The sequence below is a fragment of the Malania oleifera genome, chromosome 10 (assembly GCF_029873635.1).
Source record: "Malania oleifera isolate guangnan ecotype guangnan chromosome 10, ASM2987363v1, whole genome shotgun sequence".
Lineage (NCBI taxonomy): Eukaryota > Viridiplantae > Streptophyta > Magnoliopsida > Santalales > Ximeniaceae > Malania > Malania oleifera.
In genome coordinates, this window is record NC_080426.1 from 9540378 (window position 1) to 9612466 (window position 72089).

Sequence of the window (72089 nt, forward strand, 5' to 3'; positions counted from 1 at the left end):
TCCGCCCGTTTAAAACGGGTTCGGATTTAAAGAAGTTGACCCATTTAATATTTGGGTGGGTCACGGGTTAACCCGTTTATAAACGGGTTCTTCGGGTTTGGGCGGGTCACCCGGCGGGTGACCCGTTATTTTGGATCTTTGCCTTAATGCATAATTCCCTTTTTAGCCTCCACTAACCACTCTTCACTCTAGGCGCTATGCCAGCTTCACAGAACCACAGTCATGACTCACTCACGCTGCACGCACACGGCACACGGGCCACACGGCACATGCCTTTAGGCCTCAGGGTCTGGCTTCAATAATTTTCAGAATTCAGTCTCAACTCAAGAGTCTTAGTCAACAGACTCAACACCAAAAAGTTAAAAAACCCTAAGGGTACTAAGTCTCTAAGACTCTAACCCGCACCACCGCCGCCGCCGCGGCTCTCGAGTCTCAAGCTCTCAGCCTCTCCTCTCCTCTCCTCTAGATTTGGTGTGCTGCAAGCCTGCTGCTTGCCGAGTTGTCCTGTCCTCTCCTCTGGTGCGCTGCTGCTTGCCGAGTTGCTGGACCTGCCGGTGCTGTGAGCCTGCAATCGATCCACTCCACACCTTGAGTCGTCGTCTCCAGGTCTCCTCCAGGCTCCACAAACCACAACTCTATATGTAAATATTATGGGACTCATTTAAATTTAGATTTATATATAATTTTTTTATGGATGTATTATGCATATTTAATTTTTTAGAGGTGTGTGTGTTTTTTTTTTTAATTTTACATTTTTTAAAAATTGTATTCATTAAAGGGATGTATTTTTTTTTTTTTACATTTTATGTTCTTTTTATTTAAAAATTAATAAATAAAATGCAAATTTTTTTTTAAAAAAAAAGTTATTTTATATGAAATTTTTAAAAATTTTAAAATAAAAAAATCATATTTTTTAAACGGGTGACCCGTTACCCACCCGTTTATTAAATGGGCGGGTTAGGGTTGGCATGTGTGTGATCCGTTTAACATCGACTCGTTTACGACCCGGTCCATTTATGACCAGGCCCATTAGTGACCCGCCCAAACCCGGCCTGCCCGCCCGTTTTGCGAGGCCTACCTGGGGGGGCTTTGTTGCGCAGGGAAGGAGGCATCCTAAAGCTTAATAAAAATAAAAATAAATTTTAATTATTATATTCTTTATTTTTTATTATTTTTAATTTAATTAATTTTTTATTTTTATTTCTTATTTTTATTTTTAAATCACTCCACCAATCTTGTATAGCCCTTTTTGGGGTTATTACAGAACTTTATAGTTCAAAATCACCTAGTCGACCGAACCACGCAGAAGTAAAAAATCGTCTTTGAGACCCTTAGTCTGGTCGACCGAACTCTAAGTTCAAATTTCTCCCGATCGACCGAAGTTTGTCACTTGGTCAAATGAACCTCAAGTTCGGTCGACCAGTGCTCTCGAGTTGAAAATTTTTTTTTATTGCAGTTAAATTTTTTAAACAGGGTTAATTGTGCTAAAATGTTTTAAAATAATCCTAACAATACCGAACATGTCCTGAACGGTTATAATTTTGAGGAACTCTATATATACCCCCTCATTTGCGAAAATTAGAGAGAGATTATCAAATCAATTAGCAAATTTTCTTTGATTTTCAAAAGCTCTATTTCTCACATTCAAACTTCATTTCTTCATTCTTACTCATCTCCATTGCAAACCTTGTTAAGTAAAAGTGCTATTGTGAGTTTTTGGTTAAGCTTACACTCTCGTTAGTTATAGTTGATTGAGATACATTTTTATCCGAGAGTAAGCTTGAGTTTTTCTAGAAGACTTCATTAATAAGTCTTCCATCGAAAAACTTCGTAGAGCTTGTGAGTTTTGCATCATCATTACAACACTCAAGAGTTCGTATTACTTTTTGTTTGTGAAATAATTTTTTACGAACCATTTTCAAATATCCAGTGTGCTTATTTTTGAGAAAAATATTTTTGGGATATTTTCTTGTGAAGATCTTTGTTATTGTACCTTTTGATTGATAATATCATCTTGACACAAAGATCAAATAATTTTTACAAACCGATTTCAAATATCTTGTGTGATTTATTTGGAGAAAAATATTTGTTGAAAATATTTGAAGCATGCTTGAGATCTTTGTTTGTGCATTGCGATTAAAATCATCATTTTGACACAGATCATATTGCACTCTCACGCACTGATTGCAATATTTGCATAAATATTTGAGAGTAGACACTTAGACTACAGTATTGATTATACTGTGTGTATTGTAGTATATATCTGCTTGTGAAGAAGCGTATTTCCGTGTACAAAAATTTCATATCATTTGTTGTATTCCAAGCTTGGGCCTAAAGAGGAAGACTAGCCCTGTGAAATAGTCTCGAATTGGCCTGGTTAGAAAAGTTAGGTGTGCCACCCTGGTAAGGCGTGTTGTATTAGGTGTGCTCCAACCATTTAAGTGAACCGTAGTGAAATCCTTGTGCTTATGTAGCCAAGGCGGGGACGTAGTGTAAGAACCCGAACCGTGATAAATGGGTTTAAATATTTAAAGAGAGGGGCATTTTTGTAACGCCCCAACCTGGGTCTGCCAAGGAGCACTGCGTCTCTCTTCCTCCACCTGGACCAGACAACAGAGGGGGAAGGTCTTATCACACTAATGACTGGCCCCACAAATCAACACGTGTCCTTTTCAGTGTGTTTTGTCCTCACTCACACACTTCCTAAGAAAACTTCCCAGGTGGTCACTCATCCCAAGATTGCTCCAAGCCAAGCACGCTTAACTATAGAGTTCTTATGGGAAAATTCCTGAAAAGAAAGGTACACCTTGTTGATATGGGTAGTAACATCTAATCTTTTAAGTCTTTTCATATGGGGTATCACAATTTTGATAATAGAGCAAGCCTCGTTGACGAAGTCTTTGTCCTTCTCGTCAACAAAATTCAGAGACTCGCCGACAAGGAGAAGCCGAGTTTTGGAAACCTGGAATATCAGGATTCGTTGATGAATTCCTTGTCTCATCGACGAGAAGACTATAGGGCCTCGTCAACGAGGGCACCATTTGGTCAATGAGTTTGCCCGGGTCAAAGGGCTATAAATATCATTTTCCTTTACTTCTTCATTAAGAAACTCAAATCCTATCTCTCTTTCTCTCTCTCTCTCTCTCTCTCTAGATTTCTTTGCCGATCGTCGTTAGAATCGTGAATCTGAAGTTATCATGAGAATCGTGGAAGAATTCTCTACAAGTTCTACGGATCGAAATCTCGTTTCGGAGATTTTCGGGTTTCAGCGAAAAATCGAGGTAAGGCTCGATTTTCATTTATGATCTGGTAGTTTTGTAGGAAACTGTCTTGTGAGTATGTTCTGTACTGGGATTTGTAAGTTTTGGAACTCAGCTCCCTGGTTAGGGCCCTTGGAGTTCAGGATTTGCTATTCGGGGAAAAGGTAAGGGTAACTATGTTTATGTTGGTTATTTTTGAAATCAGACTCGGTGGAACAGTGGTTCATGGTCCTGTGTGTGTTTTGGCTACTCATTTTGGGGGATCTAACGGGGAAAACTATGAGTTTTTCATTATTACAGTTTTAGGAAAAGGGGGCGACGGGTTACATCCCTAGTTTTGTTGAAAACCGAGGGTATATGTTGATTTATATTGTGTTATTGGGATGGTCGTGCCTTAACTTGTTTAAAATGTATTTGTTTGGAAAACCATGATTTAGATTACCAAATGGGTGTGATTTTTTTGGTTATATGAGCATGCATGTGTGTGTAATATGTTGAAATGCTAGTAGGAATGCGGTTCCGAAATTGTTCCAAGTACTGAGAGTGTCCAGCTCTATATCCGAGGGCGTGTTTTTATCCCCTACCACGTAGGCAAGAGTGTCCGGCTCTATATCTGAGGGCGTGAGCCTATTCTGGCAGATCAGGCCGAAGGGTGTGGATCCACTAGTTAGCGCCGGTACAATGTCATGGGAGTCGAGGACTAGCTATGTGCCGGTGGTGCCGTGTTCGCGGGTTGGCTACGGGCCAACGTCGTATGTCGCGGGCCGGCTTCAGGTTGAAGGGTGTGACGACATCGAGATTTCTGATCATGTGTATATGTATGTGTATTTGTGCATGTATGCACTGCGTAAACTAGTACTGGATTGCATTTAATTGCGTGTATGTTGCATCATGATGACACTCAAATGCCACACACCAATATAACATGTGTTCTTCCTTACTGAGAGGTGTCTCACCCCTGTTATACGTACATTTTTATAGGTCCTTCGAGTAACCAGAAATAGCGTCCTGGTGTAGAGAGCGTAGTGGCCAGTGTACTGCGGTTAGCGCTTGGGTAAGTGCTAGGATTGTATTTTTGGTGGGTTGCCATTTTGAGATGTATTTGGGCACCTGTTTGTATGTTTTCGATAGAGCCATGTTCTGCTCTTATATAGACACTGGTATGGTACTGCATATGTATATACAAAATGACCTTTTTCCACTGCGTATATGATTGTGTTTGGATGTGTTTAGGGTGCCTGGGAACCCCACGGGGTTGAACCCTCATCCTTTGTACTGTATCTTTGGATGTTTTATTGAATACAGGGACAGGTTAGATTACATTTTCACCCCCGAGTCCTATTTCCGGGTTCGGGGCGTGACACGTAGGCACTTTGGCCGAACCTCGATAACATATCGTGTGTATCATTTACTTTTTTCGCACTTTACTTTACTGCTCGTGTATGTTTATTTATTGATTGCATAGAATGACCCTAGGTTGTGTAATACCTGTTGTCAAACAGATTGACTTGGGCGATAATTTTTAAATACTCAATTCCCCCCCCCCCCCCTCTTGAGATTGTACCAAAACTAACACAAACTGAGATCATTAATTTCTTAGACTTACATTTAACTAAAAGATTGATCAATCATTAATAATCAGGTAATCTAACGATGCATAGAAAAACAATTTAGCGACAAGTATATTGAATCATTACTAGCACCATTCTCCCCATTGAGACTATCGATCTGCACTTGCCATGTAAGAAAATAAAAATCAATGCATATATACCATGCTTTTAGGGTTTGTTTCAATTTATATAAAGTTTTTTTAACCATGTATGTATTTTATTCACCTTACATTTTTTTTTTTCACATAATATGTTGTTGGTATATTTCCTCTTCAAGAACAACATTTAAAGATGCAGCACTCGAACATTGGAAAATTTTAAGATGTTAAGTTTGTGCATGCTTTGAGATAACCAAGAAGAGAATGGGTGATAAAAAACAAAAATGCTTTATTAAAAATTCTATGTTGAAAAGGTCTGGACTAATTAGCCTTTATATTTGGGGTGAGACCTCACCACTTTTCACTCTAGTCCGATTCCACCTTATTAACGATGATACTCATTGTATTGTTTGTCAAGAGTTTGCTATTTTTAATCGTTATTATTGATGTGTACGTCTAATTTAAAATTATGTAAATTTATCATAACCTACTATTTTAATATAATTAAAATTAAGGTCATGTGATTTTTCACTTCATGCCAAAGGGTTTTCCTATTTTCACTGTCCTTGTGTGTGGGTATAGTTTGTTTGCATTGTTGATCGTCAATCACTTGTGATTTGTGGTAATTGATTATTCCATTAAGTGTCAATTCAAATGAACGAAAGGATTATCTTCGAGCAATTATGTGACTACTACCTCCACACCACCCTTCCTCGACAATCTCAATTAATCAAGGACCAATTATTGAGCTAAAATGGAAACAGAGCCTTGATGAGCCTTTGATGAGTTATAAAGATAGACAACCTTGATGAGTTATGGAGAGCTAGCTTTGATGTGTTAGAGTGTCAATGCTAATCCCAACTTGCCTCATTGAAATCACCCCCATTAAACTTTATTACCATCTTCCAATTATGTCCATCCCCATCCATCTATATAAATGGAGACGTGTGTGCGTGAAAATATATGTGAATGTGAGTGTAATTGAGTTGAAGGAGAGAGAGAGAGAGAGAGAGAGAGAGAGAGAGAGAGAGAGAGAGAGAGAGAGAGAGAGAGAGAGAGGTGTGAGAAAGAGTAAGTTGAGTTGAGTGGAATGCATTTGCCTCCTCCTTTTGTATTTTCTCTCAGTTTTAGTAAAATTTAGCATGCTCCGTGGACGTAAGTGAGTATGGACCGAACCACATTAAATCTTGATATTTATTTTGCTTGTTTATTTTTACTTGTGTGTGATTGTTGCTTCTAAATCCCCAACACCAATAACATCTCTGAAAATACTACTCTCTAGAGATAAAAGTAAAGAAGAAGAGAGATGAGAGTATAAAGCATTAGGTGAGAGGGCGGCTTTAAGTTTTGGATACAAAGTACTAAAATTGTCAACCACAAGGCTAAAAACAAAATTTTTATCGGTTTATCTTGAACATCATAAGCTCTTCTTTTTACATAAATTTATTTTGCAGCCCTCAAATTAATTATTATTTTAAAAAGAGGCCCAAGCTTTTTATTTCTAGAAGTCCATTAGGGTTGACTATTGTTAGAAAACTAATAATATAAAATGATACAAATATAGATACAAATAAAGAATACTAATGTTAAACAAGATTCATAAACAAACTGAGGCACGAATATCTCTTTCTCTTTAAGGAGATTCAAGCACTTTGCAGTTATTTGGTTTAGCCCACGAACCAGTGCAACAGAACTTCTCAAGACTTGTCTCCCCTAGGATGATACAACAGCCCGGTTTGAATCGTATGACTCACTCTAATTCTGCACAAACTGAGGAATCCAAAGCTCCACTAAAAACACCTTTCTTTACTTGACAAACTCTCTAAACTCAAGATAAGAATTATATGATGAGAATGAAGAAAAAAAAATTGGTGTATTGTGCTAACACTTTAATGATCTATTTATAGACACAAAATGACCCTTCATTTTTCATGTACTTAATAAATATGATATGTATATATTAAGTAAATACATACTTAGATCCAAGGTAAATTCATATAATTAATTATGCATTTATCAAATACATAAATAAATGACCATAATTAAATGTGGATGCATCACCCGTACGTGATTCTTTTTTAAGATAACAATAAAATAATATAATAATATTAAAATACACCAACAACTATTTATAAGCTACGGCTGGAGAGAGGCAGAGTGAAGGCTGCAGCTATTTTTGAAACAGAAAGGAGCTGCAGAATTCTAGATTTTCAATCAGCGCAGTTTTGATCAAGTGATCGATCAAAAGGTCATTTGTGGTCTGATCTTACTGAAACTTTGACAACACATTTAGAACTCATCATTCTTCGATCTGAACGTTGGAAATCAGTTTTGGAGCTTGAGATCCAGATTTTGTAGCTGGAACAGTAGCCGCATCTTGGATGCTCTCTTTCAACTCCTTACTATTTATTTTTGATTCTTATATATATATATATATATATTTGGAATCTATTTTTGCTTTAAGTTTGTGAGTGTTTTATAGTGTTTGATCTGCTGTAAACTTACGCCTTAAATCATAGTAGAGTTCTTTGATTGGGTCTCATAGTCGCATGGTTTTTACTTCTCACATTGAAGGAGTTTCACGTTAAATTGTGTCTCCATTGGGTGTGATTTTTCGTGTGCTTCTGGCAAATTCTCAATGGAATTTTTTGTTGAGATTATTGATTGTTGTTGTTGGATATTTTGCTCTTCATTGATTTATTGGTAGGGAAAAATTTATGTGTCATGTGTTGTTCTTTCTAATGCGGTCACTTAAAAGAAGGCCTAAAAAGAGAAGAAAATGATGATTCTATTAGACAAAATGCATTAGTACTTTTTTTTTATTACATAGGAACTCCAGTCACCAATAAGTCTTTCGGACCCCTTAGTGTGACGCCAAACCTACAGATCAGCGTCCTCCTCCTAGGTCTCGCTGATCAGGTAAAGTCTGGAAGGCGGACAGAACTTCCGTGCATTAGTTAGACATTCGGCATAGATATAAACATAAATACACACGCATAGTTATATATACACAAATACATTCACGAGTCCAATACTCTCTACATGCTAGCATATATTATCTCCCATTCAAAATTCTTTTTCATCTCTTTCAAAGTATAGACTTAAAATTCTCCCTATCATTTCTTCGAAAATGGTATTTTCCTTCTTACCTATTAATTTCTTCCTTAATTATTATTAAAACTGGTAGAGAGCACACATAGAATCTCTATAACTTTTTATTTTTGATTTAAAGAAATAACATTAAATAGAATAGGCAGGAATTCGGAGAGCAATTCCTGAAATTTGTAAGAAGGGCATTTTGGGCAATCAAAAAGTAATATCAAGTAACTGTGAGAGAATCTCCTATCGTTTTCTTTTCTTTTTCTTTTTTTTTTTCCTTTTTTATAGATTGGAGACCAACATTAAGCTTAAGCTACCCAACAGAAGGTAACTAATCTCCCATCCTATGCCTCTTCGCACTCTCTCCGAATTTGAACTTGAAACTTCTAATATAAAAAATTTGTAACTTTAAGGAAAATAATTTTGGAGGACTTAATTCTGTATCTTTTACTATTGTGTTTTTAAGTTTTTAAAACGATCCAAAAATAAATAAATAAAAAGTCTCCCAAGGCCAAACTTTTGGTGCATCCTTTCCAATTGTAATTTCCAGATGATTCCATTTCCAGTCTTTATTCAAAGTCAAAGTAAATTGATTGTTTTCAAACTTTCCCAATTAATATGCATCAAATTAGAGCAATTAATTAGTTGAAAATTAGAATTTCACCTACCAATTCAATCAGTACTAGTTAAGAGCACACATTCTGTGTGTATTTCATAATCCTAAACTTTAAAGCTGTTAAGGAGAGAGCTGCAAAAAATATAGAGTTATGAGTAATTTCTTAAATAAAAAAAAATTATCAATTAATTACTAGTGGATAATTTTATTTTTAATTTTAAAAAGAAGAATATTTTAAACTTGCAAAGAAAGATTATTTTGGGAACAATGAGAAAAATAGATATTAACTGAAAACTACATTCTCATTCTATGTTGCTCCAAACCACCCTACAGAGTTTCCAGTACAATTCACTGTTGCAGGACAAAAATGGTGATGACCTACGACGTTACTCTCTAACTTTTGATAACCTAAAAATGATGAAAACAAAACAGGTTTGGAGGACCTGAAGTATACTCCGGGGGATATAGAAATGCCGCGACAAGCAACTCTGTAGAAACAACTATGGTTCCACATTATCTAAGGTGCATATATTATTTTTATTTAAAATTTACGTGCATTCAAAATTTAATTTTTAAATTATAAGTTTCCAAATATAAAGTAAGAATTTTCATATTTTAAATTATACTTTTCTTTTTCCAATTCTCTTGTAAGTTATTCATGATAAATTAGTAAATCTTATAAATTTGAGTTTCTATTTTGAAATAGATAGGCATGTTCACCTCCCTTGATGGATCATCATCTTTATTCACCAATATATTTTGCAGATTTATTTTATTTATTTTGTTTTATTCTCAAAATTACTCCACTAATTGAACTCAAATTGTACATAATAATATCAACTATACATTTTATATACTTTTTCTTTATGACTTAAAAAAAAAAATTGTATAAAGGAAATCATGTAGTTGTAACTATCTTGATTTCCTTGACCAGATTAATTGTATTTTATCTCTTGTAAATCTGCTATCCGATAACCTAAAATATTCTTGTTACATTATTTGAATATTTTGTATATTGTTGTGTGTTGGAATTTGTAACCGCAATACTCTATATGGTCCTTATATATAAGACATCTTCGTATCAAGAAAAGTCACTTCCGCAATTTTTACATGGTATTTAGAGCACGTTCCTCTAACGAGTTTTTTTTTTTTTTTTTTTTTGTTCCTCATGGTCTTATTCCTGAACCTATGATTGTCAATAATTCCAAGCTTACTATCAGTGGTGACACTTATCTTGTTTGTAACGTCCCTCAATTTCTTAACATAAAATGTAATATATGAAATAAAATGGTCAACCCGAACCCGTGGGTAACGGGGACACCTGTCAATCACAGCAGAAATCTAAGCAGCAGTAAAATAAAATCTCAAACATTCAACCATGAAACATAATACCAGAGTTATTTACATTCCCAAAATATTGTATTTATTTACAATCTTTCAAAAGTCAAAAATGACACTAGGACCTTACAACAAAAATCTCCTAATCCTAGTTCAACGTTTACCCTTCTAGTAGGAAAACTCCACTCACTCAATGGCGGCCTTGACCCGTCGGTTTCTCTGGATTTCCTAAAAAATATGTTAATGTTGGGGGTGAGACACTTCTCAGTAAGGGAAAATAAACTAAATACAGCTGTGTGACAACATTAACATTTAAAGTGCTTATATATATACAATACATTTCATAATTCTGGAAATAATCATAATATCATACTGGATAATCATGTACTTTCATAATTGCTAGTAAATCATAACATACATAAGCATCTGTTATAACTGTAATACTAAAAATATACCCAAGATGAATAGCTAACTGGTGTTATGTATTACCCCCCATGACGGGTTGTGCAGCCCGAAGGCGAGACCCAACAATGGCTGGCCGACCACAATCGAATCAAATATGTTTGTAAATACGATGGGCCTGCGACAACCTGATCCGGACTACCAGGTGGACGTCCACACTCTACTGAAAGCCACATGATTATCCATCTCCCATCCCCTCGTAGGATGGTTAGCACTAATCTGACGTAGATGTCTGATCTACAAAATAGGTACGGTACCGAGCCCTGAACTGAACTAAACTAACATCCTGATTGTAATAATATATAATACATGAACATACATAACATCATCATGGCCTCATGCCGAAAACATAGATACGGCCTCGCGCCGAAATCATAAATACATGGTCTCGCGCCAAAATCGTAAATATGGCCTCATACCTATAATATAAAATACATGGCCTCGTGCCAACATCGTAAATACAGCCTCATGCCGATAATATAAAAATACATGGCCTCGTGCCAACATCGTAATTACGGCCTCGTGCCGATAATATAAAATACATTTTAGGTATTTACATTATGAAAAATAACTCTTTTTTTTTTTTTTCATATATTCGTCAAACTCAGTATAACATAACTCGTCTTTTCAAAATACCTGGAAGTATGATTGCTCGTAAAATCACTCATATCTTGATTCACTTCACATAAAAAAATAATGTTCATGCCACACATATGCCGTTTAAAGTCATGCTTCATATTAAAAAAAAAATCATCATTTCTGGCATCTCGTACATACATATATATTTTAATCATAATAGCAGTATTTTCCAAACATACATTTCATCTATAATATACACGTATGACATTTGCTTTTCTAGAAATAAATTTACTCATAATCAATAATAAATTGCATGGAAAACAGCTGCTTTAGTTTATTCCTTTACCTGGCTACTGAGATAGCCCTCAAAATATCCTAGGCTAACCCCCGTATGACTTCCTGATCAATACCCTGAAACTCAAAACTCCCAATATTAAACATCAGTATTTTCATGCTTACATCAATTTCTATAACTACCATAAAGTCTAATTTGGTTTAAAAAGTCTTACCTCAACTCTAGGATAATTTCCAACTTCGTTTTCTCAACGATCTGCTCTGGCAAACTTGTAGGGAACTTCGCCAGGAGCGTCGTGGTAGCCTCAGATCTTCGATCCAGTGTAAAACTAGCCCAAAATCGAAGAGAGAGAGAGAGAGAGAAAGGGCCGAAGAGGAGAGAGAGAGAGTGGAGAGGAAGCTTCAAATGACATTTAAAATCGGATTTTTCATATATATAGACAGCAGAATTCGTAGACGAGCCCGATCTTCGTCGACGAGTTCTTTGCAAATTTCATTGACAAAACACTGTGTTCGTCGACGAATTCAGGCAATCTCTTAAAAATTATTTTATTACCCAAATGCAATTTCGTCGACGAAGGCTACGGCCTCCTTCTGTTTCTGTCTCTATTCCCCTCTCTCTTTATTATTCAAATTTCCATTTTAAATTCGGGTCGTTACATTGTTGCCATCAATGTTGGCTCCCAACTTCCTCTCAAGCTAACCCCTTCCAACTTTAACTTCATTGCGCGTCCAACTGATGTCCTTGCTCATTGGCTATGATCTCCAAGGCTATCTTGACGGTATCACTGTCTGTCCGTCACCAACGCTCCCCACCAAGACCTCCTTTACTGAATCATCTTCTGCAAATGTCCCAAATTCAGCCTTTTGGCGTTGGTTCAGGCAAGATAAGTTAATCTTTCACACCATTTTTGCATCTATCTCTAAACCGATGATGTCACTCATTACCGCTTCATTCATTACTTGTGATGCATGGTCCAAGTTGCAACGATTGTATGCCAATAAGATGGAGGAAGACTCGCCTGACTCAATAGTGTTAGGCCTATGTTGACGATGTGACGATGCCGACGTTCACTTGTACCATTTTAGTTGAGGTGTATGAGGAGCAATGGTTAGCCAACTAATAAAATTAGAAGAAAGATACTGTTGATTGACATACAATCGTTGCAACTTGGATCATGCATCACAAGCAGTAGACGAAGCACCAATGAGTGGCATCACTGGTTTGTAGATAAATGCAAAGTTGGCGTGAAGGATCAGCTTAATTATTTTGCCTAAACCAAAGCAAGAAGGCCAGATTGGGGGCATTTGCAAAAGATGATCCAATAGAGGAGGTGCTGGTGGGGAGCATCGGTGACAGATAGACAATGGTAGCCCTGGAGGTCATAGCCAATGAGCAAGGCCATCAGTTGGGCACGCCATGAAGGAAAGTTGGACGGGGTCAGCTTCAGAGGAAGCTGGGAGCTGGCATTGATGGCAACAAGATGAGTGTCACCACTATCAGTAAGCTCAAAATTATTGACAATCATAGACTCAGGGGATGCGGCCATGAGGAACAAAAATAGAAAAAAGAAAAAGAAAAAACTTATTAGAAGAATGTGCTCTAGATACCATATAGAAATTGCGGAAGTAACTTTCATTGATACAAAAATGTCCTATATACAGAGTCTGTATAGAGTATTGCGGTTACAAATTCAAGCACCCAACAATGTCAAAACTATTCAAATAACGTAACATGAAGATTCTAAACTATTGGATAGCCGATTTACAATAGATAAAATGTAATTAATCTAGTCAAGGAAATCAAGATGATTACAATTAGATGATTTCCTTTATAAACTTAATAAAATCTTGAATACAAATGTCTCATAGTTAAACTATTTCAATCGCTCACTCTAGTAAAAATTTTAATTTAATTTTAAATATTATCGTAGCGAGAAGAGTTCAAAATCTCATTAAATTTATAACATGATATAGACCACTTTTTATGGCATGGTAACTATAATTTAGCCTCCGAATAAATAATTTCATCTTTATTACTTCAACATCTATTTATCTAATGATATAAAGTTTATAAATTTATCCTATTTCTTTATTTTTAATGGGAATAAATGTCTGTGGTATGCAATTAATTACTTAACATACAAATATATGAATATATGTTGATGGAATCTATACGTATATTAATTAGTTTTAGCAAACTAGAATGATAATGAAATTAAATATATATAGCATATATAAACTAGTATATGATAAAAGAGTGGTGACTTGGGAATCTAATTCCCTATTTAGCTAGCTAGACCTATAATATATATTATATAGAAATTATATAAAATCAAATCCTTAACACAGAACGCACGCATGCACATAGGGGGCGATAGGGGTGAGCATAATTCAGTTTAACCGAATTAACCGGATTAACCGGCTGAAATTGGTCGGTTCGGTTCGGGTATAAAATCTGGTTCGGTTAAAATTATACAAACTTTCGGTTAATCGGTTTCGATTCGGTTAACGGTTAAAAAAATACCGGTTAACCGATTAACCGAATTACTAATATTTTATATTTTAAATATAATTTATAATAGGGTGGTCTGTGGTCGGGTAGGGCAGTGAACTGAGTGAAGTGTGACTGTGTGAACACTGAATAGCTACAATAGCTGTCGGGCGACTCGGGGCCTCGGGCTTGGCCGCTGCCTGCTTGGGGGCATGGGGCTTGGGGCTGGGGGGAAAAAAAGGCTTCGTTCACAACTTCACACTTCACACTTCACACTCACAAACTCACAGTGGGGAATCTAGGGATTGCCGGATTGGGGATTAGAGTTAGGGTTTCTCAGTTTCTCAGTTTCTCTGCGCTCTGTGCCTCTACCAAGTGCCGATCTGCCCCGCACGGCGCACGCCTGCAGGCCGCAACTCTCCTGCCTCTCCATCGGACCAGTGGACCACCTCTCAGAGTCGGCACCAACTCACCGTGCAAACCCGGACCCCAGTAACTCCTCCTCCTCCTCCTCCTCACTTTCTCAGTTTCTCTGCGCTCTGCACCTCTGCCGAGTGCCGATCTACCCCGCACGGCGCACGCCCGCAAGCCGCAACTCTCCTACCTCTCCATCGGACCAGTGGACCACCTCTCAGAGTCGGCACTAGCTCACCGTGCAAACCCGAACCCCAGTAACTCCTCCTCCTCCTCCTCGTCTTTCGTCTTCTTCTTCTTCTTCTTCTTCTTCCACTTTTGTTATTATATTTATGTGCGTGCATTTTAAATAATTTCGGTTAAAGTCGGTTAAAATCGGTTAACCGAATTACCCGTTCGAATAATTCGGTCGGGTCCGGTTCGGTTTCCTCCTCCAATTCGGTCGGTTCGGTTAATGATTTTATTTAACCGAATTTTTCGGTTAATTCGGTTAATTACCCGAATTTGACCGAACCGACCGTTTGCTCACCCCTAGGGGGTGATAGAGGAAGTGGGGGTGGGGAAGAGAATTCTCTTCCTGCTCTTTTCCTTTATAATTGTTACTCCCAAAAAAAATCGATTTGACCTTCGGTGAGCTTTTCGATCTCGATTACCTAAAAATGATGAAAACAATGGTGGCTTGAAGAACCAAGAGTGTACTCCGGGGGATCAATCTGATGCCTAAGTCAGGAATTGGCTTGGAGAGATATGATGCAATAATAAAATATGGTTTAGAATGAGATATCTTAGTCTTTCCGTAGTACCCCTTTTATATTGGCCAGATTTGACCCTAGTAGATCTGTCAAGTCAATATATGGCCGACATTAATGACTCTGATCGAACGATTGACTTGGTAGATGATTTCACCCATTAATACTAGGCACATGCCTTCTCTTTAGGATAGATGATATATTTAGGGTATATCAATAATTAATTAATTACTTTATTCGGATTGTAAACGAGTTAGGTTTAGTTGAATGGAATTTTCCAATAATTAAATTTATTATTTTATTAAAATTTTAATTGAACTTCCGAACTTAAGTTGAACTTTAATAAATTTATTTATTCTTATTTATTATACAAATGACCAAGCTTAGAAGTACTTATCAAGGCAGACTAGAGAAATGCTCATGAACAAGTTGATCATTTTAAAACTTTTACTCGAGAGATGAGATGAGAGACTTTTAGAATTTTGTTAAGCAAAAAAAATGTATATATAAATAAATGGACTCTCATTGCTGCTGTCTTAAACACTTTTTGTTCCCACCAAACTAGCTTATTAGTCCTAAGACTCTACTTTTAGACCCACTACAATCTATCAATTCTAATCTTAGCTCATTAAATTACTTATAATTAAATATAACCTAAACCCATTAAACGAGTTCAAATTGAACCTATAATCGAATAGCTCGGAAGCTGACACGAGTATAACTCAGCCATTCATATTCAAATTTGATTCATTTGTTAAACGAACTGCAAAATTATAATTAAATTTCATTCATTTATGTAATGAACAAGTCTAAATGAATTATCATCAAGCCCTTTTCTGGAGAATGCCGATGTAATGAAGCAACTTATCTTGTGAGAATGCCTGGGAAGGGTGGACTTGTGAACAGCTTCACAAGCCCGGCCCATGGTTTCCCCATTTTCGCCTTTTCAAAAGTAAAGCCCATAGACCATAGGCCCATAATGCCCAACTCTGTTTTAATATGAAAATATAACGCTTTTTTTATTATTATTTTTGGCAAAACAATTCAGTCACATGGGGTGCTTTCTTATGGATTTAAAAATCTTATCTGGGAAAAATAAAAGCATAATCCATTTAACTGTAGAAAATATTTTCACGCTTTAATTTTAATTTTTTTTAAAATCAAATTATCTTCAATATATATATATGTACTGATATATCTCTCGGATTCACCATCACCACCATCACTACTACTACTACATCATCTTTTACTAGGTATGGTATCTCTTGTGATTACTAGGGTAATATTCAAATTAATGTGATGTGAAGATATATTATAAATTTATGGCCGAAGACTCTTCTAATCTACAACCATAATTCGGATTTAAATTTATTAAGGTAATATCCAAGTTAATGTGATGATATATATAATATTAAAATTTTAAAAAATTAATAAATTAATTAAATTAAATTTTTATATATAGTAAAAGAATAAAATATCATTAAATTTTTTTTTTTTTTTATTTAGGACTTGAAATGGAGTTGATAAATTAAATTACACATTGCATGCTCTTCAATATTGCTATATTATGAAGGAGGTTTTCTAATTGATTTGTTACTTTTGGATCACCTATAAATAAGAGGAAAAAAAAATTTAAATATTCTCAATGTTCTCTAAGGGTATTTTCTTATGCTTAAGTAAAAGTAGAAAAAGTACGAAGAAAATGAAAATAGTGAATAAAATGCGTCATTTTGAGATGTCCTATCTCACTTTAGGGTATTATAAATATATATATATATATATATATATAGAGAGAGAGAGAGAGAGAGAGAGAGAGAGAGACCCTCTCGACATCAATACTCAATTCCCTTAGATCTAATAAGACTACAGGAGTTATTCTCTTTTTATTTTCCATTATTCAATAGTTATAGGTTCCTTAATCTCCTCTTTAATTAACTGTACACTTAAAAAAATTCCTTAATTTTCTTAGATATTTTATATACCATCAATAATAATTATTAATTTAAAAATAATATTTTAAAATTAAAAAAATAATATAATATTCATGCTTGGATTTTAAATAATATTTTATATTAATATTTGAAGTGCAATATATAAATTTCTTTCATACCTTAATTTTGATAAAATTATTGAATTTTATTAAAATTTACAAAAATGTAAATACAAAATACACATGACTACAAATACAACAAAAGAAAAATGTTTTAAAATATTTTTCTCATAATTGTGAATAACTTTCTTATTCAAAAAATAAATATAATTCTCAATAAGAATTACGTATACTAATAATAAAAATTACTAAATATAGACTGTATAAGTTAAGTATAATATTATTTTTGTAAAATCATTTTTAATAGGAATCGGTTGAAAAAAAATAAAAATAAAATATAATAATAATTATTATTATTATAATAATAAAGGGCACAAAAGCAAATGTGCACTTTTCGTTGCGTGTAGAAGGAAGCCACGTGAAACGTATGCCACTTAACTTCACAGATTTATTGGTCCAGAATTCATATACTTATGCGGGAAAGAAATCTTGACAAAACATCTGCACCGTCCATGCACTTTCCATCGACGAGTTTCAAATCATCGCTTTGCAGAACATTCCAGAAACCCTAACTAGCGCAAAAAGTCTATATATTGACTTGAGTCTTACTCTTCGTCTCTCTCCTATAATCCATTCAGGATTTGTGTTAAGCCTTCCGTTCTTGGTTTTTTTTAATTCTTCCTATTTGATTGTGTGTATTTTGCATTCGTCATTCGCATTTTGGTTTTTCAATCAAACGAGAATGGCCGGAAAAGGAGAGGGGCCGGCGATTGGTATCGATCTCGGAACGACGTACTCGTGCGTCGGAGTATGGCAACACGACCGTGTGGAGATCATCGCCAACGATCAGGGCAACCGAACGACGCCGTCTTACGTCGCCTTCACCGATACAGAGCGTTTGATCGGCGATGCGGCCAAGAACCAGGTCGCCATGAACCCCACCAACACGGTGTTCGGTATGAAATTGGATCCATTCTGCATTCATTAGTGTTGCATTTCAAGTTCTGCCTTTTTTTTTAGTCTGTTTAATATATTGATTGCGTAAGCTCTGTTTTGCTCAATGGTATGTTTTGATTATTTTTTTTATGAGGTTTTACTCTATTTCTTTGGAGGTTTAAAAAAAGGTAGCAAAATATAATTCTGTTAAAACTCAATTGTTGCCACATGTTCCGAAGAATTTGTTATCTGAATTTTTCTATTTGTGAAAATTAGGGTCTTTAGATTGAGAATTTCTTTCCAACGAGCTTGTGATATATCCATACAAGGGAGATATAGAAAGGGGATTCTTGACTTTAAAAAATGTAAATAAATTTTATATATTTTAAAAATAAATAAAAATTAAGAAAATCACAAATATAATGTAAGAAAGAAAAATTAATTATACTTTGCAAGCTCCTTATCTGCCATTCAAAAATTGCTAACATGAATACATGACATGAATCATGACAAGAAATAGCTGTACTATTACAAAGTTCAAACTATTTTCAATCTAAGATGCAATTCTTGTTATTTTGAAAAGATTGAAGTTCAAGAGTCTTAGAAATCACCTCATATTATGAGATTCCTTTTATACAAACATGTAGTTAAAATTTTTTAACCAATTTTTACTTGAGTTTCACACACCCAAAATGCGTAAGCCTCAACTAAAAATGCACAAAAGGCGTGACTTCTGTAAAAATTTGTTAGCCTTTTTGGAATTTGGTATTTTAGATTGAGCCGGCGTCTTAGGCACATGTTATTAAGGCAGGCCTCATTGAGCCTTCTAAAACACTAAACAAAATAAATTGGATTTGTACAGTATGAAGGGGTTTATCTTTTCATTCAATTGTTTAATCAGTATGGGTTATTAGTATGAAGGGGTTCTCATTTTCTTTGGTGCCTTGTTGCTAGTTTGTTGCTACTTACTTTCAAAATTTTGAGTTGTTATATTTGGTATGGTTTCAACGGAATGAAACATTGTGTACAGATGCCAAGCGTTTGATTGGTAGAAGATTCAATGATGCTTCGGTTCAGAGTGATATCAAGCTATGGCCATTCAAGGTTATTCCTAGTGCCGGTGACAAGCCCATGATTACAGTGGTCTATAAGGGTGAAGAGAAACAGTTTTCTGCAGAAGAAATCTCTTCCATGGTTCTGATGAAGATGCGTGAGATTGCGGAGGCCTACCTTGGTTTTACAGTGAAGAATGCAGTTGTCACTGTCCCTGCATATTTCAATGACTCTCAGCGCCAGGCCACCAAGGATGCTGGAGTCATTGCTGGCCTTAATGTTATGAGAATTATCAATGAGCCAACTGCTGCTGCCATTGCTTATGGTCTTGACAAAAAGGCAACCAGTGTTGGTGAGAAGAATGTTCTCATTTTTGACCTTGGGGGTGGCACTTTTGATGTGTCGTTGCTTACCATTGAAGAGGGAATCTTTGAAGTGAAGGCCACTGCTGGAGACACCCATCTTGGAGGAGAGGACTTCGACAACCGGATGGTGAATCACTTTGTTCAGGAATTCAAGAGGAAGCACAAGAAGGATATCAGTGGAAACCCCCGGGCTCTGAGGAGGCTGAGGACTGCTTGTGAGAGGGCGAAGAGGACTCTCTCATCAACTGCTCAGACAACCATTGAGATTGATTCTTTGTATGAGGGTGTTGACTTTTACACGACTATCACTCGTGCTAGATTTGAGGAGCTCAACATGGATCTATTTAGGAAGTGTATGGAACCCGTTGAGAAGTGTCTGAGGGATGCCAAGATGGACAAGAGCAGTGTCCATGATGTTGTTCTTGTTGGTGGGTCTACTAGAATTCCCAAGGTGCAGCAGCTGTTGCAGGACTTTTTCAATGGGAAGGAACTCTGCAAGAGCATTAACCCGGATGAGGCTGTTGCCTATGGTGCAGCTGTTCAAGCTGCAATCTTGAGTGGTGAGGGGAATGAGAAGGTCCAAGACCTGTTGCTTTTGGATGTGACCCCCCTTTCCCTTGGGCTGGAGACTGCAGGAGGTGTCATGACCGTGTTGATTCCAAGAAACAGCACCATTCCCACCAAAAAGGAACAAGTGTTTTCTACCTACTCCGACAACCAGCCTGGTGTGTTGATCCAGGTTTATGAGGGTGAGAGAACAAGGACACGAGATAACAACTTGTTGGGTAAATTTGAGCTCTCTGGTATTCCTCCAGCTCCCAGGGGTGTACCTCAAATCACGGTTTGCTTTGATATAGATGCCAATGGTATCTTGAATGTTTCGGCTGAGGACAAGACCACTGGACAGAAGAACAAGATCACCATCACCAACGACAAAGGCAGATTGTCCAAGGATGAGATTGAGAATATGGTTCAAGAGGCTGAGAAGTACAAGTCCGAGGACGAGGAGCACAAGAAGAAGGTTGAGGCCAAGAATGCGTTGGAGAATTATGCTTACAACATGAGGAATACTGTAAAGGATGAGAAGATTGGAGCAAAACTTGTAGGGGCAGACAAAAAGAAGATTGAGGATGCCATTGATCAAGCCATCCAGTGGCTTGATGGCAATCAGCTTGCAGAGGCAGATGAGTTTGAGGACAAGATGAAGGAGCTGGAAAGCATCTGCAACCCCATCATTGCAAAAATGTATCAGGGTGCTGGGGCTGATATGGGTGGTGCCATGGATGAAGATGTTCCTTCCTCTGGTGGCAGTGGTGCTGGTGCAGGACCAAAGATTGAGGAGGTCGACTAAATTTTATTTTATTTAGAAATTTACTTTTTGGGATTGTTGGTCAAGTGGATGATTCTGGAGCTGGTGATTGGATTTTTTTTTCCCCATTCTCTATTCCCCTTTCGGAGATGTGGTTAGTCAGTTAGGTCACACACTGTTGAAGTTTTATTGCATTATCCTCAATATTACAAATCAGTATGTTAGTTTTGTTTCTCAATTTACAATTCCGGGTATTACTTTTGTTTCTCAAACATCTCTCTCTTTCCCAATCTTCTGTCCAGGCAATAGACACAATCAAGCTTATGATGCCAACTCAAATTGACTTTAGTGTACAAAGCAATTTTGATTAATCCCAACCAGCAATTGCTGCTATTCCTAATCTTGCAAATCAAATAGCCTAACCCTAAGAAATAGCTTTCAAAACGATTCAACAGATTTGGAAACCATTGACGCTTCCAAACAGGGCAAGTATCTGAATTATTTCCCGTTTATTTTATGCTCTCGGGTCATTTCAATGTCGCCATAAATTGCCAGCCCCACTCTTGAGGCAGGTATCCAACTAATGAAGGCAAGCTTGTAAAGAAAACTTTGTGAATACAACATTAAATATGCCTTTTCATTAAGTTCAACAACATGGGCAGAGAGATAACCCAAAGGAGACGAAGGCAAATTTTGTATTTATGTTTCTTTCATGCAAAACTGAAAATTATATATTGAGGTAGAGCAGTAAATGGAACAAAACATAAAATAGTACCAGACTTTACACTCAAGTTAGAAGTCAGAAAATGCCTAATCACAACTTCCCTCTCTAGCCCCACAATTGAGCTCAGAAAGGGCAAGAAATCTAATGACCTCAACTATCTTCACTGACAATTAGGGTTGCATTGCATGCTTATGGAATTGTTCATCTCTCCCATCACACCCAAATATGAAATAAAACAGGCTATGTTGCAACTTCATTTTGACAACTGATTATATGTTCTCATGCTAGGCCGCTGTAACTCTTTACTTCCTCCAGAGCCTCCTCTTCCATCTCAACAAGTTGCCTACAGAATGTCTCAACATCACAAGCCTCTTCCTTGAAGTTGAGCCTGAACTCCTTCCATTGGTACTCGCAAGAGCCATCCTTCAACATCGGGCCACGAACCTTTCCCAATACATCAAATCCTTTCCGATCCATGGAAAGCATAAATGCATCCTACACACAAAAACCAACAATTACTGTGGTATCAATCCAAGGCACGAGGTGGCATTCTGGCAATCTATACATTTTTTTTCTTTTTCTTCCCCCCCCCCCCCCCCCCCTTCTTTTTTTTTTAGGCATGACTGCATATTCTTACACAGCATTTTAGAAAAATAAAAAATAAAAAATTCAAGTGTATACCTCATAGACAGCGGTTAATTGCTTGAGTATATGGTTCCACAACATTTTGAAAATAATTGGGAGATTGGCATGAAGGTTATGTTAGTACCAAGTACCAACCGGTGGAAAAAATAAATTGCAAGACATTTCAGAAGCATCACTAGTGCAGTTCAAAGTCAGAAGTACTACTATTGGAATGAGAAAAGAAGCAGGACATCCCATATCCTGATTCCAGAACAGGTGCCAAAAGGATCCCAACCAACCCATCAATTATGCTTGATCGAAACATCCTCACTGCATGTCAACCTCAAAGAATCCATAGACCTCAGCCCACAATCTAATCAGCTTTGCCTTGGAATTTTTTTTATCCATGTTATGTGCCAACTATTTTTGGGATGTATCTACCACTATTACCCTTACTTGTAGACCCATAAAAAAAACAAGTAGCCTTCCTTGACTTATCTCTTGTAATATTAGACTTAATTTATGGTTGCTCAAGACTGTTACGACTGTAGAAGGGCCATAGGGCTCAAATAGCCCAATTGCAGGTTCCCCTTATACTATTAGAGAAGTTGGGCAGCAAGGATTCTACTGCAACACTTAATTACAGATTATGGTATGAAAAAATTTAAACCAGAAAATATTTCAACAACAACAACGATCAAGCCTTAGGTCCCACTAGCTGGGGTCATATGCATGAATCATTTTCTGTCATTCTGCACAAATCCTCTGAAAAACGTATTCTCATTATCTCAGTTAAGTTATTCGAGGTATGTCTATCCTCCTCCTACTGCGACTAACATTAATTAGCTCACTTCAACTCACTACTGCATAATTTAGAATATTGCAGTGCTCAAATCATCTTTATTTTCCCCTCCCTTATCTTATCTACTACATGTATTATGCCTTACTTACTATGAATATGTTCATCCCTATTTATCTTTTTAGAGTTAAGACCTCTCATCCACCTTAGGGGAAACTGTAGCATTTTTTCTTCTTTTTTTTTTTTGTATATTTTGTTTCTTAAATGAGGTTCTCTTCTATTTTTCAAAAAGAATGAGTTTTAGCTCCATCCCTAGAACCCATAATATTATCATAATATAAATAATAAAAAAAGAATTCCCATAACTTATCGAACTATCTTCTCATGGATGTGTTGTTTCTTCAACCAAATTGCAATGTCATTTCTCATTCCTAAATGGGTCACTTAAATTCTTTTAGGTTTATGCTCTAATCCGGGTAAATACAACAAAACAAAACAACAAAACCAAGCCTTAGTCCCACTAAGTGAGGTCGGCTATATGAATCATTTTCCTCCAATTTATGCGATCATGGACCATTTCTTTTGATAGATTTAAAGATATTAAATCCTTACTTATTATCTCCTCCCAAGTTATTTTAGGTCTACCCCTACCCCTTCTACTGCCCCCCACAGTAACTAAGTCACTCTTCCTTACAGGTGCACTATAAGGCCTACGTTGCAAGTGTCCATACCATCTGAGTCGTCCTTCCCTTATCTTATCTTCTATAGGAGCTACACCTAACTTACCACGAATATGTTCATTCCTTAATTTATCTTTCAATGTTATACCACTCATCCATCTAAGCATCCTCATCTCGGCAACTTTTACTTTTTGGATATTATGTTTCTTCGTCGCCCAACATTCTGATCCATATAGCATAGCTGGTCTTATAGCTGTCCTATAAAACTTCCCTTTTAATTTTAAGGGTATTCTACGATCACATAGAACACTTGAAGAACTTCTCCATTTTACCCAACCTGCTTTAACTCTATGCATTACATCATCTTCAATTTCTCCTTCAGCTTGCATAATTGATCCAAGGTATCGAAATCTACAAGTGCTATTTATTTCTTCATCATCAAGTTTAACTTTGTCTCCAATATTCCTCCTATCATTACTAAAATTACATTTCATATATTCAGTTTTATTTCTACTTATCTTAAAGCCTCTAGATTCCAAAGTTTCTCTCCATAATTCTAACTCAGCCTCTACTCCATCCCTAGTTTCGTCAATTAATACAATATCATCTGCAAACAACATATACCATGGAACCTCCTTTTAAATACTCCTAGTCAATTGGTCCATCACTAAAGCAAAAAGATAAGGACTCAAAGCAGATCCTTGATGTACACCTATGGTAATTGGAAATTCTCTAGTTTCTCCATCTATAGTCTTTACACTAGTCATTACTCCATCGTACATATCCTTAATGACATCGGTATACCTACAACATACACCCTTTTTTTCTAAAACCCACCATAGAACTTCCCTAGGTATCCTATCATATGCTTTCTCAAGGTCAACAAATATCATATGCAAGTCCCTCTTCTTTTCCCTAAACTTTTCCATTAATCTTCTTAAAAGATAAATAGCTTCTGTGGTAGATCTCCCAGGCATAAAACCAAATTGATTTTCTGAGATCTTCGTTTCCAACCTTAATCTTTGTTCAACTATTCTTTCCCATAGTTTCATCGTATGACTCATAAGTTTAATTCCACGATAGTTATTACAATTTTGAATATCTCCTTTATTTTTGTATATAGGTATTAAAGTGTTTTTCCTCCATTCATCTGGCATTTTCTTAGTTTTTACAATTGTATTAAATAAATTAGTTAACCATATAATTCCGTTATCACCCAAGCATTTCCAAACTTCAATTGGGATGTTATCTGGTCTCATAGCTTTCCCATTTTTCATCTTTTTTAGTGCAAACTTAACTTCGTTAACTCTAATTTTTCGAATAAATCTTATATTTTTAGTCTTTTCCTCATTTGACAATTCTAAATTTAAGTCTTCTATTTGGTTTTCGTTAAACAACTTACTAAAGTAACTTCGCCATCTTTCTTTAATATCTTCGTCCTTAACCAAGACAATATCATCCTCACTTTTTATACATTTTACATTTCCTAAGTCCTTGTTCTTCCTTTCTCTAACTTTAGCAAGTTTAAATATATCTCTTTCCCCTTCTTTTGTACCTAATCTATCATACGAACTATTAAATGATCTATATTTAGCTTCATTAACGGCCCTTTTTGCATCTTTTCTTGCCTCCTTATATTTTTCAAAGTTATCGCTGTTTCTACATTTTTGCCACGTTTTATACCAAATTCTTTTTGTCTTTATGATTTTTTGTACATCTTTATCCCACCACCAACTTTCTTTGCTATTTGAGAATCTTCCCCTTGATTCGCCTAAAATCTCTTTTGCTATCTTTTTAATAGAGCTAGCTAATCTATTCCAAAGAGTATTTGAATCTATCCCATCCTCTAAGGTCCAATCCCCATCTTTGATCATTTTATCTTTAAATTTTATTATATTTTCTCCTTTTAGGTTCCACCATCTAGCTCTAATCCGGGTAAATAGTTGGTCTTATAGCCATCAACTTTCATTTTCAATTTTAAGGGTATTTACAATCAAACAACATGCTCAAAGCATAGCTGGTCATACTCATATAGCTGTGTTGCATATGACTTTCCTTCTACTTTGAAGGCACACTTGAAGCACTCTTCATTTTACCCAACCTTGCTTGACTATATCTCCTTCAACTTACATAATAGATTCAAGGTATCAAAATCTACTAGCGCTATTAATTTCTTGACCTCAAGTTTAATCTTTTCTTCAATATTCCTCCTAACATGACTAAATTACATTTCATATATTCAATATTATTTCTATCTATCTTTAAAACTCTAGATTCTAAATTTCTCACCATAGTCCCAACTTAGATTCTGCTCCAACTCTAGTTTCATTAATCAAGACAATATCAAATGCAAATACACAACACAGAACTTAATTTTGGATACTCATGGTAGCTCATCCAGTGCAACAGAAGAAGAAGAGGAAGAAGAAGAGGAAGAGGAAGAAGATAAGGATAAGGACTCAAGGGACTCAAGGTAGACCCTTGACGTACACCAATTATGATTGAAAATTTTTAGACTGTTAACAAGCAGTTTTAACACTAGTCATTGCTCTAACATACATATCCCTAATCACAACTATATACCTACTGCTTACTCCCTTTTTGAAAATTAAGCAATATTAATGTTTAGTTGTTATCAATGTTTTAAAAGGTGAGGGCACAAAAAGAGGCATAGGCAAGGTGTTGAGGCGTAAGTAAGAATTTTATTTATAGATAAAAATATGTAAATAAATTGCATAATTTTTAAAACAAAAAAAATTTTAAAAAGTTACGAATAACATGTAAAAATTCATATATGTAAACTATTTGTTGGCCATTCAAAAATACTAACCTGAATTCATTACATAAATATGCCAAATGATAGCTATTACATGACAAAGTTCAAATTATCTTCATGATCTATGATATGCAACTTCCAATATTTTGGAAGTGTTGGAGTTCAAGAATTTTAAAAATCAACTCATATTACAACTGTTCTTTCATATACATGTAGTTAATTTTCTAGCCAAGTCTAACTTAAGATTCACACACCCCAAAAGTGTAAGCCTCAATTAAAAAGGTACAAATAGCAAGCCTTTTGCACAAACATGTAAATCACAAGGTCTTGGTAAGACTCAGTTGAGCCTTTTAGTAGTATACATGCTTCCTTATATCAATTTATCAGTGTGACACTAACATAGAAGCCAGAGCTTTACCATGTGACATGCTTTATGAGAATACTAATTTGTGTTAATGGTATACAGTTGAAGGGTGTTACAATGATGTAGCATCTGCTTTATGATGATGTTAATTTGTGTTATAGCATACAGTTGAAGGATGTTCTCCATAAAATTCCCTCATTTTTCAACTTGCTGAGAAAGCATATTATTTATGAAACCCCTTATCCCAACTTCAAAAAATAAAACCATCACTTGTGGATGTTTTAACGGCATTTATGTCAGCAGAGACAGCAAAAGAAAGGACTGTTCATCCAATTTGAAAATAGGCACTGTAGGAAATTCACATATAAACAAATGAAATGCAACAACAACAAAAAAAACACACACCCACACACACACCTTTAAATTAGGCTATCTGGGCCATAAAACCAACAAATCAAAGAGTATTGAAGGACTATTTAACAGGAGTCCTCAAATGATTTCATCTATATGATTGTGTTGAACTTATTGGAGTTGTGTGTGTGAGGGTGCTTCCAATGGAAGTCTTGTCCCACATTAGTTGTGAGAAAAAGTTCTCCGTATAAATATGATACCAAGCTAGAATATAATTGGTATCTTCTAGAGGTGAGTTAGAGGGTGGGCCTTTGGGCCAATCTATAGCTCACGTGTGCACCTTACTGACTGCCTCACCTTGCATGCATGGGTCTTGAGTCTTGATTTTTCTAGATTTTATTTTTTCTCTAACAAACAACTAAAAGGTTTTTATACGAATTCTGGTCTGCAGCAGTGTTCATTTCCAATTTTTAAAGCTATCAGTTTTTGAAAGTTATTATATAGTTTCGAATTCTAGGTTTGAAGCTACCCTCCGGGAAATCATTCTCTGGTTTTTAATTACTACAATGACTTTTAAACTTGAGTTGTTGACAGTTCAAACCAGAGTACTTTGCAGGTTTAATTTTCAGTATTTCCTAAATTAATCTCTAAGTTTACGGCCGCTAATACCCTCCTGCAGCACCTACATAACTCTCTATTGCAGCTACATATTCTTCCTATACTCCTGTTTTCTGTCATTGTTCCAACTTAAATCGAGATTGGTTCTGCTCATATACTCATGGTCTGGCGTGCAGAAAAGCTATCAAATCTTGAGAACCAAACATCAAGCACCTGCTGCACCCAGGCAACAAATTTGATTTTAGAGCAAAGCATACTGTGCTTCAGCCTGCAACTCTGAATTATGGTTTCTTTTTCATGTATTTACCATTCCATTGTAATTTTTTGTAAAAAGCCCCAGCTGTATGATTGTGCTTAATTCCCAGTAAAATAAAACTTTTTTCCAACATATCTAATATTAAGAAAATTTTCCATGAGCAAGCTTTGTGCCATGATCACACATTAGACGTGTATCAATGATCTTCAATATATAATGATGGTTTAGGCTTCAACTATGTGAGGTGTCTTATATATGACAAAAGCATGAGACCAATAGGCCAAAGTGTACAATACCTCATCAAAGTTGGGTTGAGACTATAACATTTGGTATCAGAGCCATCCTAGGGGGTTATGGTCAGGTGAGTAGATCCTATATGTGGACCACTTTGACTAGGGTGTTAGAATTTAGACAAGAGAGCCCATTTGGATGCTAGGGATATCTTGGGCATACAAAAATTGTTCATGCTCTACTTATGTGAGGCGCCTTTAATATGACAAAAAGTCCAGTGGGTCACAACAAACAATACCTCATCAAAGTTGAACTGAAACCATTATATAGAGCCACCCCGGGGATACTGTTATGTGGGTTGATCCTACACAAACGCAGGCACTCTAACGAGCGCATTAGAGATCAAACAAGACAGCCATTCCTTAAACAGGTACTAGGGAGTGGGGAGATTTTGGGCATATAAGAATGGTTTAGGCTTCAATTATGTGAAATGCATTTTATCAAACAATCGTGAAGCCAATGAGCCAGAGCAGACAATACGCCATTGGAGTTGGATCGAGACCATTGCACTATGCTTTTCAATCCTGCATGTATGACTCAACTATCCATTATTGAATCATATTTTAAGTCCATTATTGAGTCATACTCTATGTCCCCTGCCCTTGCTAGCCGTTAGAAAAAAGGTTCTTACAGCACTTATCACTTGAAATAAGTGTATGTGCACAGCAAATGTTGTTTGCATGTCAAAAAAAGTGCTTATAGTAAACATATTTTTAAAAATATCTTACTTTGAGCGTGTTTGATGAATGACACTTTTCAGGTCTTGTACACATATTTTTAAAAAATTCTTATTTTGAGTGTGTTTGATGAATGACACTTTTCAGGTTGCAAACTCATAATTTTGGAAAATAATGTTTAATTGTATAAAATTCACAATTTGATAAAAAATTATAGTTAAATTTTTTAATAATCTATAGCTTATATTTTAATAAATTATATAATTAAATTCTATAAATAAATATTTTATTCAATTGAAATAATAATAAATTATAGCAATAATTTTAAATAATTTAGTTATTTTGATTCAAGATATATAAATTATTTTATTTCTAAAATTTAATATATTAAATATAATATTACATAAATGTATAATTACCCTACCAAATATAAATATATAATTTTATATATTATAAATTTAAAATTATTATATTAATAACTAAAACAATAATTTAATAATATTTTCAATATATTGTTATAACTAAATTTTATTCAACTAAATTATATAAATAAAAATTTTATAGATGAATATTTTTATATTTATAAATAATATTTTAAAAATTTTAATATAGGTCATATTTTTAATCAAATTAATAATGAATTAAAATAATTTGCACTTATCATAATAATGTAATCTCTTATAATTTTTATGTTTTCCCACATTTATGAGACTATCACAATTTATTAAAAGATGAAATATGTGTAAATTTATTTAAAAATTTACTAATTATAAATATGAGTAATTAACTACTCATTTTACAAATATTTGTAATCAATACTTATTTTCTTATACAACCAAACAATACTAATGACTTTACAAATTTATCCAACTTGACATTTATTACTAGCACGTTCTGATCCAGCATTACAATTTCCCATCCACCAATACATTTGATAAATACTACAGTAAACTCTTCGCCTATCTAAGCACTAAATCTAACTTGCTTGGTTGGACCCCATGAGATCCTAAGTTTAATCACATCCAGTGTGCCACTACAAGTGACAATGAGCCAAATCGAGAGAGAACTCATCAAGTTGAACAAAATTAAGTCTCTACATTGACTAGAGAATCTGAAAATTTTTAAAAATTTTTGTTAACTAATTGGAAAGATGTTTTATACCAAGGGGGAAGTCAGCAGTTGTAGAAAACAACTTATGAACAAAATTATTTTTCTATAAAGTTGCAGGCACAGTTAATATATTCTTTAAGCAAAAGAAAGGCATCAAGGTACATGCTCATCTCTATGCCCCAGGCGTCTACAAGGGAAAGAAACACGAGCAACTGAAAAGAATAAAATGAAAACATAATTGTAACGACTAATATTGCTGCTTATATCAATGGCAATCACATCTACCGGTATTTGCCCCATTTTATTAGAAGCGTGATATGGATTACTATCTTACCCTTGCATTTGCTTTCAAGTATATAAAACAAAAAAGGATCAGTGCCCGACGCCTTGCTTCACTTTGATTAATCCCATCAATGAGCCTCGCAGAAAAAGGAGCTAGACATGAGAAAAACACAACAATAAGTAAATAAACACAGATGCAAGATTACTTCCATAAGCGCATGCATAATAAATAGTAAGCATCCTTTAAACCTAGGGTTATGAGGGTCTTACATAACAGATCTGCCTTTGACGCTTCAACATCTTCCAATTGCACTTCATGGGTGCCTCCATTGCCATCTATAAAAATGCATGATCTGGATAGTAGATATTTAGTCAGTGGGCATATGAGGAGTTTCTTATTCTTTTCCTATGCCTCTTCATTCTGTCATTCAAAAAAAAAGTCCAAGGCGCTTGGTCTAACTATAGTCAATAAAAATATACCCATGCAGGTACCTTTTTTTGGGATATCACACAAAATTTTCACTTGATCTACAGCAAACTGATGAACTTATTTGTCAACTTTCAACATCTTATTCAACTTCCTAGCTAGCTGCATGCAGTGTTTTGCATGCACAAGTTACACGCGATTCCTCATATGAAAAGTTTATGAGGCATGCACGCACTGCAATAAGTAGAGCCATACTCAGAATGCACATCTAGTGCTAGGAAAAGTACTGTCTGAATCTAATTTTATGGCAAATGATATTTTGTAGAACATTTCAGACATTCAGTAAATCCTTCAAGGTGCATTTAGTTTAGTGGTTAGGCTAGGCTAAGGACCCTTAGCCTGTGTTTGGTGTGACACACTTGTGGCATAGGACTGGCCAAGAAAGGGGTCCCTAGCGCTTTTATGTGGCATAGTGCTGGCCACCAAAACATGGACTAGCCCATGTCCATAAGCCAAAAAGAGTCAGGACATTTACCCACACTAGTTCCTTTCCCAATCTGACACTGCCTGCTCACCTCCATCACCACTTCCTGTCTTCCCACGACAATCACCTTCCCCACTCCCCATGACAGTCGTCTTTTCTGCCATCCCCATGACAAGAAACTGGGCCACTTGCATCACTAGAGCCAATCGACCAGCGCCCAGAAACTGTGTTGCTTGCACCCTTGCCTGAGAAGCTGCAGCAACATAATCGAAGCCTTGCCGGTGACCATTGCAGGGCCCAGTTACTTTCTCACAACTTGTACAATTTGCCCCAAAAGAGTCCCCAAAGCCAATTTTTTTTCCTGCAGAAGAATGTGAAACATTGAAACCCTAGATAATTGGGTTGATGAATAAATTTGTGCATCAGAGTGGATCTGTGAAGAAGAGCAGGATGAGATTAGGGTTTTGGAACAGATTTTCTTGATTGAAGAGAAGATACCGAAGGCTGAGTATAAGAGGTTCTGTGGAGAAGTCATGGGGGAAGCAGGGGAAATTTTCGTTTTTGAATAACTAGCCTATCCAATGAGTATAGCAATCCGAACCTGGGAAGGATAATATTCCTAGCCAGTCCTGTCCAGTTCAATTATGTCATGTAAACCTTAGCCACCAAACCAAATGCATCCTCAAGAGCATAAGCAACAGGCTCTGCATATTATTCTATCAGGTGGACAAAACCAACAAATACAGTTGCATGGCCAGGAAGTTAAAAATCATCAAGAGAGCACAAGGCAGAGCAGTCTCAATTAGAACTTGCCTAACTTATTCCAACAAATAAAAAAATTAAAATGAATCTCATACCTTGGATGAAACTTATAAACTACGTATTTTTGGCTCCCATCTACTAGGTCCTGCAGGTTTTCACTTCGAGATGCACAGCTAAGATTAGAAGAACTTAATATACCAGAAACTGAATAGCTGGATTTGCTAAGTGCATTTTGTTCAGACAATATGATTTCTCTGAGGCTTTCTGCTACAAACTGAACCTGTAACAAGAACAGAAGAATATGATCAAGGAAGAAATTCTGTGCAAACTGTATTGTTTTATCAAAAAAAATCAATCTGTACTTGGCACTATCACTTCACACACTATTTACAGTAGCAATTAGAGAATTTATATTTAACTTCAGCGATGTAGAAGAGTAGCATTATATGAAACGTAATTTCAAGAATGTGAGGAGTAACGGTAGAGAGAAGATTAAACTTGATAATCAAGAGATTAATAGCACTAATAGATTTAGATATATTGGATCTATTATGTAAGCGGAAGGGGAAATTGAAGAAGACGTAGTACATAGAATTAAAGCAATTAGAGTAAAATGGAATAGTGTGTCAAGTATGTTGTGATCACAGAATACTCTTAAAATTAAAAAGAAAGTTTTATAAGACGGTTATAAGGCCGGCTATTCTTTGTGGTTCAGAATGTTGGGCAACTAAGAAACATGTACAAAAAGTAAAAATTGCTGAAATGCAAATGTTAAGGTGGATGAGTGGCATTAAAAGATAAAGTAAGAAATGAGCACATATGCAAGAATTTAGGCAAAGCACCGATTGAAGATAAAATAAGGGAGGGGCAGCTTAGTAGGTTTGGGCATTTAAAACGCAGGCACCTATGAAGAGGAGTGAGTTAGTTATTTTTTCTAGTATGAAAAGGGATATGGGGTAGGGGTAAGCCTAAAATAACCTGAAATGAGATAGTGAGGAAAAATTTAATAGCCCTTAATCCAATAAAGGAAAACACTCTCGATCAGGTGAATTGGTGGAAGAAGAAGACACAAGGATGGTGGGAAACTCTTATTAACTTCCTGATTTAGGACAGAAACAGAAAATCGGAAATAGAGAGAGACAGTGAGAAGTAATGGAGAAATAGAAATTGAAGAAAGATAAGTAAAGGAGGAGAAGAAAAGAGAAGAAGAGAGAAGAGAAGAAGCTGCTGGAAAGAGGAAAAAAAAAAGTTAAGGACAACAAAGAACAGAGAGAGAGAGAGAGAGAATTAGAAAAAGAACAAAGAAGAAGAGAAGGAAGAAGAAGAAAGGAGGACGAAGAACACAAGAGGAGGAGAAGGGAGGGACAGTTTGCACAAGAGAAAGGGAAACTGCACCAGGAATTCTGATTTGAAAATCAATTACTGTTTCATACATTACAGAGAAAGTGCTTATACCTTTAATGCTATAACTAAAACAAATATTTACAATATAACCCCAATCAAAACAAGAAATTACAAATAACCCCTAAAGTATTTAACACACAAAACAAACCCTAAATTAACTAAACTTCTACAATAGCCAGAATCTTTCCAAAACTAAAATAAAAATCCTGGCTACAACATAATTATCTAAATTTCTCCATTGGTGGTTCTCCATCAAACTCCCCAAGTCAAAAAACTCGTCCTTAAGTTCTAAAATGCCGTAGTAGCTTTAACTCCATAAGGAGGAACAAAGATGAACATATAGGCAAAAGAAGAGGTGGTACAAATAGCATCGCACCATCAAACACCATTGGAGAATATCTAAATCCTCCTACTGCAAGTAGCATAGAAAGCTGAAGCCTGCACTGTCTTCTAACAAACCGCCAAACACAAAATCAATTTAATATTCAAATCTATTGGCAGTTCAAACAAATGCACTCAGTCCATATTCAAGAATGATGAACAATGTTTCACTAGATTTAGTTAAAGAAGATGTGGAGGGAGAAGATAAGAGGGATGGAGGCACAAGTTTAATAGACAGAGGAGAAATAATCTCAAGTGGATACTCAACGAAAGGATCCATGATTAAAGCATTGTCAACAAACTCTAGAGCAATAAACTTCCTAATTCTTTTGGTTAGAAATGGAAAATTGAGGTTGAAAACCAAGTGACGTAGGTCAGGAAGCAAGACCTTGGGTAGATCCTTGCTGGAGAATAATTAAGAAGAGTAAGTAGGAATTGTTGGGTTAAGTTAGTAGTTTATTATGCGTGTTAGTATTAATTAAAATAGAATTATGTGTATTTAGGGGTTGTTTGTAATATTTGTGTAAAGTAGGGGTATGTTTGTAATGTAATGTAGTTTTAGGGGTTTATGTGTAATTTCATGTAAAGAGGCTTTCTTATTAATAGAGTGTGAAAGCCATGTTGTACACAGTTACTGATGAATGTGAATTGGAATTGAACGTGAGTTCCCCCTGGTATCTCCTCTCTCCTCCCTTCCTTTTCCTTCCTCTCTTCTATTTCTTCTAAAGCTGTAGAAACTTGATGCTGCCCCTGCATCATTTGGTATCAGAGCCCAACCACAATCTCTTTCTTCCATTTCAATTCCCCCATCTTTTCCTTTCAAATATGGTTTGAAATCGCGGTCGCGGGTAACGTCGCGTAACGGTCGCGGGTGTCGTGGGACACAGGAGACACAGGTGTTATGTAACGGGAAGCGAGCGTAACAGTTGTGAATTTTTTTCACACATGCACAACCATGCCAAAATCGAAAAATAAGCATGAAATCCATTAATACATGATTTTTAATGAATTTAATGAATTTTAAAGGTCTTCATTCAACCTACAAATGTTTTTTAATAGACATTATGATTTTTATATTAATTTTAGTATGCTTTTTACAAAAAAGAACATATTTTTTTAATAATTTACATTACTTTAAAATTTACAATTTAACAAAATAAATATGAAATTGTAAATCTTACAATTTAATTATTTAAATGGTAATAGACTTGAACTTGAGTCACTTAAGAGTTGAGACTTGACTAATTGTTTACAAATTAGAATTTATTATAAATTGTACATCTAATATTAAATTATTAATTGTCAAGGACCTCGAGGTATTAAAAAAAATAACTACGTAGAATATTAGTTAATAATTTTTTACTAAATTTGTATTCTAAGTTTCTAAGTTCTAAGTTCTAGGTTCTAACTCTCTAAGAGTTTAAGTAACTCTATAAATTTTATATTTTAAAAACTTTATACTATTTTTTTTATTTTAATTAAAAAATTCTACTTATACAATCATTAATAATTTGCAATTGTTAATTTGTATTCTAATTAAATAATAAATAAACTAAATTTATATACTAATTATATTTATAAACTGAAATTATAAAACAAAATTTACAACTTATATACTAATTAGTAATTAAATAAACTGAAATTTATAATTTATATAAACTATAAATTGAAATTATAAAACAAACTAAATTTAAAACTGAAATTTACAATTTATATACTAATTAAATGAACTGAAATTTACAATTTATATACTAATTAAATAAACTGAAATTTAAAACAAACTAAAATTTAGAAATTATATAAAGCAATAAAGCATAAATTGAAATAATAAAACAGAATAAATTATTAAGCAATAAAGCATAAATTGAAATAATAAAACAACAAACATACTACATACCCACTGGCCACCACCGACTTCCCAGTTACCACTTACCCACTCCTGACTCCCACTCCCACGGAAGCTGCGACCCTGCGACTGCGAGAGAGCTGCTGGCCTGCTGCAGCTGCAACCTGCAAGCCTCCAAATTTTGGAGGAATCGAAGGCTTGCTGATTTTTGGGTTCTTGGACGAAGGAGACAAATGACGGACTGAGGGAGACGAAGCTGTACGAAGCAGATTTTGGGGGTTTTAGGGATTTCAAAGTTTCAGATCAGTAGATCGAAGTTGTACGTATGAAGGAGACAAAGAATCAAAGAATGATTCAAGTGAAGAGGGAATTGAACTCAGCTTGCGGACGACAGATGTAAGGGTTTGAAGGCTCGAAACTGCGTAACGAACATTACGTTCCGTAACGTTAGTGTAACGGCCGTTACGGGCCGTTACATTTCCGTAACGGCCGTTACCCATGTGAATTTTTGGCTCACCGCTAATGCAACCTAAAACGGTATCGAAGACTTGTTTTTCCATTACATAACGACCGTTATTTAATACCATGAGTTTCAATCTTCTTCATCCCCCATCTTTGAGTTGTTGGATGTAAATTGTTGTATATGATTGTTGAACTCAAACAGGTCACTTAGGTATAGATTTATTTTGGAAAATGTTCTATTTTCAAATGGCATGCTGCCGAAACTTTCAGAAATATTCCCAAAACATTTCTTGTATCTAAATAACTATTACTCATTGTTTGCCCAAATTACTGATACTTCTTTATTCTTAACCCTTTTTGTTATTGCCAAAAGGAGAAGAGGCAAAATTGGGTACATTAGGTACATTAGTTAATTTCAAAATTAGGTACATTAGTACATTAGTTAATTTAATTAGTTAAATTTAATTGAGCTTCAATTCTCTTTATGCATATAGTCAAGGGGAGCCTTTCTTGGCTATACCCACTTTTGCATAAAGTATTTGTCATCATAAAAAATGAAAAGATTGTTGACCTAGTTGATCATGTCCCGTTTTGATAATGACAAATACACTTAGTACTGATGTTTGCACTAAGGCTTGCATACAGGTTCACTCTACGCATGGAATTGAAAAGAATGCTATAGAAGACTGAAGAATATTGTACCTTATTTGTAATTGTGTTTTTATATTCTTCATTCTGGGTCGTAATTAATTATAAACTATAACACTATATGGCCTATAATAATTTGCATCATGCATGGTAGGACAATATGCTCAAAATGACCTTAGATAGACCTTAGGTTCCCACACTTAGTGCACAAAGCCCCACTATACTTCACATGTTATCAGGGGTTAAATGAAAATCAAAGAATGGACCTTAGGTTAAAATCATGAAGCTTCGAACGACCGAACCTAGCAAGTCAAATTGTCTCGGTCGACCAAACCGTGGACTAGTCAAAAAGTTGACCTGAATTCGGGCGACCGAACTCAAAATTACTTGAGTGTCCACGGTCGACCGAACTTATACCTTGTACTTTTCCATCGTCCCCGGGCGCTCGAATTTACAGTTCATTTTACCCTCGGGCGACTAAACTTAGCAGTTCGGTAAGCTGAACTATGGTTCAGACGACCGAATTTCGGACAGAATGGAAATCGCCTTTGGTCAGCAAACCGAACCTAAATTTAGGCACCCAAACTTCAAAAATCACTTTTTCTATTTTGTCTATTCGGGCGACCGAACCATGGGTCAAGAGCCCGAAACTCTCGGGTTAACTATTTTTTTACCGCGATTAAGAGGGGTTAATCAGGGTTAATTTTTCTAATCAGTTTTGAAACAAATTTAATAATACCATATGTATCCCCAACAGTAAGAATTTTGACCCTCTATATATATATGTGTTCATTTGCAAAAATTAAGAGAGATTAGCATACTTGATTAGCCAAAAATCCTCTATTTTTCAAATATCTTTCACATACTAAACCCATACACTCACTCTTTGTTATTCCTTTGAGAAATCCAACTTCCTAAGAGTATTATTGAGTGATTCAAAGTGCTTAAACTCTCCTTGTTGTTGATTGTTTTATTATTTTTCATAGAGAGTTTTTTGCTAGGTTTTTTCCCCCGATTTAATCAATAGATCTTTGTGTGGGAAAATCCTTGTAGCTAGTGAGTCTTTGCATTTTGGTTGCAAGATTCATCAAGCTTGTGTGTTTTTGACTTGCAAAAATATTTTTCACAAGCTTACATTTTTCAAATATCTCTTGAGCTATTATTTTGAGAAAAATCTTGTTTGAGATATTTTGAATACTCTTATTGAACCACTTTGAAACTTGTGGTGATTGATTTACTTTGATTATTTGTTTCAAAGTTTGCTTGGAAATACACTCTAGATATTGGCTGTATATGTACATTAGATTGAGTGTTTAGCACACATTATTAAGCACTAAGCATATTTACTATCATTTGTGCTTGCATTATTATCTGAACTGTATTGTGGTACATATCTGCTTGTTGAGAATCATATTTCCGTATACACAAAATTTATATTGAATATTTGTAGTATTCTAGGCATGAGCCTGAAGAGAAAGACTAGCCCTATTGAATAATCCCAGATTAGCTTAGACCCGGTTCGGAAAGCTAGGTGCACCATCCTGGTAAGGTGTAGTTGTAGGTTGAGGTCAGCCCCGTTAATTGACCTAGTTGTATTAGGTGTCGCTCCACCTGTGAAATGAGCTTATAATGGAATCTTTGTCCTGGTGAGCCAAGGCGGGGACGTAGGCACTTTGACCGAACCTCGATAACATCTCATGTGTGCAATTTACATTTTCGCAATTTATTTACCGCACGTGTATGTTTTATTGTGAATGATTGGATTTATAATTGCATAAACAGACCCTAAATTGCGTAATACTGTTGTTAGACTAGTTGACCTAGGAAAGAATTTTTTAAATATCCAATTCACCCCCCCTCTTGGGGTTGCACCAAAGCTAACATTATGTGTGTCACTATTAATTAAAATAGGATTATGTGTATTTGGGGGTTGTTTGTAATATTTGTGTGAAGTAGGAGTATGTTAGTAATGTCATGTAGTTCTAGGGGTTTATGTGCAATTCCATGCAGAGGCCTTCTTATAAATAGAGTGTGAAAGCCATGTTGTAGGCAGTTATTGATGAATGTGAATTGGACTTGAACGTGAGTTCCCCCTGGTATCTCCTCCCTTCCCTTTCCTTTTCTATTTCTTCTAAATTCTCCCATGGCTTCAGAACCTTGACGCTGCCCCTGCATCAGCAAACAAGTCTGGTGACAAGTCAAGGTCCATCTCCAGCCTAGAGGCACCAACAGTGTTTAGGTCACTAAAGACAATTCTAAGGCCTTATTTTGACAAGAATCGTGACTCATGTCCACTGAAGAATGAAAATATTGTGCACTAATATTCAAATAATTTATGCAGTCATGATACTTAGTTATGCAACAATTTGCATGGGCAGCTCCGACCATCATTTCATTGTTCTCCTTCTATCTACTACAATCATTTTCGAAGAACCAACCAAAAATTAGAACTGCAACCGCAAAACAAATTGCAGTTCACTTCCAATTTCTGCCAATATTGCTTCATACCAAAGAATTCCAACTTACACAAGGAAATCAAGGAAAATTGACAATTTGAAGAACTGTTCATCAACTTGCAACTTTGTTGACAATTATACCTGTGCCCCTCATTTTTGAACTCTTTTTTTTTTTCCTGACATCTTGCGCCATTGCTACAGCCATCAAAGGCAGAAACACCTCTGATAAGTCCCTCCCTCAAAATTTCTACTCCATCCAATGAGTAGTGTGGCACGCCAGCTAAAATTTCTTAGCCCACCCCCTTCAAAATCTCTGACTTCCTGTCCTTTTCTTATCAGACCAGCTCTAACACCCCAATCACCACCCCTCTGATCTACCTCCAGTCCAAGTTTCATTGCCAGAAAGTCGCTGCCAGTGATTCAAACTCACATGCCAACGACGTGCATATTATTTTTAATTTTCAGGGAAAAACTTGAAATTTTTTAAGTTGTTTGATAGAAGGTTGATTGTTTGAGTTTACACATTCAAAGGATCCACTAACTGCCAATATCGGATCCAGATAAAGAAGAAACAAAATCATTGGAACATACGCCATATTTCCTTCAATCAAGAGCTCAACCTGTCGCATTCCAATCACACAAATCCCTACATATAAATCATATTAAATAATTCTATTTTGATGCTATTATACAATTTATACTATGATAACCCATGAATAATAATGACACAATATTTCTTAAAACAATACGTTCTATTGTCAGATGAGATTCGCGAAAAATTGGATTATGCATCAGACATATATGATGCACTGGGGGATATTTCTTATGTGCATCTCCTTCTCCAATTGAAGGTTTGGAGGATGTATCCATTCTTTCAAGGGGGGCTTGGATTAGAACTTCATTGAGAATAATCAGTGTAGGGATGGGATGTTACCTATTCCTGTGGAGAAGATTACTGAACAGAAAGTTGCTGCTCAAAATCTTTTGAATGGTATGGAATGTGGATGGCTGATCTGAAGAGAATGGGGTTTGGCTGAATGCAGCTAAAAGAAAGCGAATAAAGGTCAGTGGAAATTAGCAAGATTACAAAGCTCTATCAATTATGAAGAAAATGAGCCTAAAGCGGGGTCTCTTAGTCAGGATTTATTAGCTTTTATTTTTGCTCTTATTTTCTTTTTGGTTTTTTAAATTTCATTTGTTTTTTCTGCTTTGAATATTTCTTGTCCTCTCCTAATTTGTAACTTTCTCTATTTTCTTAATATATTCCTTTTGCAAACAAAAAATAATGATGATGATGATGATGCAATTAGGGCAGTAACCTTAGAAAGTCAAGAGTACTAAAAAATCTTTTATTACTACTTGATCCAAGTTATTCTGAATCGCTCCTCCAACTCCAATGACATCTAACATCAACAAAATTACTATTTCTACAAGAGTGTTGTTTGGTCCAAATCGACTTTATTTTATCTTATCTTGAACTAGTGCTACACCTATTTTGATACAGATGTTTTCACTCCTTAATTTATATTCTTAAGATATATCATCCATCCATCTTGACATTCTTATTTCAGAAAAAATCACTTTTTAGATTTGTTGTTTCTTAGTTATCCAACATTTTTTATCCATATAGGGCACAGCTAGTCACATCCATCCTATTAAATTCTTGTTGGATATTCTACAATTACAAAAGGAAATGTATGCACTTCTTCATTTTGCCCAATCTGCTTCAATTCTATGTATCAAATCTGCTTCAATATCTCCTTCCACTTGGAAATTTAAACAACTCACAAGGCAAAAAGTAGAACCTAAATCCAGCAGTTGACATAATCACAAGCCACAATCAGGACTACGAATATAGCTTGGCTAATAATTTCCCATGTAATACAACATTCATTCAACAAATTTACCTTTTCATCTTTAAGAGGCACAACATCCCCAGTCAAAGCAACACGGGCTGGTAACTGCACAATATAAGTTATAATAGAAAATTGTAGCGTCATATGTAAGATGTTAATTTAACACATTCAAATTTATTTGCTCATGCAACTGTGTATCATATAAAATGAACTTTAATGAAAGGAAGCCCTATCAATGGTAATGTTTTCCAAGGACGGACCGAAAAGAACAATAAAAGAATAACACAAGGACCTTTTTTATTGATCTAAGTACGTTTGCAAGTGGTCCTGGGAAGGGACTGGTCACTGCAAATGAACTGCGCTCATCAATGATGATGTTCTACATGAGACAAAAATGAATGTATTAGAAACATATCAACACAAAATAGAATATCAATCAATGAAATGCTATATCATTTACTAGCACAATTAATTCCAAGTTAAATGAGATGAATACAAAAAATAATAAATAAATAAATAAATAACTCACATCAGTCTTCAAAAATACTACTATCCGACAAACTGCCCAAATGTATGCCAGGATCATGCTCAAATAGACAACAGTAGAACTATTTTGCACAAAAAAGTGAATGATCAATGACCATCTCCCTTAATTTGCTAAGTGACTGTTGGGAACCGAAGGTTAGATAATATCATCATGGTGATTAGGTGAAATTTAGCAGTGCTACAAGCTTCTAAGCAAAAATTTTGAGCGACATAAACAATAAACTTCAAGAATGACAATAAAATATATAAACTAAAACATCTTTTACACGCATAAAGAATTGAAGGGATTAAATATTTGCATGTCTTATTTCTATAACATAAATTACATTTTTGCCTCTTATTATCTATAGGCTATGGTTTAATTTAACAAAGACAAGGGAGGGGCCATTTAGAATATTTTTTTTAGGACAATCTATGAGAACGATACTATAATATTTTTGAAGTATATAGATTATTTGGCAATTTATGTAAGCACACAGGAGAACTTTATAAGCTAAAAGGTGCGACTGCACTGCCCCCCAAGCCCCTGCCTAGGTCTGCCAATTTATGGAGATAATTTAGCAATACTAGATGAGCTTAAGAGAATGTTAACTAGGACTAAAGACAAAAAATGTCCCAGAGTAATTGATTTCTAGACTCTTGCAATGATAGAATTTTTAGCTGAGTAGAGAGTGAATGGTGGGGGTGCAATAGACCGAACTACTCCAACATGTATGGAGTGTTTAAGTGTGCTAACTCAAACTTACCTCTGTTCGAGATCAACTTGACCTCAAAGATAAGGTCATGCGTCACAGGCATGGAGATCTCAATTCTCAATAGCCAAAAGGAATCACCCTTGCCAAGATCCTCCCAAAGTGTCAAGGAGTCACGTCTGTGCAGCGACAAGACTACATCAAGTCCAGCCCAGCCATTCCTATCCTTATCCAAGGAAAATACTTAAGTGTCTAAACTAGTCATCAAGTCACAGGACTCACACAACTCGATAGCCCTTGATCCAACTAAGGTCATCACTAAAGAACCCGAACTCAAACAATAAGGAAATAACTCACACATACCACCAACACTGAGGGTAAATCTCATTTCCACAGCACAACCTGAGTCTTGGATGATACCGCCCAACTGAATAGTCAACGGCCAAGAAGGGCGAACACCCAAACCTCCACAAATAGATCGTCCATAGGGCTCCCAATCCCACACATAAGCCCAGGATACCCCTCACAAATGTCAAGAGCCTACCCTTGAGTGCTCCTCAGGGTGCTCATTTAGTACCCAAAAGGGTACCGAGGGAGGTAGGCAGCTCACTTGGTGTTCGCCCAAAAATCATGTCTCCTAAGTATTTTTTTGTTCATGTATGAGTAACCACTAAAGATCTAATGAGTTATACATCTTAGAATTAAGAACACCACCATTAGTACTATCCAGACCAACCACAATGTCACAACATACCATAACCATCCCCATGACAATTGCATAGTTGCATCCAAGTTAACCAACCTTCCCTAGTTCCCTCCAGGTCAAAAACATATACCAAACATACGAGAAAAAGTATTTCAACAAGGATAGTAAAACAATTCCCAAAAATTCAAGAATAACACGTGAAAAACAAATAGGTAACTAAATTGCATTAGAAGGAAAACTCATACCACATTATGCCTATCTCTTTCAGGTAACCATATGTATGGCTTCCCCCTCTTATACAGGTACTTAACCTTTGAAGTGTATATGTCCTCCTTGCTAACATGAAGGGGCGAGTCAATATAAAAAATAAAAAATTTAAATTTTAAAAAAAAAATCCAATTACAAAAAGGCACGCTAGTAAAGCTTAATACCACTATAATCGTTGGAAAAGATAATAGGAATAGGAAATAAAAGGCCCTTGTGTATGAACATAAAGGAGCATGCATACCTCCCTTTGGCGTCGGCTTTGATGGTATGAAGCTGACCTTGCGAATTCGATGACAGTATATTCTGCACACATTCAAATTGATTTTATCCATCTCGTATTTGTTCATTAACTATGAAATAAGTTGAGCGAAAGAGAGCAGTACAGACCTTGCATTTCTCTGCAAAAGTTAAGACCATAGCCTTGTGGCTCCTCATGACATCTCAACTAGTGGAGTCTCGCACTCGCTCCACGTGCTCGATGAAATTAGCATGCAGAGAGACTCGGACAGAGAGGTTCAAACCTAGACGAGGGTTTACATCCCTTTCCCCAGGCCCCAGGATTTTAGCCTTTTAGGAACAAGGCTATGATCGTGGTGGTTTTTCGCAGCGCAGAGTTGCCGCTAGAGTAGCCACGGTTGAACGACTCAAACGACGTTGTTTTATGACCAATAAAACACAGGAGCAATACCACGAATTTCAAATAGATATACTTATGAAACTAGCGGTACCGGTGAATGGTAAAAATTTATTCTGTGAGTAAGTGGGGACTGTGGATGGTGAGAGTTTATTTTATGAGCTAACAAAAACTGTGGATGGTGAGAGTTATTTTTGAGCCAATAGGGACCATGAATGGTAATGAAGATGTGTCCCGAGGATCGAGTCATTCAAACATCCAACTGATGCATAAAAATCATATCTGTATTCTGGACTTTACCCTGATCAGCGAGACCTAAGGGTGGAGGATACTGATCCGTAGATTTGGTATCGCACTACGGGGTCCGAAGGGCTCGTTTGTAGTTAGAGTTCTTGTGTAATCAAAAAAAGAAAAATGATCATTTTTAAATTGTATCTATTATTATCGATAAATTGTTGGATTTGCAATTGAAAAGTAATAGGAATCAAAGTGCAACCCCAACCGTTCATCTCCTAATTCCCCATAAGAGAGATTAGGGTTTTTTTCCTATTTTCTACCTAGGTATTGGGAATAGTAGTTTGGTATAGCCACTCCAACCATAGCATTAAACAAGGTCACCATACTTTTGAAAATAAAAAAGATAAAAATAAATTAATTCATACACAGAATTCTAATTGTCTTTAGTAAACTTAATATTGCTTTAGAAATAGTATTGTTGAAAAGTAAATTTGAACCTATCATAGTGATTAAAAATAAAGAGATTAATTATTATCTACACTTTATGCTCATTATTTGGTTAACATAATATGTCGATATATGAGTGATTTACTTAATCAATTATATTAAAGTATCAATCGAGCTCGAGTTACTTTTAATAGTATTTTATATTACACAAGTAGTAATATATATTGTGCATATAGTTGCTTTTAATAGTATTTTGTGTATTTATGCATATACTTTGTATGAACTAATAACTAAATCAAATTTCATCCAAATTAAGCTTGACTTTAACTATTGCGAAATTGATAGAATTTTAAGCTAAAAAATATTGACTTTAAGTTTTGTGATGATTTTCTTTCCTAGAAAAAATAGATATTCTTATACTTTTATTTATTATCTTTTAGATTTTATCATTAAGGATTTCTTAATTTATATTTATATTTACTTGAACAGAAAAATTAAAATTTAAAAATTATTTTATGCTTATGAAAACTTGAAATCTCTCAATTTAAATTTGTTAAAATTTAGATAAATTAATTTATTTTTCTACTATATCTTATTCAGATTTATACAAACCTAAACTTAAAGAGTTATGTTCGAACATATATTTTTTTAGAAAGAAATGAAATTTATTAATTAGAAAACTTAACCAGCGGAGTCAATATTGTCTATGTGTTGAAAAATAAAAAAACATGATGTCTAAGAAGAAGAAGAAGAAAAAGAAGAAAAAGAAAAAAAATACAAAATAAAAGAAAGGTTACTTTACCACGAAATGGGCTAGAGAATTAAATTTTATAGAAATAAAACAAATCGAACCAGACAAAAAAAAAAAAAACCCAAAAAACTCATGTGTCTTCCACAACATCCAAGGCTTCCAAATTGACACCGCCTATTTTTCAGGTTAAACGGATTCAATTCCTCTCCAAACATTTTCCCTTTGAGAAGCTGACGGGTAAAAATCTGAACCGGATGTTGAACCATACGAACCGGCGTGCTTAATATATATATATATATATATATATATATATATATATATATATATATATATATATATTCCCTCCTCCTTTATGCCTAAATTTGTAGATCAGAAAGCAAGGAAGCGTCGGAATAAGTGTACAGTTCGTTCGGTTAAGCCGCCATGGATTCTTCAGAGCGGAGCTCGGCGTACGCTTGGCCCTCCTTCTTCGACAGGGATCGGCATGTGATGTTCCTGGAAATGACATACCAGCTGTTGCCTTCAGAGTATCAGGGTCAAGAGATCAATCGCCTCACTCTCGCCTACTTCGCCATCTCTGGCCTCAACATTCTCGGTGCCTTGGATCGCGTATCAATTCTCTCTCTCTGCTCAGTAATTTCACCTTTTGCATAGAAATCGGAAAAGATAAGTAGAGAAACTACTGGAATTTGGAACATACAATTTTTTCTGTTTTAGTTTCTGAATCGTGAAAGATGAAGCACGAAACTTAAGTAAACGTAGCCAAATGACTGTTGTAGGAATTTGGCTCACTTATGTGCAGGTTTTATTCAACTCAGGTCCAAACCAATGAGAATTTGAGCAAGATGTTGTTTTGATTCATTTTTCTCACAAAGTATTTAGTAGTTTGAAGAGAGGCGATATTAGGAATTTATGGTCAGGAAATTTAGGGAATTTTGGCGTTTTGATGCTATTTATTGTAAGATAACCATAGTTACAGTTTCGATCTTGCGTGTGCTGTCCTCTATACAAGCATTGAGAGCTGTGGTGTTTGCTCTAAAGCCTTAGAACCTTAGAGCCTTGTCCCCTCATCTCCCCCCCAACCCCCCCCGCGGCGGCACCGCGCCGGGCGGGGCGGTGTCCAAATATTCGGTGGAGAATAGTGTTGACTGCATTGGCTTTATGTAACGCGGGGGGGGGGGGGGGGGGGTGGTCCGAATATTCGGTGGAGAATAGTGTTGACTGCATTGGCTTTATGTAAATTGCTTGAATTTTTTGCCGTGTGTTTTTGTCTAGCTATTGCACTCCTTGATTAATCATTTTTTATTTCAGAATTTCTGGCATTTGTCAACCATTGTCAATGTTGGGGCATTCATGTTCCACTGTTCCAGTTTGTAATTTGAAAACAATAATCATTTATTATTTTCTGGATTCTTGTCATTTCTTGGAGTATGCCTGGTGTTTTTTTTTTTTATCTTTTACTTAAAGTTTTTCATTGCTCTGTTGTGCCAAGAATGAAACTTTAATAGATTTGCAATGTTTTGAATAGTGTTTTTTTTTTTTTTTTTTTGTGTGTTTCAGTAGACTATTCCCTCTCTGTCTCTCTCTGATCTTAGGTCTAAATCGTCTGATGCTGTTTTCTCGTTAGGTTGACAAAGAGGCAGTTACCGCTTGGGTTTTGTCCTTTCAAGCTCATCCCAAAAGCAAGGGTGAATTGAATAATGGTGTGAAATGTCAAGAAATGTTCTATGTATATTACTGCTTATTAAACCTATTATATCAATAATACTCAATTGTTTCTTCTTTTTCAAATATTGATGCAGGATTCTATGGGTTCCATGGTTCCCGAACTTCTCAGTTTCCATTAGATGAGAATGGGGTATGACTTATGAGAAAATGACGTGCATGAAATATCCTGTTCTTATTCTAATTTATGCCTGTTTGGAGGAAATGATTTAGGCAATGATCTTTCGACTCTTTTAACTATTCAGAGAATGTTTTGATGATTTTTCTGCTGAATTGCCTATAGGTTTTGATTCACAATGGTGGCCACTTGGCAAGCACATATTGTGCCTTGGCCATACTGAAGATTCTTAGATATGACTTCTCACATATTGATTCTGAATCAATCTTGAAATCAATGAAAAACCTTCAACAGTCCGATGGGAGGTATGTGTTACAGATTTGTTCTTGGATCTCTAACTTCTTTTAGAGGCAAACTGATGTAATTTTTCATCAAAATGTGTACTTGTTTTCCTTTTCTACTAAATGAAACAGTGTTAACTACAGATATAAATCATGAAAGTATGTGTGCCCATGGGTGCATAATTTGATTATTTCATCTATTAGCGTGGCAACTACCTGTGTTCCTCTTCATCTTAGCAATTTCAAGTTGTAGTGATTCATCTTTTCATCACAATGGCTCCATGATGTAGGACGGGAATGGTCGACCTATGTCCTACGGTTTCAACCCTCACACAAGCACATACACTCAATACACTTTAAATTAAGAATTAGATTAACAAATATAAGCACAATAAATCAGAGGACATTTCACATGTTTTGGGATTTTGAAAGGGTGTATGATGCTGTCCAGAAAATAAGTCACATGAGTTCTTTCACAAAGTAATCAAGTTAAAGATGCTATTTCAATATTTCAAGAATAAAAGTCCTATGATTAGCACAACAATATTCCCAGAATTGATTTAAAGCTAGTAAGTATCAATATTGCAATCTATGGATTCAAAGGGCTTATCAAGTTTGGAATTTCAGATTTCCAGCAAAGGCTTATAATTTAAAATAAGGGTTCAAATAAGTGCTGAGATTACCAAGAGAATTGTTTGGATGTCTTGACGTTGTTCAACACAAGTGTTAGAACATGCCAGAAAATTCCTTGGAACAAGCTTTGAAACATCGAGATGAACGCAGCAATGTAATGGAGGGGAAGTGGCCGTGTGGGGGGGGGGGGGTCTTTTGGTGTGGTCGTGTGGATGCGTTGGAGTATAGTTAGAACTCATCTAAAGTTCTTCGTGCACACTTTGAAATATGGATATGAATGCAGCAAATGAAATGATGGATTGGTGGCCTTGGGGTGTAACTTTGTGATGACCGTGTGGGTGAGGGATGGAAGTCGTGAAGGTGGGATAGGGATGGAGTTGCTGGATAGAATAGTGGTCTGTCACCACCTGATCTCCGAGGAGAACGACATAGTCTCTCACTACACAATCACAAGGATTGGACAAAGTTTAACAAGTTTCAACAAAGGAATTTCCTTTCAATATCAATACTTTTCTCTCTACATAGTTCTTACAATGAAGGGGTATATATAAGCTAGCATGGGGAGACAAGATTAGCTAGCATGGGGGACACTAACAATTAACACTAACAATTCCCATACAAGCATGGGAGACAGAGAAGATAAATAAAACAACTTACAAGACATAATAAATGCTAACACAACTTACTAACACTCCAACTCACTAGACACAATAAATGCTAAACAACTTACAATACACACAACAAACTAAGACACGCACATGCAAGCAAGCAAATTGTCTTACAAGATTACAAATTAAATATAGACAAAAGTCAAAGAGAGGCCCAATTCTATGTGAGGCCTAATGGAGCCGTGTGGGGCTCACATGGGTCTTGAACTCGGACTTGCTTCGGCATCTCTATTCAGGCCTTTCTCACACTAAAAAGTCTTCAAATAATCCATTCAAAATCTACAAACAATTATGAATCAATGTGGACATCGGGAGGTCGTCCACGTGTTATCATGTCAGTAAAGGAAATGTGGACTTAGGAGGCCGTCCACGTGTCACAATATCTGAAAATGATATAGGTAGGCCATGCTGATCCCCATCACTCTATTGTCACAGGCTTCCTTTAGTACTTCGTTTGAATGTGTGTGTGTGTGTGAAACGATAAAATATATAACATAGATAAATCAGTGTAGGAAGTTCTTTCATTATAAACAACGAAATTGACAATTTAATTGAAAAATACTAAATCATGTAGTCAGAAACAAACTAAATCTACTTACTTTTATTATACCATAAGTTGGATGTGTATTGGATAAAATTTTATGGTTAAAATTAAGGGCATTTTGGTCTAAATATGATTTGCACTATTTGTACTTCAATATATTGTATAAAACTATAAATATATACATATATTAGTGGGTATTGATTCAAGGACCGTTTTCAATTTGCATGGTAGCCAGTAAAAATAAAAAAAACTTTACTAAGCTCATCTTATTTCTTTAATTATCATATTGTAGTACTGTACATGAATGTTGGTGCTTGCCAATCATATCATTACTTACTGATAAATCTCTCCCACAGTTTCATCTACAAATGGCCCAATGTGTCACTCTCAGCCAAAATAAAAATATTTTTTGAATATTTTACTAATTTAATTTTAGTAATGCCCTTTTTATGAAGGTAATTGCCTGATCATATCTACCACCATACTCTTTATTTGTTTTTTTATATATAATGTGGGAGCTAAAACAATATCAATATATTACCTCATTCTTTATCAGCACAGCTGGACAAGAGCTAGTGATTAGGAAATTGAATCATCTCCCTTTTAGTCATGCTCATTTTAGTTATTGATCCATCTATAACGGCGCTATTATATTTATAATGGTGTTATTATATTTGATAGTAAAGTTTTTACACATGTAATGGGATTGATATAGAACTAGAAGTCAAAACCCGGGTAAACCCTTGTTAAAGACTAATTCAGAAGAATTGGATCAAGATATTGTTGGTTCAATTATGTACATTTGATATTTCTAACAAATGTCTATTTGTTATTTTTCTTATGTCTTTAGACTTTCCTGGAAATAAGGTGTGGAAACCATGTATGAGGTGGTTAATTTGAATTTGAATTGACAAGTTAAACGTGTGCTTTTCCCCCTATCTTCTTTTCCCTCTTTTTTCCTCCCTCTTTCCCTTTTGTTTATCTCTACTTATTTTCCCTCTAAGCAGTATACTTAGTCCTGCTTGGTTTGTGAAATGGGATTGAAGTAGAAAATGAATCGATATAAGAATGGAATTTGGGCAAGAATAAAATTATAGTTGGAATGTGATTATTGGATTTGATTAGTAACACGGAATAGCGGTAAGAATTGCAATTCTAGTCCTTTTCAACATTTGGTATTCTTCAATGGTGGCTACAACAAAAAGAAAAAATAAGTGATTTTTCTAAAATGCTCTAATACATAATTATTTAATTTTGTGATATTTCAAAATATGACTTAAATTCAACATTATATTGTTTTTATTGTTGTTATATTATTGTTTTTATAACAACACTTTTTTTTATTTTTTTATTTTTTTATTATTATAATTTTTGGAGGTCTCTCAGATTTACCCCCTATTCCTTCCCCATACTAATTTGTTTTTGGGTAATGGCTCTCGAATTTATTTTAGGGGAATGGTTCTCAAATTTGTTTACGAGAAGATGTCTGGGTGGGTGGTAATGCTTTGTCTATTTCTTTTCCTCGCCTTTACTGCTCAACTTCTGGGCACAATGATGTCATCTCCACTTTTTGGACTTCTGATGATCATACACCTCTGGACCTCCACTTTTGTAGAATCAAAGAACTCTTAAATGATAAGGAGGTGGAGGAGCTTTCTGCTTTTGTTGATATTTTGGAGAACTTTTGTCCTTCTTTTAGGCGGATAATCATTCTTGGTCCTTAGATTCTTCTTTGTTTAATCTTTTGACGAGTGCTAATATCTCTTTTCCATTCTATGAAAGTATTTGGAAGGCCAAAGCTGGTTGTTCTTAACAGAGTTAATGCCAATGATTTCAAAGAACAACAATTTGTTGTAGAACTAACACCAACAATTTGTTGCAGAGTAGGAGATCTTTGAATGCACTTTCTCCTTAGTGTGCCCATTATGTTTTGACAATTTAGAATCAACTTATCTTTTTTGGCAGTGTGCCTTAGCTTGGATGACGTCGAATGAACTTTTTGGTCTTGTGGGATTAAATTGGGTTTGTTTGGAATTTGGTGGAGGATTTGTTGGTTATTTCCTTTTTTGGTTTTTGTAGAAGCAAGGATGCAAATGCTTTGTGGAGATGTGCAGTTTTTGCAGTTCTTTGGAGATTATGGCTGGAACAAAATGCAAATATATTTATAGGGAAAAAGTTGAATCCCTTTTTGTTATGGGATAATATCCATTATTTAGCATCGGTTTCATGTGCTAGTTGCTTCAAAGGAGTGAGAATCTTTAACATCCAAAGGGATTGGCTAGCCGTTGGTTTGATTGTTGTTTTATCTTTTTGTTTTTGTGTTTTTGTTTTTACTTTTAGTTTAGGAAGATTTCTTACTCTCCCTTCTATACATTCTTCATACTCTCCATTGAATTCTTCTTCTTTTGTTATAAAAAAAATTATTATTATTTTTATTTTTTGATAACCCGGGGACTCCAGCCACCATCATGCCACTTTAGACATTATGGTGCGGTACCAAACTCGGGGGGTGAAAGCCGCCCACCCATTGACACACCCCTGGTAATTCACCGGGGTAAACTCTCAAGGGGAAATTAAACCCATGACCTTGGGGTTACCAAAGTCACAAGTCACCCTTACCACTTGAGCCAACCCAGCTGAATAAAAAAAATATATTATTATTAGTGTTGCTGTTATTATATCATTATAATAATTTATTATATTTTGTGATGATAATAATAATTATTTTTTTATTAAAAACATGTTATTATTGTTGTTGTTTTTTTGTTATTTTTATTGTTCTTATAATAACATTAATTATTATTTTTAAATTTTTAAATTTATTATTTTTACTGATGTTATTGTTGTTGTTTTTATCACCGTTGCTGCTATTGTTGTTTTTTATTGTTTTTATAATTTTTGTATTTTATTGTGATTATTTATTGTTGTTTATTTAATGAGGGTTATCATTATCTTTGAAAAAAAAGTGATTTGTCATTCCTACCTATAAGTGGATGAATCACCATTTCATTGAATGGTGGAATCAACATTTCAGCCAGAATGCAATTCCACCCTCATTTATGCAAAACCAAATGTGGGAATGGGAATTTGGGTCAGAATTTCGATTCCATTTCAACCTGATTCTGTGAACCAAACAGGGGGTTGCTGTTGTTCTGCATCACCCTAAGTCTGCTCTGCACCACTATGTTATATGATCTTTCAAAGGCAGTAAATTCCATTTGGAGGGTTTGCCTCTGTTGCAGTGAGAAAGGGGGAAAGAGGCTTTTGTGTTTGATCTTGGTGATGCTTTGGCATAAAGCTAAACTAATTCTCAAAATATTGCTTCTTCTCCTATTTTGCAGTTTTATGCCCATCGATATTGGGGCAGAAACAGATCTTCGTTTCATATTTTGTGCAGGTGAGAACAAAAACTGTTATGAATGCGCCATCAATTTGTTTAATCTTGATATAATGTTCAATGTAATTTTAGCGTACCTATTTGATTTTCAGCTGCCATCTGTTTCATGTTGGGGAATTGGAGTGGCATGGACAAGGAGAAAGCCAAAGAATACATCTTGAATTGCCATGTCTGTACATTGTCCTGCTCTTTGGCTGTCCTACAATGCTACCATTCTTCTGTAACTAATTATATTCTGCATTCCTTCTGTGAGCATATGTTTTGAAATTAATGTATTTACTGTATATTTACTAACAATTTGTTTTGTTCTCAGTCATATGATGGTGGCTTTGGGTTGATTCCTGGCTCAGAATCTCATGGTGAGTGGATGCAAATTTTGAATTACTATGTGATATGATTTCTTTAATTTTCTGCACATTGGTGGGGGGGTTATGATAGAGTTCGCCATTTATATTCTTGATAATTGATTTGTATTTTGCGTGTTTAGTAAAATTTAGTTGCATGATGAATGTTGTTCTCGTTATGACCAGGTCAACTGAAAGTAATTTAGAGGTCAAATGATGTGGCATCACAAAGCTTCTTCTGGGAGTCATTGATGTCAGTGCCTGGGGCAATGGCCCCATAATATAATTGTGATATTCATCATGGTCCAATGACCATCACAGGCCCACACGGTGAAGGGTACACAGGCCCCTCTCCTCTCCCTTGCTGCTGCATGGGCCTGTGATGTCTCGGTCATTTACCCCCTAATATGACCAGGCCATTTAGAACTCGAATGATATCTGGTAGACATTGACTCTTCTGTAGGTAGTTTCAAAAAATTGAAGCAGTTAAAATAAAATTATTTCTAGCTTAAAAACAGTAACTTTTCCTTATAAAGGAAACATCTCTTGTTAACTTAAGATTGCTTAGCATTTCTCCCATCTTTCATCTCTGTATTTTCTCAGAATTTGTGTCCAATTCTTATCACAGCATGGGGTAAGGTGGAAGGATGTTGAGACACAAAACATCATGACAGGACCGGGGAAATGTCACTGGGGAATCTGTACAGTGGGCCAAGAGGGTGTTGAAACTGATTATTCAGCAAATTGGCAGCTTAAACTTCCGCCCCTGGAAGTGTTAAGAGTGTTTTTCCTTCATTTTTGGATGCACAATTTGCATGTTTCTGTGAGCAGAATGGAGACTTTTGAACCCTTTTTGAGCATGATAATGAGAATTAGGTTCTGCAATTGGTTGGTTGATGTGCATGACTTGAAAAGCTTAAATTTTGTTCCCATTTCCAGAACTGACCACTGACTGTCCTGAGGTAAACATCCGTTTTATTTTATCACCAGGTTTATTTCTCAATGTTGCATGGAAACATGCAGTAGATATAACCACTGGGTCCATTTTTCAACATTCCATTTTTATAATCTTGACTATTGTTGATGTTAACATCTATTAACCTATAATTCAAAAGACAAGATTAATGTTTTTGTTTGGATGGTGGTTTTTTTGGCTTTTTTTTTTTGGCAAAATATTTTAATGTCATTAACTTTTCTTAACTGAACTTGTGTAACTTGTCAGTTTTTTAACAACATTTTTTTTAATTTATACTGGAGATACAGAATCCTTGCAAAGTAATTTTAATAACAAGGTTGCTTGTGTTCAATAGGGTAGTTGTCCTCGCCCTGAAGTGACAATTCTATTCTAACTTGCGAGTTAAATAAATGCAATTATTGATTGTAGTTGGACATGTTCAACTGGTCACATTTTAATCTTCATTTATGCTAGTATTGCTTCAGGAGTTAAAAAACCTTGCGAATTAATTTAAATCTGACTCAAAAATGGCCGTTTGTGTTTCATAGGTGGTTAACCCCCCTCCTTCAAATCACAATTCAATTTGTTCTAACTGACCAGTTAAAGTAATATGGTTATTGGGTCTGATTGTTTGCCACCATCCCCCTATTTCACCTCATGCACCCAAATAAATAAATAAATAAGATTTTCATGTCAGTGGTTATCATCTCACACAATATGATATTTACCAACACTATCTGTTTTAGTGGCACAGGTGGCGCAACTTACTGTGCTGTTGCATCTCTCCAATTGATGGGATTTATTGAAGATGATCTTCTATCCAAAAGTGTGCCATCTGCCATCATAAACGTGCCATTGCTGCTGGATTGGATATTGCAGGTTGTTTCTCTTATTTGATTTCTCGAAGCTTTTATCATTATTGCTTCAAAGCTCTATGGTTATAGCAGTAGACCTGCAAGACTGTCCATACTCCTTGGCAAAAAAAAGGTTCTGAATTTGTCAATATTTGTGACACAGTAGTGTGGTCTTTTTCTATGTGATCATTTTTTTTCCATGTTCCATGTAGTCCTTGGTAGTTGAGGTGTTTTATGAGCTTACTTCGTCCCCTCCTTTCATCTCTGCTGCAGAGGCAAGCAGCTGATGGTGGGTTTCAAGGCAGGCCCAACAAATCTAGTGACACATGTTATGCATTTTGGTAAGTTTTGACAATCCCAGTTCTGTAGGCTTCTTTGCTGTTCTCATGCCTTGACTGGGGAAGTGTTACTTTTTAGGATTGGAGGGGTTCTAAAAATCTTAGGGGCTCTCAAATTCATTGACGAGGCAGCTTTGCGTAGATTTTTGCTAACTTGTCAGTCGCAGGTACAGCATCTTTCCATCTCGTAGTTTCATCGCTGTAAATTTGGTACATGTATGTAATCAAGCTAATTTCAAGGCTCAAGCTTTCTCTTCTGTGGGTTTATGTAATCTACAATCTGAGCGATGGCAGTTGCCATCTACTGGCTGAATCTTCACGTTTGCTTTTGTTGTGATATTTCTACTTATGCTGGATGGATATATTTTACTTTCTTAAATAAGGTTGTACCTACTCATTCTATGTATGTTGCTGCACCAGTATGGTGGTTTCAGCAAATTTCCAAAACAACTGCCAGATATCTACCACTCCTACTATGGGTTTTCGGCATTTAGCCTCTTGGAAGAGCCCGGCTTGAACCCCATCTGCGTTGAGCTGGGAATGACAGATATTGCTGCCATGGGAGTCTAGCTCAATCTTCTATTTTTCCACTCCATTGGTTTTGTAGCTGCAACCTGTATTTCTGTTTCAATAATTTGCGGTCTGGGATCAAGTTTTTGGCTTCTCATCTTTCAGTGTATTACATTGCCATTAAAGATTATTGTAACTTGTAACTTTTTCGGGTATTCCTGAGTGTAAAATTTCAAAACTATAAGCAATGGTAGTGAAAAGTCATTTATCTTTACCAGCACTGGACTTTTTTGAAAGAAAGCCTCAAACATTTCCTTCTATTAGGGTCCCTATCCAGTTTCAAGTGTTATTACATTGAGATTCTAAGGTCTTGCTTATTTAATTTTTCTCTTGGAGGAAACTTCTAGCTGAACCATGAGAGGTTTAACTCCATATTGTGAATTTGTGAAAAGCAGACTCCACGCCTGTGTTGATGGGTGAATAGAGTGTGCTGCAAAGATCTTTTTGCTCCTCAAAAAGGTGGGGCAAAACCGATAAGCTTCAACTAATCTCCTGTCAATGGATGATAGTTATTTTTCTTTTCAGGGGAGGTGAAATTTTTTTTTAGAAGTCATGTGGCAGTGTCACTGGGTGTGACCTGAAATGAAAAATAGATTATTATTTATGTGGTTAGTTTTTTTAAAAATTTATAATATCGGTTTTTTTATTGTTTTTGAAAAAGCTAGAAAAGAAATCTTATGGCTCTCAATTGCTTTTGTAATTTTGTTGCCAAAACACTTTGAAACCTAGAATTCATTTTTTTTTTTTGGCAAATTAAATCATTTATATTATACGTGTAATAACTCGAGGAATTTTTTAGCTCCTCGTCGATGAACACAAAGGATTCGTCGATGAGAATAAAATTCGTTGACAAGAAAATATCGAGTGGGGGTTTGAGGATTCTGAATTTCGTCGACGAGAAGAGAGAGCTCATCGACGAGTTGTCTTCATGACCTCGTCAGCGAGATAACGTGGCTTGTCGACGAAAGTTGTAGTATAAATAGTTGTAAATGTGATTTTTCAGTTCATTCTTCAACAATCTGAAGTCACCACAACACTCTTGGGAGAGTTCTCTTCAAATCTGCTGGAGTGGATCATTGGAGGGGTTGAGTTAGAAACCATTCCAATCCAGGGTAAGACTTTCTACTCACTATTTTGGTTTTTTGACAGTTGTAGAAAGCTTAGTACACGTAGAAATACGGAACTTTAGTTCTGGAAAATGTTGTTTTCAGGGTGTTGAACGGGGAACCCTGCGGGTGCGGGCTGTTTGTTTTAGGGGCTTTTCAAGAATCAGGTAAAGGGATAAACTAAACTAGTTATTTTATGAAAATGTATGTATGTTATTACAACATCTGATTTTAGAAAAGTAAATATATTTATATATGTTTTATATTTGAAAAATATTACTGAAAATGATAGTATGTTAAATATACGAAAAACCTGTTTCGTGTAGTATGAGTTGAAATTAATATGAAATATTGTTTTTTGTGAATATGATAAATATATGAATTTTTATACTGGAAAAATCGGCCTATGAGCCGAGATTTATATATGATTTGCCAGCGTACAAGCTGAACTATGTATATGATTTGCCGACATACGGGCCGAGTTATGGATGTGATTTGCCAGTGTACGGGCTAAACTATGGATATGATTTTCCGGCGTACGGGCCGAGCTATGGTAAAATGTGAAATTTCGGCGTACAAGCCGATGATTTTCATTATATACATATATATGCAAAATGATATGATTGATTTGATAATTAATGGTATGAAATATTCATGTATCACAGTTTCAGTATATGCTATATGTTATCAGAACCTAATTGGTTTGATCTAAGTTAGCACTTGTACGGTACCGATGCTATGTGTTCATGATTTATCATGACATCTGTGTTAACGCCGTTATACGGAATGGTATGAGATTGGATGGTCAATGTGGTTTTTTAAGAAATGTGTGAACGCCCCTAGTGTACGGACCAGGTCTGACAGACCCATCGGATTTACAGATTGTACTCTTGACTTGACAGTGGTCGGTCAACCATTGTCAGGTCCCGCCTTCGGGTCACACAACTCAGTCATGTGGGAGCACATGACAACAGTCAACTAACCTATCAGGATTGTTTTCATACTATTATTTATATGAGATAAATTATGCTATAGAAACCATTATGTTCTCTCATGTTATGATTATACATGTTTTTCTAGAAATATATGTACAGTTTTACTGATTATGTTCATGATTATATATATATATCACAGAAATGCTCATGTTGTTATACACTAGTATTAGTTTATTTATCTTACTAAGAGGTGTCTCACCCCAAAATTTTATAGACATTTTAGGAGTTACTGATAGGAGAGCGGGTAAAGCTCTACTGATCTAGTACGATTGATTTGTCCTTCCAAAAAGGTAGGGTCGGATGTATTTTGTGAGATGACCCTAAGATATCTTTTGAGTTGAGTACTATCTGTATATAAATACAATAGTTGTAGTAACTTTGGTATGGTGATGTATGGTATAATGATATGTTTATGATTATATGTTTCCTGCTGTTTAGGCTTCCTTTATGTATTCTGATGTATCCCTGGTACCCACGGATTCAGGTGAATTATGATCTGCTAAGTTTTGTGATATTGTATTATATTTTAAAAAATGTGGAAATTAAGCAGGTTGTTATAATACGTAATTTTTATTTAAATTAAAATGAAATGACCATATGAATTTTTAAGATAAAATTAAAATTAAAATACCTGTAACTTTTTAAATTGAAGAAAAAGTCATTTAATAAAAAAATTAGATGTTCTTGTAGTACTAAAAGTGAGTTTTCAAATATATATAATTAATCAATATAATTATGATAATTTTATTTTTATATAATTTTTTAAATTTGTAACTTTTGTATTTTTATTAATTTTAATTTAATTATAATTGCTATAAACTAAAGGATAAAAATGGGCATTCATTTTCATTTATTTTAGTTTTACTATTACTAATTTTTGAATTTTAGTTTCTACTTTTGATTAATTTTCAAAGAATGAGTAAAGCTCCATTAAAAAAAATATTAGAAGGGGAAAAATATTCGAAGATGAGCATGTTGCCATATAATAGTGGAGTTCTTGGCAAAATCAAGTAGTAACAATATGTTCTTGAATACCTTATTTCAATGGCAAAGAATTTCTCACACTAACATATATAACAACAACAAAATCAAGTCTTAGTCTCATTAGGTGGAATTGGTTATATGAATCTATCATGAACCATTTCTTTTGATAGATTCAAGGATATTAAATTCTTACTTACTATCTCCTCCCAAGTTATTTTAGGTCTACCTCTACCCCTTCTACTGTCCCCCACAATAACTAAGTCACTCTTCCTCACAAGTGCACTATGTGGCCTACGTTGTAAATGTCAATACCATCTGAGTCGTCCCTCCCTTATCTTATCTTCTATAGGAGTTACACCTAACTTACCACGACACCTAACATATAGTATTCATCTTTATTTAGTGGTAAATAAAGCATCCATCTGACCTGCATCTGCTAAGCATGCTGTTAGCATTCAACTTGAGCCAAGATCGAACTATCCATAAGATTCATAATTGCATTAGTTATAACTTCTTATTTCAATATTTTTTGACAAAATGACCCCTTATTTGTCAGCTTTTATCATAAAAAAAAAAAAAAATTGACACTAATTCTCTTTTGACATTTAAATATAGCAAAAAATTTAGTGTATAAATTTGAAATGATTTGAAGTGAGTACAAAAAAACAAGTACTCGAGCTACATATATTTTACTCGTGCATTTTCTCCTTCAAAAGTAACCAACTTTGTGCTAGATGATGCCACATTTCTCATGGAAACTCATCCAACAACAATCTAAAAATTTTTGGGACAGTTGGGTTTTTTCATTTACCATTTTGGGGATTAAATTTGTTATAAAGACAAATATATTAGGCTATTATGAAGGGCCAACTAACAAAAGGAGTTTTAAGTGTCATTTTAGTCAAGTATCAAGGTCATCTGTGTCATTTTCTAAACATAGAAGATTTTGGTATCTTTAATAAATCTCAAGGTAGATTAGTTTGTCTGGCCCTAACTTTTTCCAGTCATACCTCAAATGAGAGTGAAATATTGCTAGAATTATCTAGAGAAGTGATTTAAAAACAGCTGTGTATGAATATTTTTATTAGGGTTTGTGACATTAAGCAATGGATCACCAAGGATTTTATATTAGAAGCACACAAAGGAGGCAATTGTGCCTATAATGATTCTTCAAGATGAGCATCCACAGCCTATTGGCACTAGGCATTGTCGTAGGTTGACTGCAGTTCTTTGTTGTTTAGGAAAAGGTCCCAAGTATCCCATCACTCACAAGTCCTAAATCTAATCCCTTTTCTCAGTTTTTGTCCCTCGGCCCAGAGGCGCAAGACACTGATAAACCCTAATCTATATATTGCCCCACTCTAAAATCCACTTTGGAGGTCAATGGCAGAAAAACTTCAGTCATGTTCTTTGCAGGTCATTGATCCAACGATCAGGATCCCCCCATGGAAAGGCCAGGGGGACCATTGATACTCGATCAAGCAGGATAAGGATACAAGATCATTCATAACATGGCACCAATATTTGTTTATACACATCTCGAAGCATGAGAGAAGGGAAAGAGGACAAATGAGAAAAGGCTTAACCTTGAAAAGAATCACACTGCTCTTTCAAGAAGAAAAATCAGTACTGCCACCACCCCCCACATGAACCATGAATCATTACATTATGGATTCAGACAGCTCAGGAGTCATGGAGATTGAACAAAACAAGTAACCCCCACAGGTCCCCCACTTGCACTAAAGCCACCTCTCAACATCAATTTTGCACAGAATTTTGTCTCCCCCTTCTGAAATTCAAGATGGATTGCAAAAGGGTTTTGCAGCCTGCCCAAATAACCCCTCCTCTCAACAACTCCATAGAAAACGCCCAAAAAAAAAGGCAAAAAGAAGAAGAAGAAGAAGAAGAAGAAGAAGAAGAAGAAAAAGAGTTAACTCAGAGCAAGAAAAATTAGGGAAATAATTATTAGAAGCAAAACCCATTTCAATTGAGTTGATGGAGATCTAATGCTGGGTGGATTTCTTGTTAGCTGATGTTCTAACTGTTGAAGCGGAAGATATCACAGGAAGTACCTGTGGGGAGCTTGAATGGTGTTCTTGTAGATGGTTGTGGCAATTGAGCTCTTTCTCATTGTTTTTGGCAACAACTATCGTGATGAAGGATCCATCTTCCTCCTCTTTGAGAGGCTTTGAAGTAGGAGGAGCTTTAGCCCAATCATCTTGAGCAGCACTCTCAGTCTTATGAACTCCCTTCTCAGCTTCCTCCGTTAGTCTCCTATAAAGTTTCTCCTCTGCGTCCTTCAAGAACTTGAATTTAGGAGGTGGGGATGACCTTATTTTGCTAATCTCTGCATCTGTAGATGATTCAAAGAGTGGATTGAATCCATTGTGGTTGTAGTAGGACTCCATAGGAGTAAGAGGAGGAGTGAAGTATGGTGGGGAAGCCAGAGGGGTTAAGAATGGAGTCTCCACAGTGACAAGGAGGTCACTGAAGCTCCTACTCCTTGAACCTTTTCTACTCTTGGCATCTCCTTTTGATTTCCCATCTTCAGACTCTAAATCCTCCTTTGTTTCTTCCTTAATGGTGAAGAGAAATCTTGGTGGTCCTGCGAGATGATGCAGCCTCATGAGCTCTGCCTCCACACCATCGTCCCCAAAGGATTTGAGCAGCAAATCCTTGTTTGAATGGACATGAAGCTGAGCAGATTCTGGTTCGTGGGCATGGGCGCTGTCAGCGACTCTCAGGGATGAACACAGTTCCTGAGGATTCAGAGCTGTGGAGCTCAGCGAAGAAGGCTTTTTCCAGCAGAACATGTACAAGAGCTCTCTCGCAGGGCTGCTGTACCCATCTTCAATCTGTCTGCTCGTTAACCTCTTCTTCCACCACAACAAGTAGTACAGCTCTGCAATTAGAGCTAAGAGAAGACACCCAAACACCATGCTCAAACCAAGTCCCACATTACTCAAAGATTTCATTTCCCCCCCCTCTGAATCGCATCACAGAGCAAATTGAAATCCGCAAGCTTCCCTTCTGCAATTACCAAGCCTTACAACACCAACTACACTCGCTGGGAGAAAAATCCTTCTGGAAAATCTAACAGGAACTGCCAAGCAGTCTCATTTTTTTTGCAAACCCAATCACACCCACAAGCCTAGATCATAAACTCTAACTGAGACACAAAGAAGGAAAGAAAAAGAAAGAAAAGCAGTGAGATACCACAAAACCCCAAACACGCACCTGCTCAAACATTCAAGGGAGCTCTCTTTTCCTTTTCTCTGAAAGTCACACTCAGTAATGATGAAACATAATAACTAATAAAGCTCCACACATCTAGCTTTTCCACAGCCCATTAGAAAAATAAGCGACCCAGTGGTGAATAATCTCTTCTCTCACTCAGACACATAAGCTACATTTCAAGACCGTAGGTTCTTCAAGAACGAGGTTAATTAAGGGGGAAAAAAAATAAAAAACCCACGTTTGTTAAAGCTTGAAATGCACAAAAACAGGGAGCCGAGAAAACCATTAACCACTAGGGCAGAAGGGTCGCCAAATCCTGTAGTAGCTTTATGGTTGAGAGGTCGCATCTATCGAGGGCCGCTCACATGGCATCACCAAAGAGCAAAAAAAAAAAAAGAAAGGGATGTGTCAATTTCTCATTGATTACATTTTTAATGCTCTTTGTTTGTTCTTTCTTTTTGTTTTAGTTCTTCTTAGTTAAATCAATAATGGTAGTCTCGCAGTCTTGTTACAATTTTAATTAAATATCTATTTCTTTACTGCATATTTTAAACTAACTTTGTGTTATTTACAAGCTTGTTTAAAATACGTGTAAATTGTTATTTTTTTTTACAATTCCAACCCATTTTATGAATTATTATTTTAGTTTAGTTTAAAGAATAATAAATTTTAAATTTATTTAAAATAAAATTGATATTTTATTGTCACCTCCCGAACCCGAAAATGGGACTCGATGGTGAAAATATAATCTAACTTGTCCCTATATCATACAAATCATCACAGATACAACACACTCGATGAGGGTCCAACCCCGTGAAGTTCCCAAGCACCCTAAACACATCCAATCATAATCATATAAGCAGCGGAATCATAATCATAATCATATACGCAGCGGAAAAAAGTCATTCTATATCAACATATGCAGTATCATACCAGAGTCTATACAAGAGCAGAATATGACTTTAACAAAACAGACAAACTAGGTGCCCAAATACAACTCAAAATGGTAACCTAACAAAACTACAGTCCTAGCACTTACCCAAGCACTAACGTAGTACATCGGCCACTACGCTCCCTACACCGGGACGCTAGTTCCGGTTACCCAAAGGACTTGTAAAAATGTTCGTACAGTAGGGGTAAGACACCTCTCAATAAGGAAGAACACAGGTTATATCGGTGTGTAGCATTTGAGTGTTATCATGATACAACATACACGCAGTTAAATGCATTCCAGTACTAATTTACAAGGTGCATACACGCACACATACGAAGGCCATTTATACGCAGGCCCGTCATAATACACACACATGATCAGTAACCCGATGTCGTCATACCCATCGGCCTGAAGCCGGTCCGGCATTCCGGTGTTGGCCCGTACCCAACCCGCGAAGCACGGCACCACCGGCACATGGCGAGTCCTTCACTCCCATGGCATCGTACTGGCGCTAACTGGTGGATCCACACCCTTCGGCCTGATCTACCGAAATAGGCTCACGCCCTTGAATATAAAGCCGGCCACTTTTGCCTATGTGGCAGGTGATAAACACACGCCCTCGGATATAGAGCCGGCCACTCTTAGTACCTGGAACAATTTCGGAACCGCCTTCCTACTAGCACTTCAACAAATCACACACACATGCATGCTCATATAACCAAACAAACTACACTCATTTGGTAATCTAAATCATGGTTTTCCAAACAAATACAGTTTAAACAAAGTCAAGGCACGGTCATCCCAATATCATATATAAATCACACATATACTCGGTTTTCAACAAAACCCGGGATTCAGCCCGTCGCCCCCTTTTTCCCAAAACTATAATAATGAAAAATACATAGTTTTTTCCGTTAGATCCCCTTAAATGAATAGTCAAAACATACACAGGACCGTGGACCACAGTTCCACCGAGTCCGATTTCAAAAATAACTAATATAAACATAGTTCCCCTTACCTTAACCCCGTAAGCAAATCCCGAACTCCAAGGTCCTTAAACAACGAACCGAATTTCAAAACCTACAAATCATAGTACAGAATATACTCACAAGACTGATACCTACAAAACTAACGGATCAGAATTAAAAATCGAGCCTTACCTCGATTTTACGCTGAAACCCGAAAATCTCCGAAACGAGATTCCGATCCGTAGAAGTTGTAGAGAATCCTTCCATGATCCTCGTGGTAGCTTCTGTTTTTCGATTCCGTCAATGATCGGCGAAGAATTCTAGAGAGAATGAGAGAGTAGAGAGAGAGAGATAGGATTGAGTTTACTTAATGAAGAAGTAATAGAAATTTCCTTTTATAGCCCTTGACCTAAAAATTTCCAATTTTACCCCTCTTAATATTTAAACCCATTTATCATATTTTAGGTTTTTACAATCTCCCCTCCTAACAAAAAATTTCGTCCTCGAAATTTGTCATCTCTTATTCCCAGATTCATACATACAATCAAATACATAGACACAACTCAAGAGCGAACTGGCGATCATCACAGCGCAATCTCATCATACACATACACATACATACCCTCACTTATGGTGGAGGAATACCGTGGTTACATATACAACAGTCTCAGGAGTTCACAATACTTACACTCCCGACGACTAACCACCTATCCCAACCCATAGTAGGATCATATACAAGTGCTCAAAATAATTGTGGATACTTCCGGTGTATTTTCGTTTCCAGTTCCCAAGAAGCTTCCTCAACCTCGTGGTTTTGCCACAATACCTTCACTAACGGTATCTCTCTGGTACGAAACTTCTGAACTTTACGATCCTGAACCTGAACAGGTATCTCCTCATACGCTAAAGTATCCTTAATTTCTAACTCATCATAACTAATCACATGTGAAGGATCCAACACATACCTCCTCAACATGGAGACGTGAAACACATCATGTACCCTCGAAAGTGTTGGAGGTAATGCAACTCTGTAGGCTACCAGACCCACTCGCTCAAGTACTTCGAATGGTCCGATATACCTCGGGCTCAGCTTGTCCTTCCTTCCGAATCTCATCACTCCTTTTATCGGAGCAATACGCAGAAATACCTTACCTCCCACTTCAAACTCTAACTCATGGCGGTGAACATTTGTATAACCCTTCTGCCGACTTTGAGCTGATTTAATCCTCTCTCGGATCAAACCGACCTTCTCAGACGCCTGCTACACAAGTTCAGGTCCTAACACGTGACGTTCACCAACCTCATTCCAACACAAAGGAGATCGACACCTCCAACCATACAAAGCCTCGAACGGTGTCATCCCAATAATAGATTGGAAGCTGTTGTTATAAGCAAACTCCACATGTGGCATAAACTGTATCCAACTACCACCGAAGTCTAACACACAAGTTCGCAACATATCTTCCAATATCTGTATCGTCCTCTCCGACTGTCCATCAGTCTGGGGGTGGAACGCTGTACTGAAAGTAAGCTTCGTCCCTAATGCCTCTTATAAGCTCATCCAGAATTGGGAAGTAAACCTCGAGTCCCGATATGATACTATGGACATCGGTATCCCATGCATTCTCACAATCTCATACACATACAAATCTGCTAGCCTACTTAAAAGATAGCTAACTTTCATCGGTATGAAATGAGCAGATTTCGTTAATCTATCCACGATGACCTAGATAGCATTCTACCCGTGAAGCGTTGGCGGCAATCCGGTCACAAAATCCATGGAAATATGCTCCCATTTCCACACCGGAATAGGCAAAGGCTGCAACGGCCCTGCAGGCCTCTGATGTTCAGATTTCACCTACTGACACGTCAGATACTGCTCCACAAACTGAGCAATCTGCCTCTTCATACTAGACCACCAGAAGGTCTCACCCAAGTCCCGATACATTTTTGTATTACCAGGATGTACTGTATACATGGAACGATGCTCTTCCTCCAGAATCGTCCTTCTGATCTTATTATCGTTCGGAACACACAATCTAATTCCAAACCTCAGTACACCTCCCTCAGAGATGTTAAACTTTGTCGCCAACCCCTGTTGTACCTTTTCCATAACCTCTGCCAACTCTACATCACTAGCCTGCGCGATTTTTATATGCTCAAACAAAGTCGGTTGGACCACCAAACCAGCAAGATAAGCTTGATCACCAACCACCAACCCTACACCTAAGCTTTCCAAATCTCGTTTGATGTGACACCGAGTTACAACTGCAGATACAACCGTAGGCTCCGACTTCCGAATCAATGCATCAGCTACCACATTAACCTTTCCCGGGTGATAACTGATCGCGCAATCATAGTCCTTAATCAACTCTGGACACCGCCTCTGCCTCATGTTCAACTCCTTCTGCATAAAGAAATACCTGAGGCTCTTATAGTCAGTGAAGATCTCACACTGCACCCCGTACAGATAATGTCGCCAGATCTTCAGTGCATATACAACACCAGCCAACTCCAGATCATGCGTAGGGTAACTCTTCTCATACTCTTTCAATTGCCGAGAAGCATACGCCACAACCTTACCCTGCTGCATAAGCACACATCCCAAGCCCTTTAGAGATGCGTCGCTATAAATCACAAATCCACCATCCCCCGAAGGAATGGTTAATACTAGAGCAGTAACCAGCCGGTGCTTCAACTCCTGAAAGCATTGCTCGCAATCATTGGTCCACTCAAATTGCTCTCCCTTCCTGGTCAATCGTGTCAAAGGTCCAGATAGTTTAGAGAAACCCTCTATGAACCGACAATAATAACCCGCCAGTCCTAGAAAACTCCGAACGTCCTGCACATTCTTTAGCCTTACCCAGTCGACCACTATTTCAATCTTGTTAGGATCAACTGATATACCATCCCCAGTAACCATATGGCCTAAGAACGCGATCTGACTCAACCAGAATTCACATTTCTTCAACTTAGCATACAACTTCTTCTCCCGCAGAATCTGTAACACTAACCTCAAATGTTCCACGTGCTCTTCTGTACTCCTCGAGTATACCAGAATGTCATCAATGAATACCACTACGAATTGATCTAGGTACTCATGGAAAACCCTGTTCATTAGATCCATGAACACCGCCGGAGTATTCGTCAACCCAAAAGGCATGACTAAAAACTCGTAATGGCCATATCTGGTTCGGAAAGTCATCTTTGCTACATCCTCCGCTATAACCCTCACCTGATGATATCCTGACCGCAAATCGATCTTCGAAAAGACCCGCGTCCCCTGCAACTAGTCAAAGAGATCATCTATACGAGGTAAAGGATAACGATTCTTCACAGTTACCTTGTTAATCTCACGACAATCAATGCACATCCGCATCGATCCATCCTTCTTCTTCACAAACAGTACTGAAGCTCCCCAGGGCGAAACACTAGGTCGAATGAATCCCTTGTCTAGTAATTCCTACAACTGCTCCTTCAACTCCTGAAGTTCTGCTGGAACCATCCGGTACGGAGCTTTAGAGATCGGTGCCTTACTAGGCAGCAACTTTATCGCAAACTCCACCTCACGATCTGGAGGTAAACCGGGTAAATCATCTAGAAACACATCCGGGAATTCGCTAACTACCCGAATGTCGTCAAGTCTCAACTCATCCCATGGTGGTTCCTCCACACAAGCTAAGTACCCCTGACATCCGTCCAAGAGTAGCCTTCTCGCCTGTAATGCTGACAGAATCTGTGGCGCTAAACGCACATACAATCCTACAAACTCGTACTCCTACTCCCTAGGAGGTCTGAAAACTACTACCTTCCTACGACAGTCGATAACAGCATAACTGGAGAACAACCAATCCATCCCCAGAATGATATTAAACCCCGACATGTCGGATACTGCAAGATTCACCGGTAGCAGCTTTCCCTGAATTTCCACTGGGCAGTCTACCAACATCTTCCTATAGGAAGATACACTCCTAAATGGCGTAGTAACAGATAACACCTCATTCATATCTCGAGTCTCAACCCCACACCATCCCACAAAATTCACAGATACAAAGGAATGGGTTGCACCCGAATCAAACAAAACAGAAGTTTTATTCAAAAGCAATAATAAGGTACCTGTTACCACGTTACCTGCATGCTCAGCGTCCGCTGGAGTAAGAGAGTATACTCTGGCCGAAGCTGTATTCATCTGAATGGTTCCCCGAGGTATTTGGTTGCTCCCTCGGTCCCCACTAACCGCAGGCACGTTTTGCCTCGGTGCTCGACAATCACGAAACCCGTGGCTTGGCTGGCCACAGTTGTAGCAACTACCCCCAAATGGTCGGCACTCACCCTCTTGCCGCCTGTTGCATCTGGTACAACGACCATCAGTCTGGCTCCCCTAAGAAACCTGGTGCTCGGTATTCTGACAATAACCCGAGTCCTTGCTCCTCTTCTCCCACAATCCCTGGCGAGATCCTGTCTGAGAATCAGAAGGTATTGTCCTCTTCCTCGATTCCTGATCCGCCCCGTCCTCTCGAATACCAATCTCGATCACCGTGGTCTTATCCACCAATACCGAGAACTCGCAGATCTGAAGCATTCCCACCAGTCTATGGATATCCTTCCTCAAACCCTTCTCGAACCTCCGAGTCTTCTCACACTCGCTCGAGATCATACATGGTGCAAAACGGGACAGCTCTATGTATCGAGCCGCATACCCCTGCACCGTCAAACTCCCCTGCGTCAGAGCAGAAAACTCATTTGCCTTCGCATCACGTACTGAAGCCGAGAAGTATTTGTCAAAGAACACCTCCTTGAAACGGCTCCATGTGTGATGACCCAAAAATATATATATATATATATATATGATTAAAGTACAATAATAATAAAATAATAAAAATAGTCATTAAGTTAATATCAATACAGAAGTGTTTTTCTGTAGGATCCTTGATTCCATGTTTGATGCCTAAGAAAGACCTTGTCTTAGCGAGTGCTCAGAGACCATTGCGGCTCAGTCGCTCCCTAGAGGTCGGCCTGATCAAAATGGAATTTCATAGGATAAACAGGATAGACACTGTTTGTACACGTAAATAAGTATATATACATGAAATAGTGTTTTGACAGACATAATTTGTAGAAATACATAATAAGATGATAATAATATAGGTATCATATGTGGGGCCCACAAGACTATGTGGGGTCCACATGAGTCCCGGAGCCATAAGATACTGTTTATATACGTAAATAAGTACATAAAATAATGTTTTAACTGATATAATTTGAAGAAATATATGATAAAATAATAATAATATAGGTATCCTATGCGGGGCCCACAAGACTGTGTGGGGCTCACATGAGTCCCGAAGCCGTATAGAGGTTTACACAAGTCTCAAAGTTATGTAGGATGCATAAAATCGTATAAGAGTTATTCGAGTTATGTAGGATCCATTCGGGTCTCGAAGTTATGTGGGGCCCACAAGACCATGTGGGGCCCAAATGAGTTTTCAAAATTTAAATTTAATTTTTGTTCAAAAATAAAGAATAAAATAAATAAATACTAAAAGTAGTTTAAAATTAATAACAATAATAATAATAATGATAATAATGATTAGGAAAAAAATAATAAAATAATAAAATAATAAATTAAGTAATTGATTAATTAATTAGATAAGTATTTAATTAAAAAAAAATTATTTAGTGGGAATGGTGGTAAGCACTCCCACATGGCCTCCATCCCTATCCCATACACAACCCATACCTTGCACATTCTTTAATTTTTAAAAATTATAATTTCACCCATCTCCCCATACTTTTATAAATTTCATTTCTTCCCCAAAATTTTCCTATAAATAGGGAGCTCTCAACCTTCATTTTTCACAACAATTTTCCAAGGAAGAGAAGGATTAGTGAGTGAAAGAATTTGTGGTGGAGAGAGAATTTTGAGTAAGTTTTCACTCACCCACTCTTTCCGATCTCATTACTTAAAGATAGTTTTTGTGTTCGTAGCACACGGTAAAAGAATAAGGTAAGTAAATTTTGATTATGTTAGTTTTTTTTTTATTTAAAATTCATACCCGAGTTTATTTTATAAGTAAATTTCAATTATGTTAATTAGTTCCACAAAATTTCCATGAGTTTATTTTTACGCGTATTTAATTATACCAGTTCTATCTTTAATATACTTGCATCTATTTTTGGGTTAAGAAATGTTTTAATCCTCTCGGGTAAATTTTCAGTATTTATTTCTATTCAAAAATAAAATTATATATATTTTTAACACAAAAATTGTGTGGCATGAGTTTATTTTTACGTTACATTTTTTTATGAAAATATGAGTAAAGATGAGATTTTTACGATATTATTTTAAATTGCATAAATTATAATAAGATGATTTTAAAACCCCTTATGGCAACGAAAGTCCAAAGTTACAGATGCTCGGTACCGCAACTTAAAGTTTATACGGATCAGAGTGCACCCACACTGTTTACAGAGTGGTTATTTATGTTAGTGGATTTTTCCTAAGTGCACACCTGATTCCGGATCAGGACTTAATAAGGAAAATCTCATTTAAAGTTTACGTACGTTGATTTAGTTTGGTCGGCCAGCCAGTTAAGTCCAGTCTTCGGACCGCACAACCCAGTCATGGGGGTAAACATGACTTACGACAAACAGGCCTAAGGGTGGTTTTTACAATATATGTTTATACATATTTAATTACGTGTACAAAGTTACTGATGATTTGAAGGAAAAGTATAAGTTTACATGAAAATGATCATTTTAGTGCTTAAATGACGATCTAAAGAAAACGTATAAGGAAAAGTATATGTATATTTAACATTAAATATTTATACAGTTTTAAAGTTAAAAGTTTAATTTAACAGTTGTAGTATATGATTATAAAATTTTACTGTTAAAATTCATGACAAAAGTTTTATGCATAAATTTTTAAATTTATATTTATTCTAGAGACAGTTTTGAAGTTATAATGTTAAATAATCGTTTTATGAAATTTAAAAAAAAAAAAAAAAAAACTCATTTTTGCCACACACTAATAATAATCTTATTTACTTACTGAGCGTCGTCTCACTCCAATCATATTTTTATTTCAGATAACTCTGAAGAGCATGTTCGAAATCAGGCTTAGCAAGCATGCGGGTGGGGATAGAAAAATAAAGATTTATTAGAAATATTAGTATGATGTCAGATATTTATATTAGTGTAATTTTTCTTCTTTAAAATTTTTATATAAATATAATAAATGATTGTAATATGGAACATTAGCGCTCTGGTTTAATAAAAATTGAGTGTATTTTGCTTCCGCTGTAAATCAGTAGTAAAAAGTTAATATCTCAGGCCTCTCGGGGTCGGGGTGTTACACCATGTCATCTCCTCAAGACCAGCTCTCTGCCTTTCCAGCAGACTCACCGCAGTCCACCATCAACTCGCCTCCCCAGACAGATGGAAAGTAGCATAGAGGACTCACTGCCTATACGTGCAGTGCAGAACTCCCAGAATCCTCTCAGTCTTCTCCATCCAGTCCTATGCTGTCGTCGAGTCAGGTCCTCCAGAGAACGTCGAAGGATGCATGCGTGTGAACCTCTCAATGGTGCACCCCGCAGCAGTAGGAGAGCGCTCGCATCTCCTTATACTCTGCCCGATCTCCCGTAATACCTGCCTCGTTAAACCTCAAGGCACAGAAGGGGACTCATCACTCACAGTCTCCTCGGAGCCACTTCCCAAATTATTATCGTTGGGCTCCATTCTGCAACACAATAGGAATCTATCAGTATCTCTATAACACATACAGTTAACATAATGATCTACACTAATCGTGTTAACTACTTCCTACCAAGTCTAGGTATGTCCTATCACACCGACACGAAAGTCATCAATGATCTGCCCTGCTTTTACTGGAATCGTTATCCCAGGAAAAACACAGAATACCATCGACAATTCCTAGTCTAGCAACCGAACAACCCTCAACCAACTCTACCCAAATCCACATCCTATACTCTGGTATATACTCATAACTAAGCTTAACCAAGTCTACAAGATCTAGTAACCTGGTTAACTCTAATACCAAGTTGTCACGCCCCGAACCCGAAAATGGGACCCGGGGGTGAAAATATAATCTAACCTATCCCTGTATCATACAAATCATTACAGATACAA

The 72089-nt window shown here is 36.2% G+C and overlaps 4 protein-coding genes across 9 annotated transcripts; 2 read left to right on the forward strand and 2 right to left on the reverse strand.

Annotated features, from left to right (window-relative positions):
* Nucleotides 1-17529: 17529 nt before the first annotated feature.
* LOC131165763 (heat shock cognate 70 kDa protein 2-like) lies at nt 17530-20998 on the forward strand. The gene is made up of 2 exons (XM_058123805.1): nt 17530-18019; nt 19030-20998. The coding sequence occupies exons 1-2, from the start codon at nt 17806-17808 to the stop codon at nt 20766-20768; spliced, it is 1953 nt and encodes a 650-aa protein (XP_057979788.1). The 5' UTR covers nt 17530-17805; the 3' UTR covers nt 20769-20998.
* A 419-nt stretch (nt 20999-21417) lies between these two features.
* On the reverse strand, nt 21418-43901 carry LOC131165765 (uncharacterized). 3 transcript variants are annotated; one of them, XM_058123806.1, is made up of 9 exons: nt 43603-43901; nt 43457-43518; nt 43194-43284; nt 41297-41383; nt 41056-41109; nt 32047-32231; nt 30549-30631; nt 30331-30431; nt 21418-21945 (listed from the first exon to the last, which is right to left on the reverse strand). In XM_058123806.1, exons 1-9 carry the CDS (start codon nt 43648-43650, stop codon nt 21730-21732), a joined length of 927 nt encoding a protein of 308 aa, XP_057979789.1. In that variant the 5' UTR covers nt 43651-43901; the 3' UTR covers nt 21418-21729. The 3 variants fall into 3 exon arrangements, with proteins under 3 accessions (XP_057979789.1, XP_057979790.1, XP_057979791.1); XM_058123807.1 differs by having other exon boundaries at nt 43194-43280; nt 43603-43850; XM_058123808.1 differs by lacking the exon at nt 43194-43284 and having other exon boundaries at nt 43603-43850.
* Nucleotides 43902-45601: 1700 nt separating this feature from the next.
* LOC131165766 (geranylgeranyl transferase type-1 subunit beta) lies at nt 45602-55928 on the forward strand. Of its 4 annotated transcripts, none has more exons than XM_058123812.1 (11): nt 45602-45893; nt 46912-46987; nt 47087-47142; nt 47293-47432; nt 52595-52650; nt 52743-52819; nt 52964-53009; nt 54704-54828; nt 55077-55144; nt 55221-55308; nt 55562-55928. In XM_058123812.1, exons 1-11 carry the CDS (start codon nt 45708-45710, stop codon nt 55709-55711), a joined length of 1068 nt encoding a protein of 355 aa, XP_057979795.1. In that variant the 5' UTR covers nt 45602-45707; the 3' UTR covers nt 55712-55928. The 4 variants fall into 4 exon arrangements, with proteins under 4 accessions (XP_057979795.1, XP_057979792.1, XP_057979794.1 ...); XM_058123809.1 differs by having other exon boundaries at nt 45610-45893; nt 52743-52870; XM_058123811.1 differs by having other exon boundaries at nt 45638-45893; nt 46912-46972; nt 52743-52870.
* A 4349-nt stretch (nt 55929-60277) lies between these two features.
* LOC131165767 (uncharacterized) lies at nt 60278-62571 on the reverse strand. Its single transcript, XM_058123814.1, has one exon. The coding sequence runs from the start codon at nt 61769-61771 to the stop codon at nt 60800-60802; it is 972 nt and encodes a 323-aa protein (XP_057979797.1). The 5' UTR covers nt 61772-62571; the 3' UTR covers nt 60278-60799.
* Between the last annotated feature and the right edge of the window lie 9518 nt (nt 62572-72089).

Coding starts and splice junctions, on each gene's coding strand:
- LOC131165763 (XM_058123805.1), top strand. CDS start 17,806: ATGGCCGGAAAAGGAGAGGGGCCGGCGATTGGTATCGATCTCGGAACG. Junction 18,020..19,029: donor CCCCACCAACACGGTGTTCG/GTATGAAATTGG, acceptor CATTGTGTACAG/ATGCCAAGCGTTTGATTGGT.
- LOC131165765 (XM_058123806.1), bottom strand. CDS start 43,650: ATGAGGAGCCACAAGGCTATGGTCTTAACTTTTGCAGAGAAATGCAAG. Junction 43,519..43,602: donor CTTTTGCAGAGAAATGCAAG/GTCTGTACTGCT, acceptor GAATGTGTGCAG/AATATACTGTCATCGAATTC. Junction 21,946..30,330: donor ACTTGAAAGCAAATGCAAGG/GTAAGATAGTAA, acceptor TTTTGTGTGTAG/GATGCATTTATGCTTTCCAT.
- LOC131165766 (XM_058123809.1), top strand. CDS start 45,708: ATGGATTCTTCAGAGCGGAGCTCGGCGTACGCTTGGCCCTCCTTCTTC. Junction 47,433..52,594: donor CTTCAACAGTCCGATGGGAG/GTATGTGTTACA, acceptor CCTATTTTGCAG/TTTTATGCCCATCGATATTG. Junction 55,309..55,561: donor TGCTAACTTGTCAGTCGCAG/GTACAGCATCTT, acceptor TTGCTGCACCAG/TATGGTGGTTTCAGCAAATT.
- LOC131165767 (XM_058123814.1), bottom strand. CDS start 61,771: ATGAAATCTTTGAGTAATGTGGGACTTGGTTTGAGCATGGTGTTTGGG.